The 69,833-nt window shown below is 40.3% G+C and overlaps 16 protein-coding genes across 16 annotated transcripts in view; 7 read left to right on the top strand and 9 right to left on the bottom strand.

Moving 5' to 3' along the window:
* Positions 1–3,140, bottom strand: part of MELLADRAFT_102996 (uncharacterized protein) — a gene marked incomplete at both ends in the record, with an annotated part of 5,296 nt that extends 2,156 nt beyond the window's left edge. The window contains 2 exons of the mRNA XM_007406234.1: positions 61–2,160; positions 2,209–3,140. Coding sequence (XP_007406296.1) covers positions 61–2,160; positions 2,209–3,140 — 3,032 coding nt within the window. The remainder of the gene's footprint in view (positions 1–60; positions 2,161–2,208) is intronic.
* A 2,362-nt stretch (positions 3,141–5,502) lies between these two features.
* On the bottom strand, positions 5,503–6,222 carry MELLADRAFT_93393 (uncharacterized protein; the record flags this gene model as incomplete). The annotated part of the gene is made up of 4 exons (XM_007406233.1): positions 5,503–5,655; positions 5,762–5,910; positions 6,018–6,085; positions 6,167–6,222. 4 exons carry the CDS (start codon positions 6,220–6,222, stop codon positions 5,503–5,505), a joined length of 426 nt encoding a protein of 141 aa, XP_007406295.1.
* A 348-nt stretch (positions 6,223–6,570) lies between these two features.
* On the bottom strand, positions 6,571–7,178 carry MELLADRAFT_102997 (uncharacterized protein; the record flags this gene model as incomplete). Its single annotated transcript, XM_007406232.1, has 3 exons — positions 6,571–6,703; positions 6,777–6,904; positions 6,975–7,178. The coding sequence occupies 3 exons, from the start codon at positions 7,176–7,178 to the stop codon at positions 6,571–6,573; spliced, it is 465 nt and encodes a 154-aa protein (XP_007406294.1).
* A 657-nt stretch (positions 7,179–7,835) lies between these two features.
* MELLADRAFT_102998 (uncharacterized protein) lies at positions 7,836–9,858 on the top strand (the record flags this gene model as incomplete). Its single annotated transcript, XM_007405839.1, has 7 exons — positions 7,836–8,055; positions 8,132–8,465; positions 8,560–9,008; positions 9,104–9,237; positions 9,342–9,351; positions 9,436–9,625; positions 9,729–9,858. 7 exons carry the CDS (start codon positions 7,836–7,838, stop codon positions 9,856–9,858), a joined length of 1,467 nt encoding a protein of 488 aa, XP_007405901.1.
* Positions 9,859–10,202: 344 nt separating this feature from the next.
* On the bottom strand, positions 10,203–11,171 carry MELLADRAFT_102999 (uncharacterized protein; the record flags this gene model as incomplete). Its single annotated transcript, XM_007406231.1, has 4 exons — positions 10,203–10,408; positions 10,502–10,702; positions 10,885–10,922; positions 11,011–11,171. The coding sequence occupies 4 exons, from the start codon at positions 11,169–11,171 to the stop codon at positions 10,203–10,205; spliced, it is 606 nt and encodes a 201-aa protein (XP_007406293.1).
* Positions 11,172–19,121: 7,950 nt separating this feature from the next.
* MELLADRAFT_115405 (uncharacterized protein) lies at positions 19,122–21,338 on the top strand (the record flags this gene model as incomplete). Its single annotated transcript, XM_007405840.1, has 5 exons — positions 19,122–20,004; positions 20,259–20,408; positions 20,443–20,493; positions 20,529–20,616; positions 20,690–21,338. 5 exons carry the CDS (start codon positions 19,248–19,250, stop codon positions 20,904–20,906), a joined length of 1,263 nt encoding a protein of 420 aa, XP_007405902.1.
* Positions 21,339–24,292: 2,954 nt separating this feature from the next.
* On the bottom strand, positions 24,293–26,094 carry MELLADRAFT_103001 (uncharacterized protein; the record flags this gene model as incomplete). The annotated part of the gene is made up of 6 exons (XM_007406230.1): positions 24,293–24,465; positions 24,925–25,247; positions 25,318–25,335; positions 25,431–25,487; positions 25,593–25,846; positions 26,020–26,094. 6 exons carry the CDS (start codon positions 26,092–26,094, stop codon positions 24,293–24,295), a joined length of 900 nt encoding a protein of 299 aa, XP_007406292.1.
* A 1,804-nt stretch (positions 26,095–27,898) lies between these two features.
* On the top strand, positions 27,899–31,807 carry MELLADRAFT_47014 (uncharacterized protein; the record flags this gene model as incomplete). Its single annotated transcript, XM_007405841.1, has 15 exons — positions 27,899–28,402; positions 28,502–28,541; positions 28,610–28,681; positions 28,751–28,842; positions 28,922–29,006; positions 29,075–29,104; positions 29,190–29,343; positions 29,424–29,488; positions 29,644–29,663; positions 29,738–30,042; positions 30,118–30,570; positions 30,646–30,724; positions 30,818–30,983; positions 31,059–31,446; positions 31,537–31,807. The coding sequence occupies 15 exons, from the start codon at positions 28,016–28,018 to the stop codon at positions 31,679–31,681; spliced, it is 2,481 nt and encodes an 826-aa protein (XP_007405903.1).
* A 626-nt stretch (positions 31,808–32,433) lies between these two features.
* Positions 32,434–34,235, top strand: MELLADRAFT_93398 (uncharacterized protein; the record flags this gene model as incomplete). Its single annotated transcript, XM_007405842.1, has 12 exons — positions 32,434–32,523; positions 32,597–32,638; positions 32,716–32,764; positions 32,848–32,966; positions 33,072–33,159; positions 33,259–33,379; positions 33,463–33,474; positions 33,548–33,579; positions 33,651–33,724; positions 33,825–34,014; positions 34,100–34,135; positions 34,195–34,235. 12 exons carry the CDS (start codon positions 32,434–32,436, stop codon positions 34,233–34,235), a joined length of 894 nt encoding a protein of 297 aa, XP_007405904.1.
* A 1,247-nt stretch (positions 34,236–35,482) lies between these two features.
* On the top strand, positions 35,483–38,649 carry MELLADRAFT_115407 (uncharacterized protein; the record flags this gene model as incomplete). Its single annotated transcript, XM_007405843.1, has 2 exons — positions 35,483–36,806; positions 36,883–38,649. The coding sequence occupies 2 exons, from the start codon at positions 35,483–35,485 to the stop codon at positions 38,259–38,261; spliced, it is 2,703 nt and encodes a 900-aa protein (XP_007405905.1).
* Positions 38,650–39,930: 1,281 nt separating this feature from the next.
* On the top strand, positions 39,931–40,487 carry MELLADRAFT_103005 (uncharacterized protein; the record flags this gene model as incomplete). The annotated part of the gene is made up of 3 exons (XM_007405844.1): positions 39,931–40,079; positions 40,182–40,211; positions 40,307–40,487. 3 exons carry the CDS (start codon positions 39,931–39,933, stop codon positions 40,485–40,487), a joined length of 360 nt encoding a protein of 119 aa, XP_007405906.1.
* A 580-nt stretch (positions 40,488–41,067) lies between these two features.
* MELLADRAFT_103006 (uncharacterized protein) lies at positions 41,068–41,587 on the bottom strand (the record flags this gene model as incomplete). Its single annotated transcript, XM_007406229.1, has 2 exons — positions 41,068–41,444; positions 41,530–41,587. The coding sequence occupies 2 exons, from the start codon at positions 41,585–41,587 to the stop codon at positions 41,068–41,070; spliced, it is 435 nt and encodes a 144-aa protein (XP_007406291.1).
* A 4,073-nt stretch (positions 41,588–45,660) lies between these two features.
* On the bottom strand, positions 45,661–46,221 carry MELLADRAFT_103007 (uncharacterized protein; the record flags this gene model as incomplete). Its single annotated transcript, XM_007406228.1, has 2 exons — positions 45,661–45,921; positions 46,165–46,221. The coding sequence occupies 2 exons, from the start codon at positions 46,219–46,221 to the stop codon at positions 45,661–45,663; spliced, it is 318 nt and encodes a 105-aa protein (XP_007406290.1).
* A 1,530-nt stretch (positions 46,222–47,751) lies between these two features.
* Positions 47,752–48,267, top strand: MELLADRAFT_60143 (uncharacterized protein; the record flags this gene model as incomplete). Its single annotated transcript, XM_007405845.1, has 3 exons — positions 47,752–47,912; positions 47,982–48,011; positions 48,087–48,267. The coding sequence occupies 3 exons, from the start codon at positions 47,752–47,754 to the stop codon at positions 48,265–48,267; spliced, it is 372 nt and encodes a 123-aa protein (XP_007405907.1).
* A 3,050-nt stretch (positions 48,268–51,317) lies between these two features.
* On the bottom strand, positions 51,318–53,026 carry MELLADRAFT_55030 (uncharacterized protein; the record flags this gene model as incomplete). The annotated part of the gene is made up of 7 exons (XM_007406227.1): positions 51,318–51,723; positions 51,801–51,922; positions 51,980–52,075; positions 52,130–52,213; positions 52,275–52,435; positions 52,517–52,633; positions 52,700–53,026. The coding sequence occupies 3 exons, from the start codon at positions 52,961–52,963 to the stop codon at positions 52,316–52,318; spliced, it is 501 nt and encodes a 166-aa protein (XP_007406289.1).
* A 4,486-nt stretch (positions 53,027–57,512) lies between these two features.
* On the bottom strand, positions 57,513–57,986 carry MELLADRAFT_93401 (uncharacterized protein; the record flags this gene model as incomplete). The annotated part of the gene is made up of 1 exon (XM_007406226.1): positions 57,513–57,986. The coding sequence occupies one exon, from the start codon at positions 57,984–57,986 to the stop codon at positions 57,513–57,515; it is 474 nt and encodes a 157-aa protein (XP_007406288.1).
* Positions 57,987–69,833: the final 11,847 nt, after the last annotated feature.

Genomic DNA, 69,833 nt, shown 5'->3' on the forward strand with positions numbered 1-69,833 from the left:
AAATGTGTTACTGATAGGAATAATTAATATTGGCAAAATTCAAAGAGAAAGAAATCTCACTCAAAAAGTTTTGACCAACTTGATGGTGTCTCACCAAGCAGAGCCTTGATCTCAAAATTGAAATTGTTTGGATACAACTTTTTGAAGTTTGCTAGATCATTATTCCAAGACTTGAAGAGGCGTGGTAAGCAATGAAGTGGCACAGGGTTTTTTGAAACAGCTTGAAATTGCCACAATACATTGAAGAGCTCATTAGGATCAGTGTAATCTAACTTAATCCTATGCTTATTCAAACTCTGCCTATTGAGGTTCTGAGGAAGATTTTTCTCAAATTGAAAGTCCTTCCATTGTGAAAATATCCCTTTTAAAAACTCCCATGCACTTTTGAGTACCAACCTGAGGGTAACTACTGGTAATTCATTCTGGTAGAGGACTCTAACAAGACCTATGAAGCCAACAGTTACTCTGTACTCAGCCATACTGATGACCTTGACAATTTTTCCAATATTTTCATCATTAGGCCTTCTATTAGATGAGGTTTCTTTTGCCCTTGATCCCTTGACAGCGGATGTTATATGATAATCATGTACTTCCTTGTAGGACTTAATTATATGGTCAAGTAATGAAACAAAGAAAGTGTGGACCTCTTGACACATATCAAATCCCACAGATGAGTGAAACTGTGCAGAATGGGATAGAAACTTGTAGATTGTGTACCAACTTCCTTCCTTCACTCCAGCTGGTGATTTTGCATAGTTTCCAGACAGCTTTACTCCCTTAAATGCAATGTTCCTGATCTCTCCTCTTCCATAAAACCCACCATGGGTATATCTCAAGTGTGAGTCATGGAAAGTTTTGATCTCTGCATGATACCATGACAAATGCTTTACATTGATTTTTGAGGTTGTTCTTTGATCATCCCATTTCTTGATAAGATGGTACATTGAATCAACTGCCAAGTCTGCAAGTCTTCCAAGGAGGCTTAGGTAATGAAACCATAAAACTGGGTCCTTCCAGTCATCTTTGTTGAAATCAGTTCTCTTTGCCTGGTTTTCATTCTTGTTGTTCACATTCAAGTTCCTCCATCCCTCAAAATGAAGCTTAATAAATTGCCAACCTTCTTTCAAAATGGTTTCCAAAGAGAATTGGTCACCTCCATTGTTTGCAAAGACTCCGATGAGACCCATAAAGCACATTGTAATTTTCAGGTGAGAGATCTTTATTGCTCGATCAATCTGCTCAACTGATGATTGTTTTGGATGATTTTTTTGGATCATCTCCTTGCGTAGGCTCTCAAACCAAACTGTTGTCTCATAACACAAACTTGGTGAATTATTCACCAGGAATGCACCAATCCGTTGGAGGGCTAAAATCAGCCGATTTGATGTGACTCTTGTTGAACAGCCTGGGGTCATTGATTTTTCTGCAAATTCAAAGCCAAGTACACTGACTGAATGTCTTGGTTTAAATTCTTCTTCTGTTCTCATTGTATCACTTTTTCCCATATTTGTAGAGCTGGTTGGAATTGATGTCATGTCTGGATGTATATTCATTTGTTCAACAAACTGTGCAGCTCCAAAGTCTTTTGCACTTGGAGAGGTATGTGCTTGAGGAATATGAAGATCAATCAAATGTAATGGTGAGTAATCCCCCTGTAACAGACTTGTGACATTCTCTTCCTCCTTGTGTTTTGGTGATCCATTGTGTGATAATCTTACATCCAGATCAGCTGGCTTACTGTATGGATTTCTGTGTAAATATTCCAAACCCATGTGGTAATTTTCCATCCAAAGTTGCACACTTGGGATATTGTTTACTGCATATGAAGGTTCTTGAATACAACCCGTAAGTGCACTTAATTCGCTTGATACTGCTTCTTGGAAGCAGTTCTGAGGAAGAAAAGATAAGTCAGGAGTGTTTTCATTCATTGGTCTGACAATTTCATCAATGGTAGTGCAAGCTGGTTCAAATTTCTGATGAGGCCAAAGGTCAAATTGGCTGTTATCCAAAGGGCCATAGAGGTTTATGTGTGAAGATGAAGATTCATACGGTCCGGCCTGGCTATCCTGGAAGAATTTGTTTTTGTCATCCAAATTTGACAGCTTTTTAATCAAATCATTCACAGTATCTGGTTGTTTTAGTACTGAGTCCAGAAGGTGGCTGTTGAGTTGAGGAGTGAAACTGTGAGTCATATCCAAGTCAACAAACCTCCCTTTACCAGGTAGAGAATGTTCATGTCTGTCAATGATAGAAGAGAATGTGCTTTCAACTCTTTTATGGGGATCAAAGTTTACTTGTGATGGATGCAAAAAGCTGGAGAGGTCTGTGTTTGAAAAATCAGGATGTTCCTGACTTTTCTGAAGAATTTTTTCCATTCCAATTCTCTCTGCAGGATCTTCAAGCAAGTAGCCTAATGTGCTTGGTTCTTGTGATATTGAAGCTTGAAGGTAGTGTGGAGATATATAAGGATCATATTGGGGAGTGTTAAGATACATACAGCTCTCTGCTATTGGCCCTTGATTTTTGCTATTCTCATGGATATCATGACCTGTGATCTTGGCCTTTTTGTGTGGATGAAAGGTTTCCTTGGCCGTGTCCACAAACCCGTAGTGGTCAATATCTGAAGTTGGAAATTCATAGATCATATCTTGGCTTTGCTGTTCATTTTTCTCTCCTTCCCACAGAGGTTTGGCTAGGACAGAATCTAGTTGAGCAGGCTGTGGAGACATTCCTAGTTGATCATGAGTATTCCAGTATGTATCAAGATCATTGTATAAACTTCCAACTTGAGATGATTCATATCCTTGATATCCTTCTTCAAAATCAGAAAAATGTTTGTTTTGATCATTAATTTGTGATATGCCATGACTTGAAGCATAACAAGTGATAGGTTTTTTGCATTCATTGTGGTTCAACTCATGGAATTGCAAGGGATCTTGACTTGGTGGTGTATGCAACTGAAACCAATCCACATCTGGAAGAACACTGCCCCCAAGCCCCATATCTCCTGCTTCATGCCATTGTTCAGTACTCAATGGGCTGATTTTGGATTGAAGTCCTGAGACTGAGCTGGATGTCATCAATAGAAATGTCTTCCAAAATATCTTCCACATCATATTTTTTGAAATCTTGTGAGACATTTGTGGCACTTATGATAGGAACTCTATTGATATTGATGAAGACTAAGTAAATGGTTAAAAGTGGTTTGAATATGTATCTAACTTGCACACTTTGTAAGTTGAAATAAGATGTGTAATACCAGAAAGATTTTATAAAAAATGGAAAGTGGACACAAAATAAAAATCAGAGCAATGGTCATGATTGCAGCAGTTGTTTCACCTGCTTGTGAAACTCCATGCTAAGCCCAGGTTGTGTCTGATAATGTCTGGCTTGTTGGAAATCATCTGACTTGTGTCAAAACTTATTGCATTATGTCATCCACTCTGATAGTACCTAAAATCTACTATGTACAATGTGTCAAGTTCAATTTAAATTTCTTGGCAAATATCTGTCTCATTTTGACTATTGAATTCAATGTTTTCCTTCACTCATTACAATAGTTACCATCCTATTTTGTCTGCTGTGAGTCTATATAGATTGTTCTACTGTGTTCCTTTGTTCTGTCCTGTTTGAGCTCCATAACCATCTAGCCCAATGTGTTGAATGAGCTCACAAATGCAACAGCTTATCAAACCTATGTCCAGAAGGATCCCTCACTATAAAGAGCTGTTGTTTGTGTGTTACTATTGTTTTTCTTCACTCAAACTGCTTCTCTCTTTACTTGTGCCACCTTACAACAGGTGTCTATCCTTCCATTGTCACTGAGCAGTGACCTCAGCCGCAGTGCTTTACTTCATCACTAATAGTAATATGTTATTCCTTACCAGGTTTGTATGGCCTTTATGTTTTAATTTATCACAGTTTGTGCTCATGGTAATGTTAAAATCAAACCCCCTTTCTCTGTACTTGCCCCACCTTACAACAGGTGTCTATCTCTCAATTCTCACTTATTAGTGACCTCGGCTGAAGTGCTTAATTACTTCATCACTGATACGTGATTCCTTACCAGTTTCCTGGCCTTTCCTATCTCATCATTGACTATCTGCAGTAAAATAAGGGGTTTGAAGTTGAATTTTTTTGATGCACTTTCCCCAAATTCAGACCAGTTGTCAACAAAAAATACTTGTAAAGCCAACATTTTATCAATTCTGGACGTAAAAAAAGCCAACTTGAAACCCTTTATATTTGTATTGGAAACTTGTCGTTCTGCTGCAATATGGGGGCTCAGGTCAAGACTTTTGTGGTGTTGTCCTAAAAAATTGGGCAAAGTTTCCTACAGTACCAGGCTGTAAATTTTTCCCCCCAATTTGTAAAAAAATTATGTTGCCAAGCAGCAAATTTGCCCAAATTTACGTAAATTTGCTGATCAAAAGAATTTGGGATGTCTTCAAACTTTTCCCAAGTTCATAATAAAATTTTGCATAAATTTTATGAATTTGGCAAAAGTTTTTTATGATCAAAGCAGTAGAATAACTTGACCTGAGCCCCCCTAATAACCCAGGATTCATCCTACCGCACCATCAGACTGTGACCCTTCCAATTAAAAATAAACAGGTCAGTGTTTTCTATCCTCCATGTCCATCTTTCTGATGCCAATTTTGTTTAAGACTATAAAGACACTTTGAAATGATTTATCCTGTCATCTATCTGATAAAACTTTTTAAGTACAGGTATGCACATAGATTTTCCTTGAATGTCTTCAAAACAAAGTGCAAATTGAGCAAAATGTGCAAACTACAACTTTCCTGACATCCAAATTCTGCTTGAAAAAAATGAATTTTGTTAGGTCCGTCAGAAATCCTAACCTGAGAATTACATTCCTAGCAAAAAAGGGAAAAAAACATTGAAGGGCTGGGACTCGGGGGTACATGTGAAGTTTCAAGCACTTTTTGATCAACCTTGAATCTCACTGTTTATGCACAAAAAAATCCAACCTGACTCCTGAACCCCTCCTGATAGAACAGACCTAATATTGATTGGACAGTGAGTGTCGTTTTGCTTGAGTTTATCTAAAGCTTTTTGGAGCAAAAAAAACAATTGAAAATCAAAGAACTTCAACAGATATTTACATCCTATTGTATGACACTCCATCACTCTCAACCCAAAAACTGAACTAAGCAAATCTTAGTAAAACCAAATCCTTACTAAATCATCTTCAGTAGACCCTACCAAGAAAAAGAAAAAGAAAGCCAAGAATGGAAGGGGTTTTTTGGCAAAATATTAATCAATTTGGAAAAAACTTGGATAAATGAATCGCTTCAGATTTCATTTCTTCTAAACTTCTTGGTTTTCTTTCTTCATTATCAACTTGACCTTTCAAAACATTAGGAGTAGCTTGGAATCGGTTTAAATGATCATAAATCTAAATAAACCGCCCAGAAAGAAAAACGGAATTCAGCCCCATTTTTTTAAAGAGGAATGGTAAACAGATCAAAAAGATGATTAGGTTGAGGGGTTTGGTTTGCTTACTTCATCGTTTTGTTTGAAATCGTTTGGTTGACGTGGGAGGATATGAACATGTAAATGTGGTACCTGTTTAATCTTGATTACTTTTTCTTCTTCGAAAACGTTTTCAAGAAATTCCATTGAAAGATACTCACTGATTGACCAGCATCAGGTCCATCCTACATACAAAAGAACACAACGCACGATTAGGTTTGATTGTTTGAGAGAAAACTAAAGTTGGAGAAAAACACTCAACTTGGATTGAAATCGTCAAACTGTTAGATTCATAAATGATTTCTAATTGTTTTGAAACGATTTGAACCGTTTTAAACAAATCGATCAATTCGATTTCATCTAATTGACTCAATTTTTGGATCGAATTTCGTTTGGGTATAATCAAAACATCTAAAGAAACGTTCCAAACCGAAAAAAGAAATGTGTAAAAATCAAAAAGTGAGTTTGGTTTTTTTGATTTTGGTTTGTTTGATTTTGAATAAAGGTTTTTGACTTACGACCATTGACGATGGGTTTCAAGTTTACGATTCCTAATGAATTTTCACTTTCATAAAAAACTTGATCACTATTACAATGTAAATTAAGAATCAAGAAAAATTCAATCAAGCATATATCAATCGATCTGTAAAGGAGTTCTCCAGTTTACCTCACATCGAAATTCGAGAATAGTTTCGGATTGGGTTTGGATTGAATTGAACTCATGAAGCTTTTGTGAGTTTGGATGTTGGATGAACGAATGAATGGTCGTTGATTGATTGGTTTGAAGAGTTTAAAGTAACTTGTCCTTAGTGACTTTGACATCTTTCATCGATTTTCTGTTTACCGTTTACTTCTGATCGGGTTCGAAGACCAATTTACATATTGAAACTTGACTGATTTCCTTAGTTTTCGTTACGCATGAATCGTGGGACTGGGTGATGGCTCTCAATGATATTTCATCAAAATACAAAACATACAATCTTCAAGAAAGTCAAAGATAAGATAAGAGTACATCAAATAATAAGACAAGCTTCCATAGAAAAAAAAAGAACGAATGCAAACTCATCAAATTCAAAGGGTTGAATTGGTAGAATTAAGAAAGGTTTGATCAGGAGATAAAGTTTGTTGAGGAGTACTAGATAATCCAGGTGTGGTAATCAAGCTCAATGAATGAGGTATTTCATTAACAAATTTCAAAAGTGACCTAATCCAAAACAAATCATCATTCTTATCAACATTCAAGAAACTTAAACCGATGCCAAATCAATCTTTCTTACATTTCTGTTTCGAGTCTTTTTTCTAATTGATCGATTAAATACTCTTGGTCTTCTATACTCAAATCACCAGCAATTAAACAATCGATTTGTTCAGTTGCTTGGGCCAATGAAGTTCTTAATCCATTTGCCTTTTAGAAAATCGAAACATTAAAATCAGTAACTTATCGATGAGTTTGATGGAGAAGAAATATTAAAAACCTGATTTGCTAAAGAAAGTTTAGATTCATTTGTATCAGATGATCCAACATTTTTAATCAAATCACCAAGTTGTGATAATAGATTAACGAATAAACTTGGATCTATTGGTTTATAATTTGGATTGGAACTTGAAAGATAATTGGTTTGGTTTAATTCTTCTGATTCTGATGTTTGACTTTGATTTTGATTTGATTCAATTGTCATCTTTGAAGTTGGCTTTGATTTTAATGGATTATAGTTTCTGGTGGTGTGCTGTCTCAGTCGAAACTTTACTCCCCAAACTCCAAACTCCTCGAATTCTTCTCCACCGGATCTCAACTTTCAGACACGGTCCGCGGGTAATTTGAGATCCGAATTTAACCTTTTCCAAAATCCACAACATTGGGTGGCCATTGGATGGAATCCTATCTATCTATCAAAATCATTAGGAGGTATCAAACATCTTACTTTATTTAGTTCCCCTTACATTTTTGTACATCGTTATACAAACAACCTGATTCATCTCTCAATCGGATTTCTTAACTTTTTCCAACACATGAAGGAATTGAAAAAAATGGGTCATCTACAAGTTTTTTTGGGGTCAAGAAATTAGCAAGACAACTTGTCAAACAACAGTCAGTTCCTTTTTGTTGTCTGAAGGAAATAGGAGTTCAATAAATGGTGGTGATAAGGTTTAAAGAACTTATAGGCAAACCGAACAAAAAATGTTTCCGATGAACTCATATAAAGCCTTCAAGAAGAAGTACGTGTTTAAATTTCTTCAGGCTCAACTTGACGAATCACTTCACTATTGAGTAATATAAATTCAACTTTTTGTCTTATTTTCTTAAAGATTTTGAAACTTTCACGTCTCTTACAATCATGTCTGCATTAATTTCTATGATGTATGAATCTAAGATTTGGAATTATACTGCTCTACCAGTTTTATTAATCCAAGCTTCAATGTTACATCCTCATTATGAATCTAATGAGATGTATAGAACTATTAGATTTATGTTAGCTCCGATCATTATTTATTTAACGATAAGTTCTCAACATGATAGAATGTTTAAACCATTAGAAGATTTTGTTCATATGAATTGTAAGTTATAATCACTTGAATTCATTTCTTCGTTTTTATATCAAAGTTGACACTAACTGAGACTTTTTGTTAACAGATGCATTAGTTGCTATACCTAGTTTTCATGTTATAGCTATTACCTTACAATACGCATATCAACGGGGTCCGGTTTTATTAAATGACTTGGGAAAAAAGAAAAGATCACAAGATTATAATCAGAGTGAAAATAGTTTGATTTCGGATGAATCTGAATCTGCAGATACTACTTGTTCAGAATCAACTGAAGTTATTAAGACTCCATTGAAATTAAATCATAATCAACTTCTTCAAAAATCAAAATACATAATTAAATCTAAAAGAAGATTATTGGTTGATTCACCTTCACCAAGTTGGGGAGAAATCGTCAAATTTTCTTCAAATTTGATTACAAGGTTAGATTTCTTAAACATCATTTTTTGGTTCATCTTTCAATTTATTTAACATTCAATATTGATTCCATTCATCTTTTGATTTTTTTGATATCAGTCCTCGAGGTCTTCAATACGTTTGGGCACCTCCATCTTACGTCTGTTCAAGAGCTCCCAAAAAATCCATAGCAAAGTTCGTTTGGGAGCAAACAAGTTGGTTAATCCTCAATCAAATCGGTCTGATAATCGAAGCAGCTTTCGCTGTACCTGCTACCCAACATCCAAGTGGTCCACATGGATATATGACTGAAGTCTTAGGAATCCCGGATTCAAGTTTACTTCAAATTTGTTCGGATTATATTGGTTTAGCATTTTATGGTTCTATTGGATATCATGCTCTAACGATTGCAGCAGCTTGTATAAATTTAATAGAACTGCTTTGGTATACATTAGCTTCTCGTTTACTTCCTGATGAGTTTGCTCCTGCTCCATTTGATACAACTCTTTATCCTCATCTCTTCAATTACCCGAATTTCAAAACGAGTATCACGGAGTTTTGGAGTAGAGGTAATTGATTTTTTTCACTTCTCAATCTTTTTAAAATTAAACATTGATAGTTTTCTGAGGTTTGTTTTCTTTCTGTGATCGTGGGTTTTTTGTAGGATGGCATTGTGTTTTTAGAACAAACTTTGTGTTTCTTGGTAGTGAACCATTTGGTAGGATTGCTAAACCGTTTGGCCCTAGGGCTGTTAGACTTGCAAGTATGATGGGTGCCATGCTCATCAGTGGACTCATGGTGAGTTTTTTGGTTTTCGATTTTTTCCTTATACAAGTTTGATCATTGTATTTGATTCATGACTGATAGTTTTCAAAATACATTTCTTGTTGTATACTCAATAGCACGAATGGGGTAAGTTTTATTTTCAAAAAATGCACTTCTCTATGACATCTCGGTCCACTAATTCAAAGAAATCTTGTTTAACAAAACTTATAGGTACTATCTTTGTTGCAAACAGAATCGATTGGAATTTTGAAGCTACTAGATTCTTCCTTATGATGGGAGTAGGAGTTGCAATTGAATCGATTCTTAAAACAACCTTGGGTTTCAAATTTTCAGGTGTATTAGGAAACATTTGGGTTTTTTCTTGGTTTGGATTTTGGGGTAATCCTTTCATGAAAGTTTGGTAAGTTTCTTTTTATAAATCTTTTTTAAAGGATGATTGTTTTTCTTTTCTTTGAGAACTTGATGTTGAAAGATTTTTTTTTTTGGTTTTGAAATAACAACAGGCTTGATCGTGGAGTCGGGTCATCTGGTATTACTTGTCCTTGTGAGATTACTGATTGGCCTTTAGCTAGATTTCTTGTACCACTTGGACCACTCTTACCAGATAGTGTATTTAAACATGTTACATTTTGAAAAATAAAACAAATTCAGCATGGAATCTTTCAGATTTGATTGAAACATATGACTTTTGTTTCTTTTTTATAACAATCAAGGTTTGAAGCTGGCAAAGAGTTTGCGCTCTACAAGGTCCTGCTTACGGGGTTACCTACCCTATCTGCCTGATCCGTGTCCATCGAGGCGAGCACAACAAACGTAGTAAGGCAGACGTACCACATATTTCCATGAAACAGCATGAAACAGCATCAAAATTGAAAAACTGGACTTGATTCGTCCTTGATTTCTGGAATTCAATCCCCTCGCGACGCAAGATTTCTCTCAAATTTCCTTGCACTGGGACCCCAATCACGAATGTTATCTCATAGATACAAAGCACCCGAGGCGAACATCCGACGGGTTGCGCAGAGACCAACAGTGCCTCGCGTGATCATTACCTCGGGTGACTCATACGCCTCGGAAGGCTTCATCCGACGTGCCCTCCGATCCCGAAGTCCACCTTGAGCGCGGTGCAACAATATAAACACCATGCTGTTTTCTGGAAGGATGCCGACCTTGAGTGCAAGGACTCGAAAGAGTGCATATCACGAAAGTTTCTGTCGGCTAGTTCTTCCATGGACTATCGTTGGCACAGTTGCAGGGCGTGAAGACTGGGTTGTACTGTCCTCGGCCGTCATATCAAGGACCTTCTCAGTCTTCTGCACATTGGAAATTTCAGCTTCTATTGATTGATCACATTCGCTTAAAAACTGGGCACCTGGAAGGTTATCCTCCCAATCCACCTCTTCAGTAGCATCCGCATTCATAATATCCGTTCGCCAACTTTCACAAAAGTACTTTTCGTGTGCAGAAGAAAACTTGCCTAAAAGCCTTTGCTTAGTTTACCCTCGAAATCATTCCATTTGAACTAATCTTACACTTCTAATCATGAAATCCCTCAACTTTCTCTTCTTCATTTTTCAATTCATTCGCTTGATATCGGGAGATACACCACAGTTTAGTCAATTGGAAATAAAAGACGCGAGGCTCGCAAATCCGACTCACTTCGCCGTGACCACTCTGGAGAGGCGTAAAAAATCGACCTCCGATACAAAACCAAAAACCAATTCAGAAAAGAAACCCAATCCCGCAGTTTGCCCCGTTGGGGTGGGACGACCAGTTAAAGCTGACCTGAACGATTGCACCAAGTTAGTCAAATACAATGTCTGAATGGTTTCGTAGAGTCTTCCTCTTGTACTGAAACAAATACTTCTCTGATAATCAAAATATAGGATTGCAACCCATCTGGCATCCCATCGCAAGCTAACATGTGGTGTATTCAAGACTTGCATTGTGAGAGGAAATCTGCGTTACTCGGGTATCTCATTTAAAACAGCCACCTTCTTACTCTGACATCTTGACCGATCTTCTGTCTCCAGATAATGACGAGGGCCGGGGTGAACGATCCACAGCCATTCAAATTGTATGTACTTACCTAAACACAATCAACCAAACGTGAATCAAATCACTCAAATAGTGACTCTTGCCTTCCTAGCTACACGAAAACTCAATTTAGATATTATGTGCAATTAATTTTCAAAGACGCGTGTAAGGTCGCTCGCCCTGTTGACTTTGTAAGTCACTCTTTTCCAATCATTTTACCCAAGACAGAGGACTGAGATGTTTGAGAAATTGGTCTGATAGCGCAAAGACGCTCCGAAACCCAGTCCAGACGATTTCATATGGATCACAGCAGGTTTTCCTGTTGAACCCTTGAAAGATGAGCAGGTTCAAACATGTGATCAGGAGCTCTTTAAGTTTATGGCAGCTCTTCCACTTCCTCAATAGACCTTTGACTAGTTCTGGACCATCATTGAGACCTTTGAATGAATTCGCTACGTTTTTTGCCCTTTTCAGTCTTTGTAACTCTCTTTCCAAAGGTTTGTTTGCTTTGTCAAGGCAAACTATACAGCTATTCAAGAAATTTGTGTATTGCTAAAAAAACTAGTTGTTTTTGTTGATGATTTCCTCCTTCAGCTGATACATGGCTGTATTAAATTTTGTTGATTTTGTCTTCTAGGCGGTGATGTGCTCCATTGCACAGGACCAGGCCTGGGTTTCTCACAGGACAATGGCCCCATTGTCTCTCTCTATTGTGCACTTCTGAATTTGATCAGACTTCATGATTTCATGGAAGCTCGATGTATTGTAGAAGAAGATCGTGCAGGACTATGATTGATAGCAGCTGATTCGGATTGATGCTTTCTGCCGATGCCTTGATGATGACTTTTTTTGAAGTCTTGTTGATGAATTTCTTCAAGTCGTTTCCCTGGTATGGTACGCTGTACAAATGAACTATGAAGTGCCACCTGCTGTGACCACACCGTATGACGGGTGTACAGAAAGCCACTGTTTTTTGTAAGTAGCTCAGAGGGAGTCTCAGAGGAGTCTCAGAGCGACAGAGTCTCAGAAAAAGACTGATACGAATACTTCGAATGTCACGCACCTCGGAGGGCTTCATCGGACGTTACGTTCCCTCGGATCCCGAAGTTTACATGGAGCGCGGTGTAACAATATAAACACCATCGCATCCAGTTTTCTGGAAGGACGCTGACCTTGAGTGCAAGAATGCATGTCGCAAAAGCTTCCGTTGATGAGTTCCGCGATGAAACATTGTTGGTATTGTTGGATGACCCGATGAATGGGTTGTATTCTCCTTGGCTGCCATCATTCTCAACATCCGAAGTTCTGGTCACCAGGGGGTGTAGTATGCTTGTCAAGGACCTTTTGCGTCTTCTACTTCTGGGAGACAGCTTTTGTCCACTGATCACATACGCTTAAATGCTGAGTCCCTTGCCGATAAGTTCATCCTCTGAATCCATATCTCCCCAGTAGCCTTGTTCAGTAGCCTTCACATTCACAATATATGTTTGCCAAGTGTTACAAATCTTTTCAGAAAGAGACCCTGCTTGAAACCCTTCGCTCAGCTTACCTTTGTGATCATTTAATTCAAATAAACTTGAAACTTTTCATTATGAAATCCTATAACTTTCTCTTCTTCATTTTTCAATTCATTTGTTTGATATCGGCAGATACACAAGAGTTTAGTCAACTAGAAGTACAAGACTCAAGGCTCGGAAATTCTACTCGCGCAAGCACTCTTGAGAGGCGTAAAACATCAAAACCTAATCCCGTGAAGTGTTTTTCTGGTCCTGAAAAAATCAAAGCCGATTTGAAGGATTGCACCAAGTTAGTTATAATGTGTCAAAATTTTCATCAAGTCTTCATGCTTTACTGAGAAATCCTTTTCTCATTATCAACATATAGGATTGCGACCCATCTGGCAACCGATCGTACGCAATCATGCGGCTTCTTCAAGACTTGCATTGTGAGATGAGAAGAAACATACTTATGAAAAATCATTCGGAGCTGCCAACTTCTGACCCTGACAGCATGAACGGTTTGATATCTGCAGTTAATGACGAGAGCCGGGGTCAAGACACCGCAGCCAGTGAGATAGTATGTATCTACGTGAACATAATTCACTTAACATGAATCCAATCACTCAAATAATAAATCTTGTTTTATTAGCTGGACAAAAACACAATATAGACATTACGTTCAATTGATGTTCGATTCCGAATGCAAAGTTGCTCACCCTGTTAACTTCGTAAGTGAATCTCTTTTGATCATTTGAGCAAAGAAAGATGACTGAAATGTTCAAGAAATTGGTCTGATAGCGCGAAAAAGCGTTTAAACAGAGTCCTGATGATCTCTTGTGGATCACATCAGCTTTTCTTGACCCCCCTCTCGAAGATGACCAGGTTCAAGTATGTGATAAGAAACTCATTGAGTTTATGGCTTCTATCCCACTTCCAAGAAGTTAGCCCCTAGGTATGGCTAGCAGCCAAACACAAAGCAAAGTAACAGTGGCAACACCACACAGGGATTAATATAGAATAATGGGAGAGCCCAGCAAAAACGATCTTGAAAAACCGCGACAACATATTATTGAAAACAATAGAGCCACATAAATGACAAAATAAATTGAACAAAATAATCTGGAAACCAAATGAACAAACACAAAAGAGTTCTCCAAAATGTATAACAGCAAGAGCCCCTCCAAATGATCATATGATATGATGATCAGAAAAAATCAAGCAATTGATCTAAGCGGAATGGAAAAAAAGTGGGGATGTGAGAGAAGTGAAGTGGTAGAGACAGGGACATCAACATTTCCACAAAGGTAAAGAAAGACCAAAGATCTCTGACCTGTCAGCAAGATATAATTCAAGTAAAGGATCCATCATTTCTACATTCCTGTGTGGATAACAAGTGGTCAACAATCATGAGACCATCTCTTTCTGGAGAGCATGTGTAACAAAATCTGAAGTAGCTAAAGTCAGAACCCTTTATGTCAATACCCTTTGGTGGCAAGCAATGTTGGGCCCATGTGATGTGATGTGCACAACAGTCAGCTTTTTGGGGGGTCTGAGAGGAGCATTGCATTGGCATCTCAAAATCCTGTTACAATGCTATGTGATACACATAACACATTGCAGGCTCAACTTGAGTACAATTCAAGGACAACCCTGCCTCAAATTCCGCATAAATCATCTGCTATACCTTGCATTGTGCGCAAAAGCATTTACCAACACATTCAGCTGGAATTGCAGTGTGTATCAGCCCAAGTGAATGTATTGGATTGCTTCGCCACACGCTGTGATGTGATGTGATGCCCACTTTTGGCAAAATTCAAGGGTGTCAAGTTTGGGTTTCTTACAGTTTTTACTGCACAAAAGCCTCCTACTGTAGCATAAGTTTATGTAATATTATAAAAACAGGAAAGCTTTGAGAACTTCAGCTGGTAAGTTATATTTAATATTATAAAAAAGGAAAGCTTTCAGACCTCCAGCTGGCACCTTAAGTGTACTCAAATTTATTTGTGCCTCATTACCTAGCCAAGCCAATTACAAATATTTGAAAAAGTCAAAATAAGCAATGAGAGGAATTGACTCAAGCTTGAACAAGCCTCATCAAATTCAAATAGTGTAATGGGTTTCTTAGCCAGCCAATTTGAAAATCAAGACCCAATTAAATAACAACCATTGGAACCTGACAATTTAATACCAGAGGCTGTTGAAAAAAGAAAAGTAAAGAAGGCCAAAACAGAAGAGCTTGAAATGCTGAAATTAGATTAAGAATTAGCTCAGGAGCATAGATTGTTGAGTGACAATACCAAGGGTTCAGGATTATCCAGACTGGAATTGGCTAGAGAAATGGCTGATATGATCACCAAGTTTTGCTCAGTTGGCCTTTCCCTTGAAGAGGCTTATGGCTCAGGAAATTATCAATGATATGAAATGATCTCAAATATTTTGCCATTTCAAACTGTTTTACAAAAAATTCAAACCTAAAAAACATTCTTGTTACAAAATTATCAAGCTGCTACAATGTGGTTATCAAAAGAAAAAAAATCAATCCAAAAAAATGTAATCCAAAGAGGTTTGTTATATTGTCTACAGGAACTTTCTACAGGAACTTGAACAGGAAGATTGACTATGATGGCAATCAATTGTAGGATTCTTTTCCTAAAAAGAAAATATTCAAAGACCTCCACAATCTCCTCCCCAAAATCCGCAATTTGATATAATGACTTTGCTTAACTTACGGATGTGGTGTCATATTACAACCAGTAAAATGATGAACTGATCCCAAAGATTTGAATATCTTCATAGCAATGTCCAATCAGTATAATTTTTGAAGGTTTTATAAGATTGATATAATAAGTTTTCTCCTTAACTTCTGCATCATCTACACCATCTAAAATATTGGTCTAATTGATTGACATATTCATCATTGAAGCATTGTTTTGATTTCCTTTGATTTTTATGAACAATAAGTTATAAGAGATGAATTTAACCTAATTTAAAACCGCTAATGTTTATGGCTGATTGAGATCTGAAGCTACATACTCATTATTGGCCTAGGAGATGGTGGAGCATTGATAGAGCTAGACTTATGACACAGTAAAAGGTATGAAGGTATTTTATAGTAAGTAAAGCCTCTGATGGTTGGTGGAGAGGTGTCTTGATGGATTGGTGGAGAGATGGATTAGGTGGCGTTGGATGTATAGAACCTTGATTAAAAAGGGGATTAAGTCGTGTAAAACTGTTACTTCCAAGGTAACTGATATGGGATTCAACCAGATCTTGAGCTTGCCTTCCTTCATACCTTGGAAATCAAAATGGTTGGTTGGTCGATGACTTCGTGGTGTTGGTCTGCATGAAGGGATTGAGTCAGTGATCAAGTTGGAGAATGGTCAGTTGGATTCAGTCGGATGAGACATTGGCTTGTGATAGGCTTGACTAATGATTGGATGGTTAACTTGCTCCGATCAACTTGGTCTCATCAAGTTGGTTTTATGTTGGTTGACATAACTTGGTTGAATTCTTGGACACAAAATCCAAGGACTCCCCGTATTTTTCTGTCCGAGCCAAATATGTTGGCAGTGTGGAGGTTTGTCAAGGTTGGTCTCTCACTTGGTATTGGTCCCAAATCTTCGTTTCACAGCTCATTTGGAGTATACAGCTCTAGACCGCCCCCTATGTGGGATAGGCAACATTTCAAATTGAAATACAGCAGAAAAAAGGGAGCAGTACAGCTAGGTCAAGCTTCACATGGGGGGGGTGGTTTTAGTAAAATCCCCCCAAAAACCATCAATTCAACACATCTTGTTGCGCGGCGCGTCAGGCCGCAACCCGGAAATTGACTTTTGGTGTGGTGTGGTCAGAAAAAATGCAACACAAGCACAGCGCAGCACGCAACACTCGCGTTGCTGGCTCAGGGTTGGCTGAATTCAGGATCCAACCAGTGGATGTAATTAAAGAAAGATTGTGTTGGACAGAAGTTTCTCACATCCAGCACTCAGACTCTCCTGACAATTGCGGCAAAAATGTGTTTAACTAAATCAGGGTGACAAGTCGTCGTGAGAAGCAGTAAAAGTATCTGAACAAAGTGGGATTCGAACCCACGCCCGAAGACCGCCGATCACGCTTCCAAGAGACCTGAAGACGGCGCCTTAGTCCACTCGGCCATTTGTCCACGCGCATTCCGCACGTCAGCCATTGTCGATCGGACAGCCAGCTCCCGCAGTCACTGCGCTATCTTGCGCAGTGACTGCGGATCAGCTGTGCAGCTCTGCTTTTCTACACCACGGAGTGGTCCGGCCCATCTGCAGACTGGGACAAAGGCCGTCTGCAGACGGGCCTTTTTTTATATAGTCACGGACCGTCTGCAGGTAGGCGCTGGTCCCACCGTATGCAGACGGCCTTTCGAATATTGCCTGTAGCCAGCCTGCAGGCCGACTGAAGACAGGATGTAGAGGGTTGACTGCCGGTCTGCACCGGTTTGGGACCTGCTCGAGACCACTCACAGATAGTGCAAAGGCTCAACAAGAAGCCAGTGAGATACTGCCAGCCTTGAAATGCGGCTAGCAGATGCTGTTTTAAATTAATCAAAATATAAATCTGTTATTGATAGCATGGTTTATTGGAACAGACATGTATAAGTATGATAAGATAAGTACATAATATGAAGATACAATTTGGGTTCCAATCAATCCCATTATCCAAACAAATTCATTTCTTCTATTGGCCAAGAATCAATTGATGAGTTTTCCAAAACATTTGAATTATCAATTTCAATTGATCTCCATGATGGGTTGGGGCAAGTGCAAATCAAGTCTTCTTATCTGGATTGGTCAATTTGATGATATGAATATCTTTCAAGACATCACCTGGAGAAGTCGATCGACTAAGTCATTTGATTTGTAAATATTCCTTCTGTAATTGGTGGACTGATATTATCAAGGATAAACTTCAGACATCATCACGGGTTGATTTTGATTCGAAGGTGAAGAAGATGAATGTACAGCCGGCAGTAGGGTGAAGAGAGAAGAATCCAACAAATTTGGTTGAGGCAAGTCGATATCGCTGAATGGAAGGTTGATGCAAATTCACAAGTTAACAAAGTTCTCCAAAAGTGAGTCAATCAAAGTGGACTTACATATGTAGTAGAACAAGACAAAAGGCGAATTCTAAACCAAAAAAGAAAACCAATCGTTTTCGACAGATAAAATCAGATCCAATTGAGGTACTAGATTTCCAAGATGAAGAGATATGTAACTCAAAGAACCAAGTTAAACTATGATTCAAACCTGATTCATTAATTTAGAAGAGTGAAGCATCAGGTGTTGGAGTAGAAGTGAGGACCTTTTAATTTTGGGATCATTGATCAAGTGATAAAGTTTAGAATTTGATTGAGATCGCGTCAGTTGAAGACCGATGATCATGAAGCGCACTTGAAGAGATTGATAGGTCGGGAAGCTTGATTGTTATCACTATCAGTGCTGACCACTCGACCCGGATTAGGTTAATTGAACGGTGTTGTCGATGAACGGAACAAAGTAAACAGGTTTGATGAGCTCAGGACCCGACCAATTGAAGTAATGTCATTTCTTAGAGAATTTGATGGAGAACATAGAATGTTGGATACCATCACCAGAGATTGGGTTCGGGTAAGAAGACTGATGGAGGCAAATAAGACTCATGAGTCTATACAAAAACAAGCGACTCTGAGTTCAAACCTGAGCCAGGATCATCACGAAAGACACCAATCATATCGTGATATTGGTTTCACGAGTGATTAGCGACTCTTGATGTCCTCCAGACTCAAACTTGACAATGATATCACGTAAAAACTACACTTGGCAACCTTCTTTCCAGGTCATTGATCGTTTTTTTTTGCAAAGGTTTGACAAAATTAGCAGGCAGACAGGCCGCCACCGCGTATTTGGTCTGACGATGGCCCAGAGGCCGACTACGGCCTCGATTTCTCTTGTCCATCTTCAGGCGGTCAGTGGGCCGCCGATCGATGGCCTGCCAGCCGGTCTACAGGTGGCCCTCAGGAATGACCATTCTCAGACTAAGAAAGGCCATTTCTAGACTCAAAGCCCCTCCGTGGTGTAGTTAGGTTAGGCTCTCACCGACCATTTTCAGGCCTCTTACAGGCCACTTGCAGGCCATTTCCCGGCCATTTCACGACCCCGACAACGCTCAGACCTCACCGACGCTTTTTCTGCTCAAGAACCACTCCGTGGTGTATTGTTTGTTTTCAATTGTTTTGGTTTCGGTGGTTGTCGAATGAGATCGCGAGTTCGGGTCAAGCCCCGTGATAAGTGATATGTTTGATTTTGATCGGAAGTTGCAGTCAATCTTCATTCTTCCATAACTTGGTACTCACTCATGAGTTTATCTTATCATTGGAATTGGTTTGAGGAAAGTCAAAACATTCCAAATCAACCATCTCAACTCAGCGCTCAATCAAAATCAAATTAATTCAAATTGTAATGGACTGATATTCATCCTATGGATATCAATCACATTCAACCATCTACTTCTGAGCCTTTCAATCGGGCTTCAACAACTTTTGCTATCGGCTTCAATAACCTCTCAGAAAAGGCGATCGGAAAGATGAAAGCTAATAATGATTCATCATTACCTGATACCCTCACCCAACAAACTGGCAGCGATCTTAAGACACTCGAGCAAACCGATTCAAATGATTTAACGTCTCTACCTTCAAACCACAAAAACCCAAGTCTATTCGAGGGTGCGGGCAAGTATCTATTATCAGGTGGAATCGCCGGAATGGTCTCACGGACTGCCACTGCTCCATTTGATCGGGTCAAGATTTATCTGATCACTTCCGAAAAACCACTTTCAATTCAACCTCACCCTTCACCTTCATTCGCCACACTTTCCGGTTCACGTACAACGGTTGTCTTACCTGCTCAACAACCTATCTATCGTCTCATCCCAAATTCATCAAACCTATTGATAGCCGTCAAATTAATTTATCAGGAACCTGCCGGAGCTCGTCCTGGACCGGGTGGTCTCCGAAACTTTTTCGTCGGTAATGGACTTAATGTCCTCAAAATCTTTCCCGAATCAGCTATCAAATTTTTAACATATGAATATATTAAGATGGCGTTAGGTCAAGGCTGTTTGGGTATGTCACCTGCTACTGACACTAATGGAAATCTGACCAACAGAGCAAGGTTCTTGGCTGGTGGATTAGGTGGGGTAGTGAGTCAGTTTGCAATCTATCCTATCGAAACTTTGAGTGAGTTCTCTTATCCTGTGAGCATCTTTCAAATCTTAATGCCTCCCTTGACATCCAATCAAAATTGAGAGACTTGAGACGATGTCAAATCGAATATTGAACTTACCATGTCGAATCAACCTGGCCCATAGGTCTCATTGTCTTCAATTGAGTGTTGCCGCATCTCACCTGCATCTGTAGAGATCGCGCCATCATATTGTGACTCTATGCAAGAAAATTGACTGATCATAATCTTGTTGGCTTTCGTTGTCCAGAAACACAGATCATGAGTAGTACCATCAATCACAACGTCAAGAGGTCAGCCTTACTGTTCCAAACCATTCGACGACTCAACGCAAGTGGCGGGATAAAGTCGTATTACAAAGGCGTAGCTGCAGCGACAGTAGGCGTGTTCCCATACTCTGGTATGCTCAACTTACTCATGAATGGTATAACTAGAATTGACAGCTGTGTTGACGATTGAGATCATTCTTGAGCAGCAATTGATATGTCAGTCTTTGAAGGCATGAAAAACTCTTATCTAGTCGCGATTGGAGAGCCACCCGGTGTGCTAGGTACATTAGCTTGTGGCGCGCTCAGTGGAGGGATTGGAGCTTCTAGTGTTTATCCAATGTGAGTCAAAGAATCAGACTTTGGTAGCAGCAAGAGATGCGAGAATCTGATGTTGTTTTGATGTACACCTTAGAAACCTTGTACGTACTCGACTACAAGCTCAAGGTACTTCAGCTCATCCGGCTACATATCGAGGGATAGGAGACTGCGTCGAGCGAACATGGAGGAAGGAAGGATTCCGAGGATTCTATAAAGGACTTGCACCTTCTCTCTTCAAAGTGATGCCCGCTGTTAGTATAAGTTGGTTGGTGTACGAAAGAACGATTCTCATGCTGGATGGACTCTCATAGAAATCTATATGAGAAAACCTTGACTTCTTATAAATCTATCTAATGATGAAGTGGATAATGAGGTTAATGAGTTGAGATTTTTTTATTTCACAAGACCGGGTGTTTTTTGTACATTGGGGGGCCAATATTGAAGTTACCATTGTGTTTATTTGTCAATGTGTTGGTAAGTTCAATCAGTAGATCTATCGACTTTCTTGACTGTTTTGTTATCTCTTCTTTACGTACCTACATATATACATCTATCTATATGCTATTGGGACTTCTTTTCTCTTCACGATGTTACTTATACAATCTATCTAGATTTCTTTGGCTGGTATGTTATCTTTTGGTTTAGAAATGGTGTTAATTATTTAATAGAATTCTAGAGTATGTAGTAATAGTGGTCAATACCTTTGGTTCTTCTTTTTGAACTTTGAAAACTTTGGATCATTCAAACTTGATGGTATGGTGCTCATTCTGGCTCTTGTGGTTAAAGATCACATCCAGCTAACAGCTGTTTTGGCTAGACACTTGTCCAAGGTGCTCATTGCTTATGTGGTAGCTCTTGTCTGTTCAAGGAATTCTAACACTGTGTAGATGTCGTATTTTTCCACTATGCAAAATAGTGGTGCTCAAAGTAGACCTGGTTTCAAGAGAACCCAGTTGACCCAGTTGCTTTTTGGCAATAAATTTCTGTATCAGGTTCACATTTGTTGACAGCTCACAGCCAAAAAGTCAACTGGGTTGACTGGCTCTACTTTGAGCACCACTAAGGATTTCAATCAATCTCAAAAATGATCAGGAATGCTCTGTTAATGTTGAATAATGCAGCTTCAATGCAGAAAAGTGCATTGTCAATGCACATGCAGAATAAATGCAAAATTACTGCATTTTCAATCATTTTTGTCATTCAAGTCAATCATTTTTCACTTGAGAAAAAAACTTCACCTGTGGGTGTAAAGCAAGCAATGAGCTCCTTGCAAAGGGAAATTCTGACCTTCAAAAGTGTTTTCTTGTTTATGGAAGTCTGAACAGATGGTGCACAACCCAAATAATCACAAATGGTGCATTAGAATGGTCAAAGTTTTGGCTGGAGTTTGATCTAGATTTATGTAAATAAAACTTCACCCATCCCCTCTTTGTCTCACCCAGGATTCAGGATGAGCCCCCACCCAAAAAATGTAGGTAGTGGCCTACCTATCCGCCAACCCGTCCCAAACCAATGTAAACCCGGCTTCCAGAAGCCCCCCCAAGCCCACACCCAATTGCCTTGAGCCCGCAGGATACGAGGGGGGCACAGGCAGGATCTGGTGTTATACGCATTTGCCCCCCTGCCCCCATACCTTTTGGGTCCCAAAAGACCTGACCAAACCCTCATCTCAAGGTTTTGGGGGCCAGGGACCCCTTGGGGTGTTGGCTTTGCAACTATGCAGGATAGCACAGGATGAGCGGATTTATCAAAGTGCTGTGAAAGTCTGGGTGGTGCAACACAGTGGAAGTTTGATACTCATGACATATTCAATTTGTCACTTCTCATGCTGCACATGCATATCAGAAAGCAATGTCTTCCTTCCTGGAATCCAACCATGTTATTGCAAAGGATAGTACTCATATGTTTAGCTTTAGGGTTGATTCCTCTCTTGGAAGTGCAGCTTAACAAGTGTACACCTTTATCTCCTTACATCTGCCATGATTGTGTCTTCACAGAATAATTTTAACAAATTTTGATATCCCCTTTTTGTAGTGGTCCCAAACACATATGGTGTTGGGGTTCAGCAACATTGAGTTCTGAAGCTAGGTAGAAGGAGATACAATTGCCTTGGTATCTGCAAGGTCTGCTGAATGGAGTCCTATGGAGTCCCAAAACACAATATTTGTGTGTCTCCCAATAGACCAATACCTTCTTCAAATCTGGGTGATGCACCTTTTGTCAGCATTGGCTATTTTCACCTTGTGTAGCACAGGAATTACTTGTGGCAGGCTCAAAAGACAAAATTCACTGAGATACAATGGCACATTGCCAAATCTCAGGAGTTCTATGTCCTGTCATCAATATTGGAGACTTGGATACTTGCTGTGAGCTTTAATGACAACTATTTTTGACTTTTCTCACCTATAAAAGGCAATGTGGCTGTGGTAGATAGCTCTAGCAATTCCAACATAGAATAAATTTTGATGCAAAAACATCATTTTGGCTCTCAGCAATCTTTTTTCTGGAGAAACACACCCAGCACACCAAGTGGCGCCTAGGTGTGAAAAAAGACAAAAAAACATGCCTTGTAGTGCCCCCAAAAATATCAGTGTGCCCACAACCTGACTCAGGCTACAAGCAACCTATTCCAAAAATACAAAAGCACATGTATATTCACAACACACAAAGAATAAAAGAGAAACAAAACAATGCAGGTCACAAGCAACCTATTCCCAAACATTCATAACACAGTGCTCATCATTAATAACCAAATTGCCTCTTTCTTCATTTGTACATTTTAGGGAATTCTTTTTCTATTCATCATCAAATTAATTCTAAATTTTTCATTCATTCAATTTCTCATAGTATTCTTCAGATATTGATACATAAACCATAGGGAAGAACACCATGTCTGTTTTGAGGTAGCATGTCGACATGCTCACACCAATTAATTTCCGTAGAGGGTGGATATAACCTACAAACAGGTCTGAGAGCTAAGCATACAATTGCCTTTGTCAAGAGGTTCAGACAGCAAGATTGTTAAATGGGCTCCTTTGTTCATAGTTCCATTGACAAACGGTACATTTTTTATTGTCTATTATTATTAACAAAGGATTTACATTTTCTAGAGACAAATTGAATAAAGATCTGTTCAAATTTATTACACAACTCTCCATGTGAGCACATCGACGTGCTCATGGGGGACGGACATGGTGGAAGGCCTTGACTGTTAAACATGAAGTATGATCACACCTTTTGCTTGTTCAGTCTAAGTCTATGAATAGGCAACTTTTCAAGCTTAGATTGAATGAAAAAACTTACGTTGCAGGACGTGGTGGCTTTGTTACAAGTCAAAAGATAGTTTGTTCTGACAATGAGATAAATTTGAGCCGTTGATTGATATCAATCCTTTTGAATCTTCTAGTTCGCTAGTGATTGCTGTTGATAGTACTCTCTGAATTAGTAAGATCACTATTCAGGGTCTTCTACAAACAGGTACAGTAGTGTGCCTTATCCCAGGGTAACCTAATTTCTAACGAGATCAAAATAAGAGTTTTACTTCTTTGTTTGAATAACGAATCTGGGAAATATATTGGGTTTTAGTCGTTGAGGTGATTTATGGATTTTAGTTTGATCTAAATCTTTGGAACAGTTTATATATCAATTTTTAGAGCAAGAAAGCAATGATGGTGTTTTTAGATGAAACAACTATAGGCTATAGAGAGAGATAGTATTGGTCTAGACAGATATTTTCTAATTCTAAAGTTATCGGCTGGTGATTCAGTTTAAAAAGGTCAAGTGCTTTTCTAATGATTCTAAAATTTGTGTTATAAAGTGTTGGTTTGTGATAAAATGATTCTTGCTCTTTCTCGGTAATCAGCTTGGTAACTATATAATAGTCAGAAAGCTAGAGAGTGATAGAGTGATAGAGTGAAATAGATAAAAAGAAAACTTACTTCCTCCTCGTCCTGAACTGAGCGTATCAAATTGCGCAACTCTTCATCCTCCTCTTCAGTCCCACTGTCCATCTTGCTCCAGCTTTCGGCAGCTGCAAGCCAAAGCTTGAGCTGAGTGTATCGGAATTGAAGCACTCGACTGTGGGGACTTTTGGAAAGCTCGGCAAACTCCTGATGGGTTTCTAGATCAGTCTTGAAAACAGTAAAAAGATCAATAAGGGTGTGAACTACACAGTAACGAGATTTTGACTTACTTTTAGCCAGATGGCGCATTCATGAAAAACTTTACCCTTCTGCCCATTCGACCCAAATGGGCTAAGAGCTTCCAAAGGACGCATGAAAAGCAAATCCAAACGGTCAGGTCGTGCTTTTAGGAACTTAAAAGCAGGACCAGATCCGCCTGGAGCCGGAGTCTCATCTTTCACCGAGCGTTTGCGACCAGATCGGGGAGCTGAGGGTCGTCCAGAAGGAGTTACAATGGATGTGTCAAGAACATCGGGCTCAGATGCCGCTCGGTCCAAATCCTTCTCCGCCTCATCCAAAGCTTGCTCGTAATACCCCAGAATGGTGCGATCAAGGATGTTGACATGCCTTCGCCACTCGTACAGCGCGTGCACCGGCATCGCCCAGAAGTTGGGACACTGAGCCACTTCAGATATGTTGGTCATCTTGGTTACCGCACCATTGCTAGTAGAAGCCAAAGAGGTGGAAAACCTAGATATTGGATTGTCCAAACAAACATCAGTACACAGTGATAAGAGAAAAAACAACATAGATTACTAACCCAATACTCGGATTAAGACTATTCAAGCCGGAGGGCCATCATTTGAAAGAAATTGATCACAGAAGATAGTCAGAAAGTTTACTCGTTTAAAGGAAATAGATTGAAGAATGTACGGGGAATAGACTTGATTGGGCCCATCAAGTGGTACTGTTCCGGTACTTGTTTGAGACCTAGACAAACATGATGCACAACATTTAAAAGGAATGGTATGATAGTCAGAGAGAATCAACATCGAAGGAAAAGCCATAGAGAATGGAATGGAAGGCAGTGCTTACGTTGCAACTCGCTTGTTAACATGTTGTACTGGACTGCTGGGTGCCGGTCTTTTCAAACTAGATCTCACCGACTTGAGTGATGAAACTGGGCCCGTTTGGGTACCAGGGCTTGCTGGATGATCAGGAACGGCGGGGATCTTGGCTGGTACTCGAGCTGGCAGACACCATCCGTTTTCCTCGACCTCACGCACCGTATAGAACTCGCCTGGAGCTACTTGAACCACTGGCCAGGGAAAAGGTAACACATCGGTCAGCTGGGAAGCCCGTAAGACAGTATAGGACGGAAACATGAAACTCACAATTGTCTGGGGGATGACGCGAACCCAAATGCATTGGTGAATTTGACACTGACCCCTGCCACGGCTATGGGAAAGTCAGCTGAATTATTGCAATGGTAAAACTGATCGAATTCCACAAATCAACTCACTCTACCATCAATTGCACTGAAACTCCCGCCCATTTCGCCGATATATCCATTGCATCTCGATTCTTGGTGATTCATTATGAAATATTGAAAGAAAAAGATACTTTGAGTGATCAAATAAGAAGTTAACTTGTATTAAATCAAAAATAAGATAAGGTATCCAATATAAAATTGAGTCAAGGCCTTATCTGAAAAAAAGGACGGTGGTTAACTTGGAAGACATCCATCCTCGGTCTCAAGCTGGCCTGTCTTATACCCGAAAAAACATTAGTTTGGCAGTCACAACCTAGAGAGACCAAACAGAAAGGCTCACCTAAGAGGATGCCCACACGCATGGGCCTGTGTGTGGCTGATGCAGAAGCCGAGCGGGATCGAGAGGAAGGAGACATCCATCGTAAACCAAACGAGTTGTGCCGGATGAGGACCAAGAGCCAAAGGAACACATCCTGATCCGGCTCCCCGGTGGGCACACCCACGGGATTCCCCGGTGCTACAGGTCAGTCTGTGAAAGGTATATAAGCCTATCTGGGAGGCTATCCCGAAGCGTTTGCCAGGGGCTTTTGGCTGGGCAGGGGAGGAAATTTTGAACAGAGAGCTCATCAGATGGTTGGATGCCACTGTGCGCCACCCTATTTTTTTTAGTGCCAAAAAGTTGACTAATAAAAATTGGGAAATTTGATATTGACTGAACAGCGGCTGAACTGCTGAGAAGAATATTTCAACTACCATTGAATTGCAACTTTGCAGAGCGTCGCCCAGTCCCTAATATTACTCGTTCCTTTTGTAGGCAGGGTTGGTAGTTATGCACTCTTGATACTTGAGTGTGAGTTGTAACATTCTTGAAACCTGTAGGACTGTGTTTCAAGAATCGAATTTTTTGTATTTTGAATTTATATTTTGCTTTGTCTGTCTAAGGAGTAAGTTGGTTTATTCTCTAGGCTGACACTTTTGCTCTATGTATCTTTGCTCCTGCAAAATTCTTGGAGAAATCAAATCCTTGGAAAGATTCTCTCCCAAGGATTTGAGTCCAATGACACAAAAACCTGAGAGGAATCTGTTGGCTGTGCTGTATCTAAGGCCCTAACTACCAGCTGCCTTCAGAGAAATTCTCACAAGTCATCAACCGTCCAATCTTGGCTTTGATTCCACAGGTTTAGTATAATTTTTCAAAAGGTGCACCCCCCTGTTTTTGTGTTGGGCAAGGCAAAATTGGCCTTCCCCCCGGCCTTTTGGGGTTGGTGTGCCCCTGTTAGGTTTAGGTCTATTCCACCCAGTGACTGTGTGATTATGGGTGTGTTTTTTTGTTTAGCATCTAAATTTCCCAAATGCATTTCAAACTCCTGAAAAAGATGAAGGGAACAGGAAGAAGGACAAGATGATGATACTTCAATATTTGAGTTGAAGCAGAACAACCCAATACTATTGTTTTGGATGAGGGGTCTGAGAACAAGGATTGGGGGAAGGATGGCCTTTTCAATGATTTTTATTCATGAATGTTGAAGAAATGCCCCTTTGATTTATAAAACATGCTATTTTTGATGTTGTTGACAGTTTTTTACTCCTTTTTGCTTTTGGGGGGAGTTTGACGCTGACGCTCCAGAGGCACACCTCAGTGCCCCCACTATAGGCGTGCCTTTGAAAATCTCAAAACCTGCGCCCGGGCCTTCCCAATTTTAAAACCCGCGCCCACCACGCAAACCTTGAGCCTCGACCCTGCGCGGCGCGCTCGAGGCGCATTTTTTTCGTGCGGCCTGCAAACCAGGTGCCAATGCTTCAAAGGTCAAGTCGACGTCGCTGGGCCGTTCTGGAAAGTGCTAGACGCTGCTCGATTCCATTTTGAAATGAACGATCACAACAAGAGATGACCAGTCGTCTTCGTTGAATATGAAGTCTGCGAAAAGCTAGTAGAAGGCTCTTCTCCCGAGGTACTTTCCACGATAATACCTACAGAAACATTTCGATTTGACTCACAATACGCCAAAACCGAAAAGTGAAAAATATGTTACGACCTTCGCCTGCAACAATTCGTCATCACTCACGGTGCTTGACCACTTATACCGGTGGCCATCGTGCCCTCACTCGCAACCCTACCACGACTGCCAGGCTTAGTGGGCCAATCGCCTCTACCAGGTGGCAGCTCAATGGCTGTCGCATGTTCACACAATCTCATTCGGTAGCCAATATGCCGCCACCTGGTGGTAGGGGGCCGTCGGGTGGATCCCCGCTTGGTAATATATTTGGTCAACAGGACCGTAAGGCAGGAGACGCATTGAAAGAATTTGGAATCGACTTGACTCAAAAAGCTCGTGATGGAAAACTTGATCCATGTATCGGCCGTACTGAGGAGATTCGTCGAACGATCCAAATTTTATCACGTCGAACCAAGGTAAGCCCAGAACACCATTCATCATTTTTGCTTCCATAAGAACGAGGGGAGAAGTGGCGGTTGATCCTTTTATGATTCGTGCCACACTTGTGAATTCAGTCAAATCCAATCCTGATAGGCCCAGCTGGTGTTGGGAAAAGTGGGTTTATTTTCCTTGTATGCGTGACGCTATGTCTATTGACCTGTGTGTTCATGTCATTTTTTTAGCTGCGATAATGGAAGGTCTTGCTCAAAGGATACTCAACAAAGAAGTGCCCGAAAGTATACAGGATAAGCGAGGTACGTCCTGCCTTTTTTCCATCTCCAATTGACTGAAAAACTGACTAAGATATGTTCAACGATCATAAGTCATCTCGATCGATCTTGCAACTCTTGTGTCTGGGACTGCCTTGAGAGGCTCATTTGAGGAAAAATTCAAGGCATTACTCTCCGATATTGAGGTGAGAAACTATAGACAGTGCTATACTTCAGATCCTAAGGAAGAGACGGTAACTTATCTGACCAAACTATTCATTGTAGGCGGAAGAAGGCAAGGTTATAGTGTTCATCGATGAGATTCATACTTTACTCAACTTGGGAAAAGCTGAAGGATCTATCGATGCTGGTGAGTTGTAAAATAACTCGGCTTTTCCCGCAGAAGTATGCTCATCTGTCCTGATTACCACTTAACAGGCAACATGATCAAGCCAGCTTTAGCGAGAGGTATGCATATTTTGTCTCGGCCATAGGCTTACTGTATTTTCTCAAGGCAATATCTTGATGTTGTTTTTTTGCACGTGGCGAACAGGTCTTCAACTTGCGGGTAGTACAACTCTTGATGAGTATCGTAGTATTGAAAAAGATCCAGCCTTAGCTCGACGATTTCAATCGGTCTTAGTCAACGAACCAAGTGTGACTGAGACTGTGAGTATTTTAAGAGGATTGAAACCAAGATATGAAGTGTAAGTGTTTATTTCGAAGACAAAAAAAGCTATTTTTGAAGTTGTTATTGATACATTGCCGTGTTCTGCGTCCGTCACAGTCATCATGGTGTCAGTATATCGGATGGTGCTTTGGTCACCGCCGCGGCTTATTCCAACAGAGTCAGTTAATACTTCTACTTCTGGATCTTATAGGCTATCACTGATACCAACTTAATTTGATTGTATTAGTATCTATCAGGTAAGCATTTCGCCTAATTTCTAAGGTCATCATCGAATCCGAAAATCTTATTTTCTGCTCATTAAATCATGGGGCAACAGAACGGTTTCTTCCCGATAAGGTAAGCACATTAGCTTTAGTCTCTGGCAAAGACGTCCAGGTACATTTTACTAACCGTTCTTTTTCTGGACCCAGGCGATAGATTTAGTAGACGAGGCAGCCTCATCACTTAGACTCCTACAAGAGAGTAAACCCGATCAGTTGGAAAATTTAGAAAGGCAAATCATTACATTACAAATCGAACTTGAATCTTTAAAAAATGATAAAGATGAATTTTCTCTCTCTCGTGTGGCTAAAATCAAAAAAGAGATAGATGAATTGAAATCTGAAGCCAGCAAACTAACTGAAAAATGGAATGAAGAAAAGGGTAAATTGGATGAAGTCAAGAATATGAAGATTAGACTTCAATCCGCAACAATGGAATTAGTAGAAGCTCAAAGGTAAGTTTTTTCTAACCCCTAGATCACACAGCTTTATGATGAGGCTAAAATGCTCTTCAAATACGTTTTCCGCAGATCTCAGAACTACCAACGTGCCTCTGAGTTATCATTTGGTGTGATACCTGAACTAGAACGTAAAATTAAAGAATTCGAGACTTTAGAAGACGAAGACGATCATCTTTCAGAATCCGGGGACCCATCTCTCCTTGTATCAAACCGAGTAACTTCTAACGATATAGCAAGAGTAGTAGCAAAGATGACAGGAATACCAGTTCGAAATCTGATCAAAGGAGAACGTGAAAGGTTGTTGACCATGGAAACTGAACTTCGCCAACGTGTTGTTGGGCAAGATGAAGCATTACAAGTTATATCTGATTCAGTTCGACTTAGTAGAGCTGGACTTAATCCTACTACTCGCCCCATTGCTAGCTTTTTGTTTTTGGGACCCACCGGGGTTGGCAAGACCGAATTATGCAAGGCGCTTGCTACATTCTTGTTCGATACACAGAGATCATTGATTCAGATCAAGTAAGTAGATTTACAGTATTTCCTGGTGATGATGGAATCTTGCGACTCATCTCGCGCGTCTATTTATCTATGTAGTATGTCCGAGTACAGCGAGAAGCACACTGTATCTCGCTTGATTGGAGCCGCCCCAGGGTACGTTGGATACGAGGATGCAGTAAGTCCAATTTAAGTTTCCATGATGAATGTTATTAACAGCCTTTAGGTAAATGACTGAAACTGAATGTGATAATGTTGTGAACTTCGATAGGGACAACTTACTGAGCAAGTGAGAAGGAAGCCATTCAGTTTGATCTTGTTGGATGAATTTGAGAAAGCAAACAAAGAAGTAGCCAACATCTTACTTCAAATACTCGACGAAGGAACCTTGACTGATTCGCAAGGAAGAAAAGTGGATTTCCGTAACACTATCATTGGTATGTATTTTTCCCTCTCATACTTTGAGATCTGCGGTCATAACTGGGAAGCTGATTTTTTGCTCTGCTGTTCAGTTCTCACTTCCAATCTTGGTGCAGAGATTTTGAAACAACCAAAAGCTATTGATCCCAAGACTGGCGAAGTAACAGAAGGAGCCAAAGAAGCCGTAAAGCGTGTAGTGGAAATGAATTATCCACCCGAGTTGATTAATCGATTAGATGAACTTGTGGTTTTTAACTCTCTATCAAAGGAATCTATACGACAAATCGTTGAAATCCGATTGAACGAATTACAAGATGTGTTGATTGAACGTAGGATCATTCTAGAAATTGATCAAATGGCTAAGGAGTGGTTAGCAGATAAAGGATATGATGCGATTTATGGAGCACGTGCACTTAATCGAACTATTGCTAAAGAATTAAGGAAACCTCTGGCGACTGCTTTACTCAATGGTACTGTTCGGTAAGATCTCTTTCTAATTTCATCGAACTGTTTTTTTCTTTGAATGAACTTTGAAAGCTAACCCCAATTTATAAAACGATCAAATTATAGGGATATGGATCATGTCCGGATTACATTGAAAGATACCAAAGATCAATTAGAAATTGAACAAAAACATTCACCTTATACCACAAGTGATTCACAAGAAAAGGTGAAAGGATTAAAAGAATTGAAAATTGTTGATCCGGAAGATTGAGATGACTTTCAAGAGTTTTTTTCCAAGTGCTCGCATTTAACAGCAGTAGACATTGTCGTTTTGTAAAGTAGATGTAGATGTGTAAAAAATTAAAGAGCACTGTAAATGCAATGGAATGGCTCGTATCACCACTCAATGATGCTGAAGGTGTTTTGTGCCAAGCACATACCAAATTGTCCAATGTACAATGAGTCACAGGGAATCTGAGTAATGCTGGGCTCATTATAAGCAAAAAAGTTCAAGTTTTTGCAATACCATAAGTGACAGAAACAATAGAAGAGATATGTCAATGATCTCCAAACAGGTCCGGATTAGGTGCCATGTGATCACATGATAAGAACATCCACTATTGAAAAGAATGTAACTGATCAATGGCCAAGCCTTGAAATTGGGCAAACAAGTTGCTCTGTATCTGTTGATCAGGTGTTTATGAGTTCTGAATATGAAGTATGCAGAAGGTGTTTGACCTTGAAAGATGTTTGTATCTAGTAAGACCTCCCCCTAGTGGCCCTACCTCGCCTTACGGACCGGCTATGAACAACAAGCCGATCTCCAAATTTGCAACTTTTGCGCGTGTGTCCCTTAAGAGAGACTCTCATTCGTATTCTTTACTGGGTAACAAAAACCATTTTCATATCTCATAAGATGATGCGAGCTATTGAAGTGAAAGGTAAGTTGTTAAACTTCTTTCTCCATACAACTTGACCTAAACAGATTTCATATGAAGAAAAGTAAGAAAATTGACTTGATAAATGTCTATTACTGGGACTCGTTTGACGGTTTTCTGGGTGGACGAAATCAAAAAAGGTGGTGTATCTCAACATGCCGATGATTTAGTGATGGTCAGTAATCTTGTACCAAAATATAAGAAGACTTGTATCGACGTTTTAATTCGGTTTTGAACTTTAGAGTGAGATCGAACGACCTGAAACTAAAGAAGGGGAGGTCCAAGTCAAGGTCAGCTTCGAGATCACCCTTCTCGGATTTCGTTGAGTATCGGTGATAACCAAAATTACAAAAACGCATGCAAATAGGTGTTAGCATTTGGATTAAACAGAATGGATATCCTTCAACGTCAAGGATGTAAGTCAACCATATTTCAGACCAATACCTTTTTTTCTTTAATCCAATAATTTGAAAATGCTTCTTTTACAAACCATAATTAGTATATCCACTTCCACCCGAATATCCAAAAAGTTTGGGTGTAGAGTTCTCAGGAATTATAGAAAAGAGTAATAGTCAAGATTGGAAACATGGAGAACATGTCTTTGGATTAGCATATGGGGTCAGTTTCTTTTTATTCTTTTTGATTTGGTAGTGGGCTTGGCTTTTTTTTCGTGAAATCTTTTATGGATGGCTGATCCCAATTGAATGATTTGAAATCTTGAAGGGTGCTTACGCTGAGTATATTTCAGTTGATGCTCGAATGATTGTCAAAAAACCTGAATCTTTGTCTTGGGAAGAAGCAGCTTCAATTCGTGAGCTAAAGAAATTCTATTTTAAAAGTATTTTGTTACTCTAAGATAAATGGATGGGTACCTAATAAATTGAAATGTGGTCCTTTGTTTTTCTTTTAGCTGAGAACTGGTTGACTTCTTATCAAGCTCTTATTTGGATTGGACAATTGAAAAAAGGATCAAAGGTTTTGATCCATGGAGGTGCGAGTGGAATTGGAATTGCTGCCATTCAACTGGCCAAGTGAGGTTATCCTTCAAAGCAAGGTTTTCTATCAATGACATCAGATTATTAAAATTGATGCTTGAATGAACTTTGAATATCAGGAGCATTGGCGTGTTAGTTGAGCTTTTTTCAAATATTTTACCACGAGCTAAAATAGCTGATGATTGTTTGAATACATTCATTCAGAGCCGAGATCTTTACTACAGCTGGAACTGAAGGTATCAAGATCTATTTTACTAGTACAAGTTCAAGTATTGATAAAGAGTTTGTTGAATGTTTTTTCGTGTAGAGAAAGTCAATTTTTTAATGTCACTGGGGGCAACTCAAGCCATGAATTATAAAGAAGTAGACTTTTCTCGTGAAGTAAGTAAAAGTGATCTTTGACTTATTATCTATATGATTTCTCAATTTCTCGTTCTAACACTAAGAGAGGTTTAATTCTGATTGATGTACAAATTTATAGATTGATTCAGTAACTAAAGGTTCAGGAGTCGATTTTATATTAGATTTAGTTGGTCAATCTTATTGGAATTCGAATATTAAATCATTATCCAAAGATGGAAAATTAGTTTTACTTGGACTTTTATCTGGTGGAAAAATTCAAACGCCTGTAGAACTTGGACCAATCCTTTTTAAACGTTTAAAAATTGAAGGTATGTGTTCAAATCGTATGTTTTTCTTACATATTTCATTTTGATCGAAGTCTGATGAAAAACTTGTATGTTTCTTTAATGATAGGTACCACTTTGAGATCGAGAAGTATTGATTACCAATGTAAGTTACTTAAAGAGTTCTCTGAAGTATATCTTTCTGCCTTGATTGGAACTTCAGAGGTCAAGAAGACCCTCAAAGTGGTTATCCACAAGGTATTTAGCTTTTGCATGATTTGTCACCACATAATTGAAAATCCATCTTGTATTGTATATTGACTGATCTTTTTTACATTATTCTCTTCGTATGTAATTCAGGTATATCCATGGGAAGAGATTGTAAAAGCAACAAAAGAAATGGAAGAATCTAAGAACATTGGAAAGATTGTTTGCAGGATTTGATGAATGAGGAAGATGAAGGGATATACATAGGTAAACTTTGACTTTGTATCTTACTCACAAATTACCGATTTTAATAGTTTTTGGAGCTTTGTTGTGCGCGAGAAGGGTATTTGGATTATTTGGTGTTTTGAATGTAAGCCAAAAGGTATACTCTGAATGCCTAAGTATACTTTTTTTTATCAATTGACAGTCTGTTTTTTAACAATTTCAGAATCTCGAACTCCATAAAGTGAGTTACGTCAAGAAACATACAAAACAATAATCACGTATCATGCCATCAAATCTCAGGTTTGATCTTACAACCATTCTTGTAAAGTTTGTCCACCCTGACAATTATAAATCCAAGAACTGAGGGGACAAAACCTGACAAAACCTAGTGAAAATTTACATTGGCCTATGACGGCGCGCAGAATATTCCCGCCACAAATCAGGTTATGGAAACCCGACTTTTTGCTAAGGGGCCAAACTTTGCAAGAACGGATTAGTCGTCCAACTTGAGACAAAATTATTCCTTTGAGCCTCATAGACAGCAAGCCAAAACTTTTGTTTAACTTTTCTTCACCAACAACATGTGTTACAAAAGAATTCTTGAGCGGGATTTTCAACGCAATCAAATTTTAACTTTCAAAAAATATTTCATTTGTTCAAACTTCAAAGAAGTTTGTCCTCATAAATCATTCACACCCGAATGTTGATGAAAAATCTACTATTATAATGAGTGTTTTTTTGGAAAGGGTGAATTGCAAAAATACATTTGAGGTTGTGATGAAATTTTTCTCGTTATTCGCTTTGATTGGTTTGTGAATTTCTATCTTTGGTGAAGCCAAATCCAATTGATGATGTGACTTTCTTGTTCATACTTGAAGGCCTTTTCTTCTTTCGTGATCACATGGCAAGGGAATCTTTGAAAATTTGAAATGAACGGGAAAGGTCCGTCACACATAATGCGGATTAGGACCGAGGTGTGTGATCACAATCGAGTATCAACTTGAGTGAATTTCGGAGAAATGATTTGGTCGATTTGCAAACTCTTCACAAAATACTTTGAACATTAATCATCTGCATCATCATGAAAAGTTTTCAAAAATTATTAAAAAATAATAAAATCAACAAAGGAAAACATAAAGCATCCTCATCTGATCAACAACAACAAGCTTCATTATCTGAACCTGATAGAACTCAGCATTCAGATCTCACCAACACCGACACCGATACCGACACCAATCAAGATATATCAGATGAACTCAATCCTTCATCTGAAGTACTTCAAGGTATCCCTGAAAACGGCCAATCTTTTCCACAAAGCTCTACACCTGGAAGGAATCGTCAAATTAGCGAAACTCTAAGCTCAATCACCAACGAAAGTCGACCTGCTTCAAGGGCCTCACGTCTTAGCCATGGTCGAGGTCCTATCATGCCTGATAGTGACGATGAAAGTCTAGATAATCATAATCAACAAGCTCATTCAGAAACCCGATTGTTCACGCCCTTTAGGACCAATTCTAATTCTCGATCTCGAATTTACTCTGCTATGAAATCACCAGATGCGGGTACTCAAAGGAGTATCATTTACCGATCTACGTCTACTCTTTTGACACATTGTAGCGATGACAGCTCAATAAGAAGACGAGCAGTCTCAAGTAGAACCAAACGATTCTGTGTAGCATTTTCTCTTTTCACTGTCGCGTTAGCCTTTTTACTCTTTGCAATCGTTCACATTTGGATTGGAAATCTAGTATCACAACAATTAAAATCGACCGACTCACCCTTGGATATGATCAAGCGTGGGATTGTGATCTCGAAGGAACCAGACCATGTTGCAATATCTGGGATAGAAGAAAATACTATTACACTATCACTAGCGTTTAGAATGGGTCTCGATGTACGACAAAGCTTGGGATGGGAACATAAAGATATGAGAGATGCGAATGTCTGGCAGAGGGTCGAAAGTCGCCTGGCCAAGTGGTTTGTGAATACATCGCAAAATGCTCGGGTCATCATCTCGAAACCTGTTCAAATCCGACCTCTGTATTACTCGATAGATCAAAACTTCACCAGCCAGCTTGATTTATCTGAAGACAAGATGATAGAGGTTGATCTACCGCCTTTCGATATGCCTATTGGTTATCCTGTGGAAAAGTCTACAGAAGTGTCTATAGATGAAATTGCAAAGCTGGTACGGTTCCAGTTACCTATCAAGATCACATCCTCCGAAACCCTCAAGAAGACCTTGATGTCAGCTTGGGAAGACCGTCGCGTGAATCTCGCTATCTCTGTCGCAGACGTTCATGTTCAAATAGAATATGATCGGTTTCCTTCGATGTTTCACTCGCTGCTACGAAAGCGTGCCAATCATGATATCAAAAGCATTTATAAGACAGTGACAGTCAACGGTAAGTCTCATCAAACCAATCCTTGCGTCATTCCATCCACTGAATATTGACACTTGTTGCTTGTCATTACATTCAGTTCCCGAGTTACCCCCAATTCTCGAAAACCCTACTCAGCTTGTTCACATAGACGGATACTCGTTCTTCCCTCTGGCCTCAACTGCTGACCCTGATGATCCAACTCGTCTAGGAATCCGCGCCACAGCTTCAATTCCTAACCCATTATCACAATCTAGATACTTGTCACATCTTGACTTGAATATGGATGTCCCATGGCAATTTCCACTTCAAGTGTTCCTCAAACTTCCCTCAGAATCGGAACCGGAATCAATTGCTCTCTCCAACTCTGACACGACGCTTAGCAAGACGAACGGTGTTCTTATGGCATCGGTGATGACTGTACCATTCCGAGTTAACCAAAGCGAAGAACGACTTTCATTGACCATCGAAGGCTCACTTGTCAAACAAATCGAAGATGGCAATGCCACCGTTCAGTCATTATCCGGCCCTTTGTCTGAGTTCTTAGACCGTTTCTTGAAAGGTCTTTCGACTAATGTCAGTATTAGATACGACAAAGGTCGCATTGAGCACGATAACACGGCGCATCTTTCCAATCAACCGGTCTCAATCCATGCCGCCTATCCACAAACACAACTCATACTTGGTGATAATGATGATGATAATAAGGATCCTCTACCTTCCAATTCACCACCACCTTTTTTGGAGTCCTTGTTGGCTCCTCTGGATGTCTTGCTTCCATTTCCTGGAACCACCGAAACACAAATCTTACAGAACATTACCATCAAAGATATGAGTTTCAGTTTATCTGGAACTACTATGATTTGTAGTGGACTCGTTCATGGTGTCTTAGCACTACCAGCCGAAATGAGTGGCTTATCGGATATGTTGAATATTACTGAAATCTTTCCAGAAGTGATAGTATTTGACGGAGATTTGCCATCTGATGAAGATCATCTGATCGAAGGAGGTCTTGAAGAGATCACAAGTCGACCAATACTTTTCTTTGATCAACAAATCAATCGATTGTTTTCTTCTAAGCGTTACTTGATCAAAAGAAATGAAGGAAAAGTCGTCAATCAAAAGGATGATAAAGGACCACCAACACCTGAACCGTATCCAACAAACGCATTTGCGAAACTTGTACCACCCAATTACATTCCATCTCAATTAATTCAAGAACCATCACCTGATAATCCAACGAAGAATTTAACGATCTTGATTGCAGAATTAAAAGATGTACCATTGACGATCTTACCCGGTCAAGGAGATGTGTTTAGAAGATATGCAGCTAAATGGTTGTTTAATAGAGGTCAAGAAGGTTTGAAAACTAGTGTACGTGGAGAAAGTGATGCTAGAGCGATTATTAATGGGTTTGGATCGATTAATTTGACTGGTTTACCGGTTCAAGGAACGTTTTTTGTTGGTGCTAAAACATAAAAAAGTCAATTATTTTTATAAGGTTTTTATACAAGCAATCTTTATCTTCCTCTTTTCTCTCTTGTTTTCTACTTTGTGTTAAATATATATATACATTTATTCAATTTGTGAAAGTCTCTTGTTTGAAATCGAAAAAAAACTTGTTGTACTCAATGATCATCATAATAAAACTATATACTTCAAATAATATTTGTAAATCTCCAAATTTGTACAAAGTTATGTGTATGTTTGTTGTTCTTTTTCATTTGTTTTTTTTTGTAATTGAATGTATCTCTCTACTCTTTTTTTTTCTTAGTTTCTCTTTTGATTAACTTTTTTTTGTAAATGATGATTTTTTTTGTTGACATTTTGTAGGTTTTGAATTTATATCTTTGATTTACATATCTTCAAGGAACTTTTTTGTTAAGAAGGTTATCAGAGGTCTGGTTGGTTGATACTCATATCAAAGAACTTATCGGTTGAAGAAAACTGTAATGGGTCATTTGAGGCCAAGGCCATTGATGAGATTGACGTCATGCCATTTTCTAACACAGATACATGCATTGAACCGCCCGGGACCGTGATGAGTGATTTTCTTTGCTATATGGCAGTCGCACTATTGATGCGTACATTTCGATACATGGTTGATTGCCCTTTCACGAGTTTCCATTGAGCTGTTGTTCAATCCACACATGACTGGTATGTATGTAGAATCTAGATACTATCAGATGTTGCTATGATTCTAACCACCCAGAGTCTCTCGAGTTGATTTCATTAATCCGATGGATCCAAAATGTACATATGGCCGCGCGAGGGGCTTAGGTTCAAAAGAACTTGGCGAAGTCGTCCCACAAAATAGAAGCAGATTGTCACACAAAGTTTTGGGGGCGTGGCGGGTTTGGGATTGAGTTGTGCAGTCTACGATAGCTCTTGAGACACACAAGCACCGTGGGCACACCTTGAGTACATCTCCTAACCCATGGGTTGTATAAGACTCGCGCTGGTTTGTTGAGACGAGGCGGCACGGCACTCTTGATGTGTGTACCATGTAGTTTTTTGCTTGTTGCAGGGCCTACAGCCATTCCGATATTGCTTGTCGCTCCGGTTTGAAAAAGAAAAAGTGAAACCTAAGTTTTTACCTGTTTTTACTCAATAAAACTTCAAACTTGGCTGTAATTCAAGGCAATACAGCCAAATTCCAGGTTTTAGCCGGTTAAAACTTAGGTTTCAAGCTCACAAACTTTTTCTTTTTCAAACAGGTGTTTTTTGCTTGTTGCAGGGCCTATCTTGATTCCGGAAATGTTTCCACTATCGATATGATGAACTCGAAAAAGATGACGGTTTGTTCCCAACACCATCATACCTTGGCATTATCAACTTCACTAAAGGGGTCTAATTCAATTTTTGTAGCGCATTACCAAACCACTTCGTATATAAAGCTTCAAAGTCTTGCTGATTTTACGGAGATTCATTCCTATCTGCCATTCAACCTTTTGACTTCACCTTTACCTCCTTACTTGAATATTACAATTTCGTTGTCACATAATTTGATAGTCCTTTTCCTTTTTCAGAAACCAATCACTTTAATTTCCGTTCCACACATAATAGATAGTCAAACCTAGTCAAACCTATCTTAATAATCTTTCTTAATATTTCCAACTTTCACTAACTCAAAAACAACTCAACAAACATGCGTTTCTCATTTGCATTATGTTCTCTTCTTGTTGGAATTATCTCAGCTACACCCATTCCACAAACTACTGTCCCGGCCCCTGCTGCTCAAGCTCTAGCTCAAGGAACTGAAGTGGTAGTTATTTCGACTGATGGCGATTCCAAGGGGTATGATTAATTTCGATTTGTCTGTTTTTCTTTTTGCACAAATCATGTTTTGCTAATCAAATTTGATTTTTCGATTTAAACTCATTTCTTTGATTTTTTTAGTGAAAAAGTGACAATAGAATTTAATGCTCAGTGAGTAAAGTTTTACATGATTCCATCCGAGGAGGTATCTAAACCTCAAAAAGAATCAGATTTCTAATCTTCAACTTTTTTTTCATTTTCTTCAGAGAAATAACTGCAGAGTTCCAACCTGCTGCAGAAACTGATCCTGATCCAGCTGCGCTCTTTGCACAATTATGGAAATTACGTAGACCAAATGATGATGAACATATGGATGATGCAAAATATGAAGCATATGAAAAGAAAACAGCTGAAGAACCTGATCAACTTGGTAATATTGATGTTTAAAAGGATATATTGAATTTGTTGTGCTATAGATTCTAATCAATTAATTTTAATTTTTTGTACTTTCTTTTTTTTTCAATTTACCTTTTATTTTTTTCAATAATCTTACATTGGAAAATGTATACCTTGGTGATCATACCTTTGTTTTGTTATTCTCGTCTTTTTCAAGAACATTTGCTGGTTTTGTAGCGTAGTATGTACAATGTCAATCTCATCACAATCATCTTAGCCCTTGAGACCAGTGGTTTTCTTGAGAAAATGAGTTCTTTCCATTATCCACCAAGCTGGCCTCATAATCTATGATAGAAAATCACTTTGAAGAAAATGTGTGAATTAAATGTATATCCAAAACATACAAGATACAGAGATTGGTCATTATCAATGGCTCATAATGAATTTGAAAAGTAGAACGAGATAAAGAAACACACATCCTGTGACAACAATAGCCAATGAATATATATAGATAACTTGTATAACGAAAAAAACAGAGAACACTTGAAAAAGATTGTCCGCATCGTAGCGTAAAAGAATTGGTGTTCTTGTACTTTATGAGCGACAAAAACTTTGCGAGTTGGCAAGCCAGTCAGATTAATTGATCCAAACCTAGGATGATAGATTTAGCAACATTATCATCCCAAACGCCGGTTTTTATTCCTTCTGTACCTCTATCGAAACCCCATCTAGGGGCATCTCTTCCAAATTGATCTGCTTGAAAAGGGTACGTCTTTTGATTCTGCAATAAGAATTTTTGAAGCCGTTTTGGAACATGTGATGATGGCCCTTCAGTTGATTGTGAAGGAATATAACTTCGTCGTACTAATTCAACAGATGCGTTGATTCGGTTTGGATTGATGAGTACACCGCCGGAGGGTCTGGCCAGGATGATATAGGGTGCTGAGCTCAGGTCGGCCGGAAGTCGGCACCAAGCTGGACTGTAAAACGGCCTGCAGACCGTCGAGCCTGGTCTCAAATCCGGCGCGTCGGGTTCTGATTCGGACTTCGTCTCTTAGGGCTTCCCGCCTCTTTTGCTGGCTATAAAACTCACATTCACAGGGGGGGCAATCATGGATGTGCTCAGAACGGGACCATGCGGTGATACTCATATTAAATTTATATGATTGCAGCATGGGGTGTCAACGTGAAGGGAAAAGGGATAACATGGCAAGAAGGCAGTTAACAATGACACTTGCAACTAGTGTTGCAACTTGATAATCTATTTGAACAGACTACAATACTATGACCCAGTTGAACTAGGGAATCATCCACTCATGTGAATTGTGGAATACACAGTATAATTCCTCTGATTTGGCTGCACAAAGATTGTGGGATATCACTGCCATCAATTTTCAATGTGGTGTAGGCCTGAACAGTTGGAAAAGTAACCAGTCTGGGTGCAAGGGGGATAACAAAGCTTTAGCAATTTGTAAGGAAGATGTCAAAATCACATGATGAATTGTCAAGATGGTCTGAGTGCATAAATAGTGCATTTGATGCCTTCCACTTGCTGACTTCATTGACTTCTGATCCATCTCCATAAGCATCAGACAGCATAAGTGATTTTCTGAACTACATTTTCCAGTTGTGCCACAGTTTCAGTAAGGCTATTGAATTTGTTTGTCAGCTTGACTAGCCAAACATCATTTGATCTTTACTGATTGATCCCACACAGAGTCAATGATTGTCTACCACAATATGCACTGCCAGCATAGATGCCTTGGGTTGAGAAATCCAAGGCATCATTGGAGGCAAATCCTTGGACAGACCTTGTCCGAGGTTTTCACCCGAGGTATTTTTTTGCCCTGAGAATTACCTCGGATCAAAACCTCAGGAAGCTTCTGTCCGAGGTTTTGCATCCGAGGATACCTCGGATTTTATAATCCAAGGTAAATATGTTGGTGGTGATGGTAGGGAGCTTCAAACCAATTGTGGTTAAATTGGGAACAACATCAGGTTAGAAAGTAAGCTCAGCTTGGCTTGATCAAGGACATATAGTTCATGCATCTCATCTGATCCAGCATCCTTCAAGAGAGCCAGAAAAAGATCTCATTCTCCCAACACAAGAGGTTCTAATATATATATTAAGGTCATCTGGGTGTCCTTGGAGGTACTCAATCAAGCAATTTCATCAGCTGCTGTGGCCAAATATGGTTGTACATTCAGAGCAAGTCCAGGTCCTGTGCTAGTCTCAGCACCCATGTGTGCTGCAAATGAATGACTTTGGTTGTTGCAAAGCCATTCACTAAAGCTAATTGGATGTTTGAGCTTGTAGAGCATTCCAGGGGGAATGTGAAAGTCTACAAAGGTTGCCAGGTGGTGCCTCCAATTGCAAACTTAAAAACAAAAAACACACTGGCAGTCAAAAAGCTGTGTATACTTCTGAATGTTGTGAATTAATTAAACTTATGTGAAAATTTCCGCAAGCAGCTGTGATTGTGTAAGGAACTCCCAAGCTCCGGAGTGCATAGTCCACTTGCAGTGACTTGCTCAAGGGGATCCAAGTGAAGGAGAACAGTGTGATGAAACCTGTGCAAGAATGGTGATATTTTGAATTATTCCGCAACCACATTCTGGCTGTGGAAAAAGACCAGACCACTGCAGTCAGCTCAACTAGCCAAATTTGCCCAATCCACCCTGCCTTCTGGTCTCAACTCAAACACTACAATGATCCCAATGAGCCATAACATATTCTCCCCAAACACCAACTCTTTCTCTGGGATTTTTTGATTGATGAATCATATGGCCCGTGAGTTCACATCCCAGTTTCAGTTGTTACATTATTAAAAATGATTTCACTTCAGGATGAGGTGACTGAGACAGACCATATTCAAAATCCTGAGGAAACAACCTGCAACTTTTAACTCCCCTGTTGGAGTCATTGGTTATAGAAGCAGCAGCAGCCCAACTTGTATAGCTAAATCCAATGCCCGTGATATTCATGCAAGAACACAGCCTGACTCTTTGGGTGAGTATATATGATACTCAAACTAGCTTGTGGCAAACCACATGGAGATTTTCACTGGTCCTTACAATTTATACGTTACATATTTGGTACCAACCAGATCAGTTTGGAAATGCTGCTTCCTATAATCAAGACACAAACTTTGTTGGACTATCTATGGTTTTGTGAATTATACCCCCATGATATCAGGCTGGTGCTGCCAATATTGATGGCTCATGAGATAGATAGCTCTCATTGTTTTTTTGGAACACATCAGTGCTGAAAAACCCAATGGGTGGGAGATCCTGATGGGTTTAGACAAGGCACAAGTTTGGACCTCTGTCTACAGGGTAGAGTGTGAGCAAGCATTAGTAGTGTAAGGTACATAAAAACTTAGATGTTATGTACCCAAGCTGTCTGAGTCTGAGATTTCCAATACATACAGGAAAATCTTCAGACTTCTCTCCTTTACAAGATCTCAAACTCAAAACTTTGATTATTAATCAAATTTCAACACCCACCCACCATCCTGGGGTCTGACAGCTTCCGTCCTCAGCATTGGTAAGAACCCCCCTCAGACCTCTCACTTTTTCTAGACAGCATAAGGGATACACTATCCCTGAGGGTCTAGTTGAAGCCCCACAAGAGGACCCAACACCCCCCCTTCCTAGACTACTCAAACAGCATAGAGAAGACAGAAAGTGGAGTGATTCATGTAGAGGTCTGACATGTTGTTGCTATTCAACCCACAGTGAGCTTGAGCTCCAAGACTGCTCACTCTCCCATAGAGGAGTAGACTTATGGTCATTGTATCATCCTCCTGATTCATGCAGAAGTGTTCTTCAAACAACTTTGTATGCTTCTGATTAACAATTCTTGAAGATGTTCCAACTGTAAAAGACTGTCAAAATCATTTATTTGGAAATAATCAATGCAGTGTTTTTGCATGTCTTGCTCATCAATGCTGCAGTGTTTATGTATTTCATTGGATAGGCTAATTAACATGATAGTCTCACATTTATCTTCATCATATGTTGTTCTAGAGAGAGTGAGAAGGAGAAAAAAGTCAGATGCTTTACAAGTTCAACTCTTTCATATATGAAAAATGCTTGCCACTAAAATTTTGCCGTAGTAATAGTGGGGTTTCACACACCCGTCTGCTTTTCCTTGCCTTTCTTTGCCAACCAAGCTGCCTCTGTAGCCCAGGCTGAAATTTTTCACCTATGCCATGCTTCCTGTTGGAGTATATTCATCTTTACATGCATAATACTAACAATATAAATACCATGTCTCTAATTTAATTGCCTAATTACTTATGTTGTGAATATATCTATTTTGTACTCACATGATTTAACCTAACCAAACATTGTATCAATGTTCTTATATACCTTGTTGTCTGATCCAAAAGCTTTCCTTATTCATTCAATCATTATTCTGTTACAAACTATCAACAAGACCTCATCCCTAACATCTTTCAGTGTTCCTTCAAGATATCATAGACTGAGTTATTTGTTTCTGTTTGTTTCTGATCAGGATTCTCCAAATCCTTTACTTTCAAGCTTCAGGAGTGACTTAATTCATTCCATTCACAGAAAGTATGTCTTGTGTTCAGATAATGAGTAGCCAAGTTTAAAACTAAAAAAATTGTTGGCAGATGTGTAATAGCAGAAAAAGGCAAGCACACTCCTTCTTTTTCAATCTTACAGCCTTGCAATGTTTTTATGGAACAACACATGCAGTTGCAGTTGTGCTGAATGTTAAGCAAACAATTCAGTGATAAATGTCACATTATCATTGACATGCGTGCTGATTTTCTGCAGCAGAGCAGTTCAGGTGACTTGGGTAGCTACATATTTACCATAGCTTCAAGGTTGATTCCAGTCAAATTCTAGTCATGCTACACCATTATGTGGACCATCTAAAAGCTCTACAGAGAGCTTTGACTTCAAAAAATTATTCTCAAAAATCAAATCTGAGGGAGTTCTTCAAAACAACACAAGTGCCTCAGGTTGCTTGGACAAATTTCAAAAGTGCTCTGAGTATCATTCAGCATGGCCTTTTGAATATAATATATGTTCAAGTCTGCAATCAATCTCATTTTTTAACTGAGCCTTCAGTCTCATGAAAAAAGTTGATCACACGGTACATTTCAAACTAATTACTCCACAATCTACAACCACCAGACTTGATTTCATCACAAAAACCAGTTTGATCTACCAATATCATCTCCAGCTTACCTCAATTGTGAAGCCCTTCATTTTCACCATCCTCTTCACCATCCTCTTCATCCTCTTCAACAACTCTTTCATCATCATCCAACTTGTCTTCATTATTGATAACCTCCAGCTCCATCAAACGTTTCTCAGCCTTGTTATCTTTTTCCAGAGGAGCTGCATCAAAGATCTCAGTTTGTGAGTTTGAATTACAGGCAGTTTTACTTTGTGCCACTGATGCTTCCCATTGTGTCAATACTGCACTGGTGCAACACTGACCTCTTCTCTATCTCATCCAACCTACATACTATAGTTTTATTTGACTTATGAGTGCATTCATCCTTCCACTCCAAAAAATCTAAAGGCAAGCATAATTTCTACTATTTGCTCTCAACCAATTTCTCTTTTGCTGTTGGTTTTGTGGATTTGATGACTCAAACCATCCACTGGTTTGTCTGAAGGTTGGCATTATCATCTGCCAACATTCACAACTAGGGTCAGTCTCCAGCTCAGTCATCATATCACATACTGTAAGCCCACCTTGTTGATTCAGTGCAGTTTCAAGAACTGGGAGTTTTTCCTCCATAATCACCCACCACTTCACCAATTGTCAACACTTGTATGCCAACCTTTGCAGCTCATCACTTGCATGACATTTATCTTGATGCACCTATGCCAGTTTGCGTTTTTGGATTAATGGCCCATGCTTTGCCTCGATGTGTCAATTATCCCATGTCCCAGAGGTATCCAAGATGTGCAGGTGTTGTACGTCGTCAAAAGAAGGGCAGGCAATTGAGGTTGGGATGAGATACTCTTCATTGATAAGCTCAGAATTATGTTTGAGGGTTCCGTACTTCTTTTTTAGAACCAATTGTTTCTCTCTCAAGGTTTTCTTCTTTTTTTGCTGTCTACGAGTTCTTTTCATAAGAGTAGAATGAGTCACTTGGGAATTAAAATCACTATGACGTCGAGCCCCACCAGGTGGTTTGTCACTTCTCTTCTGTGATTCAAATACATCCACCTTGGTGTATCTTGCTACATACTCTAGTGTGCATCTCGTGTGAAACAGACCGCTCGGCACAGCTTGAGAGCTGAGTAAAAAATGTACCTTACATCCTCTTGCAATGGCCTAAGGCAGCCTAAGTCTTCTGGATATGCCTCCAAATTTCATTGGAGGCTTATAAAATGACAATTTTGCATCACAAAACCCAAAAACTCCTTTCAACCTGAACCAGCCTGTGAGCTACCGAAATATGTAGAAAGATATCGAGACCAACATATCAAATTTTTGGAACTTTTTGTGGAGAGGGGAAGTGGAAATTTCGGAAAAAGTATATAAGAGGACTTGATCCTTGGAGCTCCTCCGCCAAAAAATCCGAGTCTGCCGTAAGCTCCTATTCGAGGGCGCGGCAAACGCGCGCATGAGGGGCTTAGTTATGTAAGCTTAACGGACTTATGAAACAAGACCATCACAAGTCGTTTTCATGACATTCAAGGCTTGAGTTGTGAAGTCTTCGATAAGCTGCGCGCTTGATCCAAATAAGCACCGTTGGTACACCTCTAGCTTATCATAAGCCCCATTGTCTGCAGAGACGTCCCCCGGAGCCTGCGGAGGCGCCGCGGTTCCAGGGGGCTGACTTTAAGTTAGGGCACACCTTGAGTAAATCTCCAAACCCATGGGTTGTATGCGACTCACATTGGTTTGTTGATCCGAGGCGGCACGGCACTGTTGGTGTACCATTGCTTGTGTCAGGGCCTACGTTGACTCTGAAAATCTTTCCACTATCGCTACGATTAACTCGAGAAAGGTTACGGTTTACACCAAACACCATTCTACCTTGGCATCATTCGCTAAGGGGTCCAATACAAATCTTGTAGCAATACCAAACCATTCCATATATAAAGCTTCAAAGCCTAACTGATATTCATTGAAATTCATTCCCGTCTACGATTCAACCTTTGGACTTTATCTTTACCATCTTACTTGAACATATTACATTTTCATCTGTTTCATAATTTGATCCAATTTTTTTCAACCAAAAAGATAAAACAATCTGTGATAATATTTCTCTTTACTATTTCGAACTTTCGATAACTCAAAAACAAATAAACAATTATGCGTTTCTCATTTGTATTATGTTCTATTCTTGTTGGAATTATCTCAACTACACCAATTCCACAGAATACTGTAGCGGATCCTGCTGTCCAAGATCAAGCTCAAGCTCAAGCTCAAGAAACTGACGTGGTAGTTATTACAACTGATAATGATTCCACGGGGTATGACTAAATTTGACTGGTTGTCTTTCTATTTCCTTTTGCTAATCAAATTGACGTTTGATTTTTTAGTGATGGTGTGACCATAGAATTTGATCCTCAGTGAGTAAAGTTTTACATGGACTAATTGAAGCAGAGATCGACTCTAATTGTTCACTTGCTTTTGATTTTTCTCAGAGAAATAACTGCAGAGGTTCAACCTGCTGCAGAAACTGATCCTGATCCATCTGCGGTCTTTTCAGAATTATGGAAGTTACGTAGACCAAATGATGATGAACATGTAGATGATGCAAAATATGAAGCATATGAAGAGAAAACAGCTCAAGAACCTGATCAACTTGGTCACTTTGACGAGTAAAAGATTTTCTATTTCGATGCCCTTATATCAAGGAAGTTTCCATCATTTTCTTTCAGTAGTTTGATTGTGTAAAAGAAATGTGTAAATGGTTATGCTTTGTCAATTTCGCTCGAGGTTTTGTACAAAATTAATCAATTGGTTTTAGTGTCGTGTTCATGATATGCACTGCTTCTGAAAGTGTCGTCGTACTTGTATGCATCTTTTTAGAATTTGCGAGGCAAACCCTGAGATGTCATTTGCCTGGGCGACTCCTGTTCTTTTGCTTCTAATATCAAAGCCCGGTTTCTTCCCATCTAGAACAAAGCTTGGCAAATCACAACAGCTTTAGTGAATGAACATTAAGATAATTTGATGTCAATATTGATCTTTCTCGGAAAGTTTTCGACCCTCCATTGCCCTCGGCTTTGAAAATCACAATGAAGGTTAGCCTCAAAACTTGAGGGTTGCAGTGCTCTGGATATCTTTCTACTTTATTTACCATGATATCTCTATAAAACACACCTTTTATCTCGCGGGACTCTTTTGCGAACCAAGGCTTCTACATATCGGGCTCAATTCAGAGCATTACCTAGAGATTTCATGCGGTCATGGACAAATAAGCAAGGAAGAGAGTGTGAATACGTATCTCCTAAAACTTTCAAAATTTCATAGATGGACTGTTAGAGTAACCCGGCAACACTCATGATTATATCTCGACTGTGCAAAGTGCTTCAGACGTCTCCAGGTTTTATAGCTGCGCGGAGGACTTGATGCAATTACGAGTTGTCAGCGTCAGTCCTACTTCTGGGAACCATTGCAAAACAACTCATGAAGATGCGCCTAATGAGTTTTCTACACTTTGGTGGAACCTTTGTACCATACTTTGTCCTCGGTTTGGCCAGTCCAGAAAGCTGCCTGAGAACCGATACTCAGAGTCATGAATTTTCTGAGCACGGACTTGTCAACCGGTCCAGTTTTGACTCGCATTATCATTCAGCCTTAATTTCTGATCCAACACCGTACGCAGTTTTCTTTGGTAGGATCAAAGGTGACAACTGCTGAAGCACGAATGGGAAGATCAAACATCTGGCTCGCAATTAAGTGGTAGAGCTGATAAGCACACTTTTTTATGCATTGCTTTACGTGTTTTTTGAGCCATTAGGCTATCAAACACTATATGTATGTTCCAGCACTGGTAAAACTATGGCTATATCAGGGGAAAGTTGGCTGTTAGCTATTTCATCTAAGTATACATATGTGGGAGGAAGAAACATGAAGTAGGGCAATGGATTGTGGGGAGGAATTAATCCAGGGTTTTGGTGAGGTTGATTGGACGGGGTTCATCTGTGATGTGTGCCCAAACCCATCTGTTGGAGAATCACCAAGTTTTGTTGCAATAAGTGACTGTTCTGCTTTGATAGCACTTGGTGTTGATAGAGAGTTTTCTATTCTGAATGTCTTTTGTTGAAGGAGGCCTTGCTGCTCAATGTTGTGTTAAGATTCCGCTCATACCTGTGCGTAGTCCTGGCATATAAATAAGAAGTGATCAACATTCTTGAGACCTTCCTGAAATCTGCAGGTGGTATTAGCAATTTGTGCAAAACAACAATGATAAGAGTTCAGAGGGATATGCGTGGAGCGTAGCTGTGTGAGTGTAGCTACTTTGTGTTTCTTGAGGTCACTTAGGCCGTCCAAGTGTTCTTGTCCTGTAGGCTTGTGGCCTAGGCGCTATGTTTCCTAATCTGTGAAGGTGTCCGTTGAGTCCTGGGCAAGGTGGCTCCAATGCAATGGAGATCTTGTGGCCCAATGTTTTTGGCTTACTGAGGATTATTTAGAACCATCAAATCAATGTAATCAAGTAGAGAGTCTCTGGGTGGTTGGAATTATAGAAGGATTTGTCAAGTATCTGGCACCAAATGCCAATGGAATAACTGCTCAACAGAAAACTTGGCTTTTTTTAATTGACTGCTCATGTGTTATATACAAGCAAATAAGGGTAAGTGAGCTGGAATCAACCTGGTGATGGTTTTAGTTATTATTGGCTGATCCTTTTGATTGGTCTGATGACACCATATTTGGAACCATTCATGACAAGAAACTTCAAGTCACTTTGGATACATGACAAATGGCTTCCAGTCTATCAAAAAGGCTGGAGATGACTTTGAGGCTTAAGAAGAGATGGGTCTGAATAATATCATGTTTTTATAGATGTGAAAGAGTGTCTGGAAATAGAAGAACACTTTAATACATGGGATTTTGGAAGATTTCATGGCATTCCAGCAAGAATAAGTAGGGTCCAGGGTCTTGTTTGAAGTCAATTGCTGCAAAGTCAACTACCTGAATAGCAATCTGAAATTCAGAGCATAATGGAGCATTTCCGACTTGAATTCCAAAAAGCCAATGTTCTAGTGGTGGGTGATGGACTTCTACATTTGTTTGCATATTCCCTTGCACATTCACCACAAATGCATGATTCAGTGTAAAATCATCTTGTAGATAATAACTTCTTCAGGGATATAATTAGACTCCCAGCACAATCCCATGTGATTTATCCGGTTCATGAGAATATCAAGGAAGAGGGGCTAGGGGCTGTGATGGAAACCAAATATTGGATTTGCTCAAAGGATCCCCCACAAATAATTCATTGCGCAATAGCATTGGCAGGCTTATGATGGCTGTTGAGAAAGGGATGTCCCAAAGGGGTGGAAAAACTGTGGCACACCTGGCATATGATCTCATGATATCCTTAGGTTTAATATCCTACTGGGGATCATACACCGCGGGGGCACCCTGACCGCCGCACGGTTGTCCCAGGCGGCGGCCCCCAGGCCGCCACTAGTTGCGGGAGACCGGATGGTCTTGGGATGGCCAGTTTGGCGACGACCGCGCTATCAACCTGAGGCGGCCAGGCCGGCCATCCCGCAGGCGCTCCGTAAACCCTATGCACGCTGGCCTTGAGCCAATTCGCGACGGTCTTTCAGACCATTATGGGCGCATTTTTCGGGGCCAAACCCAGTTGTGCTCAGCTCAGGTGGTCTGATTGGTTCACTACGTGCTGCTGTCACGAAGTGAAAATAGCGAGCGTAATGCAGCGAGAGTACATTACTGGGGGAATGTTCAATAGAGGACAACAGGATGTATTTAATGATAAACGAGCATACCATTGGACAAGGAAATAAAAGGAATGAAAACAACCTTGTATGATGGTGATAACAAACGGGTGAACAGGGAGATCGTTGAAGAACAACAAGGAATTAAAATGAATGAAAACACAAGGGAGCCAAGTTTCATAAGCCTCCGTTCATTGCCGCTTCGTTCATTCCGTCTGCTCCAATTCCCTCCACTTCCACAGCCGCTATCTCGGTTTGAATATCCTCTTCGGAGGGCAAGTCAAACATCACCAGTGGATCAATTTCGGTCACGTGGCCTTTGCCGTCAAAGGTGGCCAAATCCTGATTGTAAACAACTCTATAAAAACTGGCAGTCATAGGGGTCAGCTGAAGTGCGCAGGCAAGATAGCGAATAAGAAGAATCGCTGGGAAGTAAATGCTTACGCCGTTGTATACATAGGCCCCTCCACACGCAACTTGTGGAGGTGTTTGTCCACCCGGGCCCATATGTCAGGTCGGCCTTCGCCGCGCCGAACAGCCTGTACTATTCGGATTGCTTCACGACGCTGCCCAGATCATCACCGTTAGCATGGAACATCTGATGGTAAAGAAGTCAGACTAACCAAATAAGCAATCCGTACGCGATCCGGCCACACAGTTTGAAGCCATAAAGTAGCTTCATCGCGCGTATCTGGTTCGTCCCCACAATGGTTCGCGATCTATTAACCAAGGGTCAGCTCATGATGTGGCCGAGATCACAACTAAAGACCTACCCGAAATATCAGCTTCTTGATATTGGGGATGGTGCCCTCGGGCGGAATGTTAGGTTCTCGTGGGTTACGGATATTATGTAGCACCTGTGCAGAGAAATGGTTCAGATAAATGTGGAGACGGAGCAAACATAAAAGAAACACTCACGAGGTGGTGCATGCGTTTGCGAGCGTGTTTGCCCGCGTTTTTCAAGAGCTTGTGGTACAACCTCTGGGCCGCAACATTGGTAACACCATTGGTTTGAGGAGGGAGTTGCTGTTCGGGCCAAGGGGCCTCGATGTCGTTGATTTCGAGCTGGAGAGGGTAAACTAGAACGAACGGGCCCAAACAGACGAACAAAATGAGGAGGGGTTTAGAATTGAGTCCGAATCATAGCAATTGGGACTCACTCTAACAATGTTAAACAAAGAACCCCCTATCATGTCACCGTCAGGTGACTCACGTTTGGTGTAGGCTTTGACTTCGGAGGAGGAAACGTTCTTGTATGCAGCCGCATAAACACGAGCCTGGTTCACCGATATGAGATTGGGTCAGTACCATTTCAAAGATACATCACAAGAAACAGAACTGACTTTCAGCTCAGCCGAATAATTCCACGGGGCAGCTGGGGTCGCAGCAGCCACTGGTCCCGCGGCCGGGCGAGCTTGCTGGGGCAGATCGAGCAGGTGATCCTCAAAGATATCCATCTTCTCAGTCAGCCTGTCGAGCTTGTTCGATAATGTATTCAATTGATCAAGGCTTTGGTTGTGCAAAGCCGTGACGTCATCCAGCTTCTCAGAGAGGTTGGCGTCAAACATCTCGAGCTTTTGCGACAGACTCGCAATGGCCGCAAGCATTTTATCGGTTGAAACCGAAACAAGTTCACGAGTGCTCGCCTCTTCGTCCTGAGCCCCAGCGCGTAATGATTGGATAAATAGGGTGAAGACCAAGAAAAGCCAACGGAATGAATCCCAAAAAATCACGCTTACACTCAAAATACCGGAACCGCCGGTCGCACTTCTGTTGTTTGACCCGATAGGGCTACCTTCGTGGAGACCTGCGAGAAACATTTGAGTATACTCGTGTGCCCGAGCATTAGAGAAATAACTTGCCTGAAGAGTCGCCAGTGTTCTGGTTACTGGTGTTGCCACGGATCGATCGTGAAGTCAAAGCCAAAGCGCGGTTGGCCAAGAGCATAGACATAGTATCCATTCGATCTACAGGATTCGCAAAGAGGGTGGTTCGAGCAGACTTCGGATGGGATTTAAGAGAATTACAAGTAACATGTGGAACTAACTCATTGAGGGAGTCGAAAGGGAATAAGGCGCAGCGGCACGTTGTGGTTGAGAAGACATATTGTTGCTGAGGTGAAAGTACACGTGGAGGTGAGCCGGTTTTTAAAGATGGGTTTGCAAAGTTTTCTCAATTTTTGTTTGGAAGGGCGAGAAAACAAAGTTGGAGAGATTTGGTGAGGGGAGTTTTTATAAGCCCATCACCAGCTGAGGGAAAAGGTTGGTGGGTCCTCTTGTCGCATCAAGAAATCTTACGCAGGGGTGCAGACGGCCATGCAGCCGCTGATTCGTCGGTCGCAGCGTGCTTTTCCCCTGAACGCGAAAAGCCTGCTGACGAGCTCTCACGCTCCTGCTTACATTGTAAGGACGCGAACAACAATCTCGCGTCAGAAGTCAAAGGTGTGCAATTGCTGAATGATTTGCATTCATCGGGAACCGCCCCGGAACACCATTCTTGGTCAAAGGTGATATGTCAACCTTTGAACAAACAAAAAGGATGGAAAAGCAAAGAAACAATTGTTCACAGTGGTTGTTTTGACAGAAACAACAATTAATTCAAATATAATTTTCTAACAAACCGTCATCAACTTCCAAGTCGTCACCATCAAAATCTAAGTTTCCCTGCAATTCACCCAAATCCTCTTCCCCGGAAGAAGAGTCTTGGTCCTTGCTTTTTCCTTGGCCCTTCGCCATCCTTTTCTTGCGAGGTTTCACCGGGACGGACTGCCACGTGTGCAAACCCTGTTGCAAACATTCAAACCAATCGGCAGGCTGTAACTGGAGCGGCTGAATATTAGCCACCACTCGATGTGCCTCGGCCGAATAGTGGCTGGCGCTATTTAAGATAAAATGGTCATTGTTGATGTGCGCAACCGTGCTGATACGGCTTGAAGCATCCCTTCTTTCGACTCTTCTTTTTGCTCCGTCCGCCACGGGACAAACTTCTCGGTTGCAATTGTGTTGTACATTCATGAGGCAATGGATTTCCTACAGAGTACACCAGTTATTTACTCACTCGTGTGTTTGACAAATTTGACAGCTGAGGAACTTACGGTCACCTTCACCCATGCCTCGCGTTGAGTCCGGGTGACCTCGCGCATCCCGTAAAAAGGATCGATACCACCAAGTTGTGTCTCCCGAAGGAGTATTACACTTCTATTGGCGGAAACGCCATCGGGTTTCCAAATGGCCAGAACCTGCCCAATCACCGTGCTATTGTTCAGCTGTGAAAGATTTGGATTTGTTTATGGTAAGCGTGCGGGTGAGCTTCAAATACTAGCTAGTTCCAAATCTCACTTACTTTGACAAAGTCATCTTTGGTCACAGTTTGTTTGTTGGCCAGAGTGACTGAAACAAACTCCAGCCAGTTCGCATTACCAGATTTGGCGGTCAGAAAATCAGGGATCGGCAGAGGTTCTTTGACGCGAGCTGTAATCAAAACCCAGTGAGTTTGATTTCGGCGAGTTTTGGCACCGGCGAAATCATCACCAAATCAAGTGGGGCAAACTCACGGCCAGCGGTGATCCCAGGGTTTTGATCGAGCTTTGGGTCGAGGCCCATAGCCTTTGAGAGTTCAGGAACAGTGTTAAGTAGTTTTTGAACACGAGGGCCAGCTGAACATCGTATACCCAGGTCCTTATCAAAGAATGTGTTGCCGGAGAGGATCGCCCGCATGCATTGATAATTGTTGAATGTATTGGCAATATCACGACCGGGGCTCATCCGGTTCGAATGCACTGACGCCGCGCGCAAGACTCCATTATAACACTCAAACTTTTCGGTCATGAATAAGGTTGCCGGACCAAAGCGTGTGATCGAGTCTTTGAGGTGGCGCAGCATATGGAATTTGGGCTTGTTGACCCACTGAGCGGTGTTCTGGATCAACTGATTGTAAAAAATAAGTATATAAGCCTCCATTCGGGCCAGATACTCTATGGGGTGTGAAATTTCGTGTTGAAAGATGAACGAAGAAAGTAAGCATAAGGATGTCCACAAGTGCCGCTTGTTTGTCGGTATGTATTCGAAGAACACGAAGGGCACAGTCTGAAGAATTGTCCGGAAGTCCTTGCCCACGAGGCTGTTATAAAATTGAATCAGCGTGTTTGGCTGGATGGGTGCGATGTGAAGGCCTCTCGTATTGCACGCATGCCAACGGCCGGCCAAATCACAATAACGTTTGGACCCCGGCTTGATGATTCCGAAAGATTTCATCATGTCTCTGAAAAGGTACTTGGTGATCCCCAGTAGTACTACGTGGAGCGTCTCTACGGGGGTGTCGCGGTGGCCGTCAAAGCCTAACCGAACCATCGCGTTCAACCGAAGGGTGAGTGTACGACTCATGTGTGGAGTGGTTCATGTGAATGTTTGAAAGCTCACCTTCCAGTCGCAGCATCGGATTAAACATATGCCCTGCGAGCTGGCGGGTGAGACCATGACATATTTGTTGGACACGGTCAGCCTCTTGAGTTTTGTACGCGTGCTGAACTTTCTTAATGAAAAAGTCTAGCATGGGATCCCGGAGGCCGAATCGGCGCGCTTCGGTGTCCACTGCCGACTTGGTGCGTGGCATCTGGGCAAGATTCCATAAATCAAATGTCCTTGCGCGAGTAAGATCCCAGTCTTGTTTGGGTGATATCACCTATTGTAGTTGGGACCCATCTCAATCGATTAGGAGGGACAGCAGCAGGGTCATGAGATAGGGACACTTGAAACACTTACATCTTCACCCGCGCTATCGATTCCAATGAAAGCAGAGACATAGGCTGCACTTTTTTTCTCAATCAGGCGTGTGACATGGAGGTCGCAAATGCGACAAGGTGTGAGTGTATTGGCGGGGTTGGTGGTATTACTGATCTCGGCGTGCATAGGACCATCGCCAAGGTGACATAATACCACCACCATCACCAGAACCTCAGTGCCAGAGCTGTGGTCGTAAGCAATGAAGCCGTGAGAACTGTGTGAACTGAACGAACTCGTCAGTGCCTCGGTTTGTTTTGGGAATGTGTGACAAGTCGGACAGATTTGCTAACTTCAAGTCATCAACAACCTCGTCAAGCAACTCCAGAGCAGACGCGCAGTTCGAGGTGGCCAAGAAGTGGATGTGATATTCGAGATTGGTCAACTTCGGTGGTAGGCCTGCGAGTGTGAAAAAAACACTCATGTGTTTATTCCACTTCTTGGAAACATTCCCCGAGGTATCATCGGAGTACAAAACGATAGGCACATGTTTGATTACAAGTCCTTTGGCTTGTGTTCGCCACGGATTGACAATCGGAAACCTATGGAAGCCATCGGGCGCTTCCTCTGAGGGCCATTATATATGTCAGTGGGTCAGTTGCTTTGCCGCATTATCTTGTACTGACGATATATATATATGTCATCATGACTGGCAAGGCTCTGCCCGTTGGGTAGGAAGATTTCGGGCGCGGCTTTCCAGAAATCCTTGACTTCCACCGTTTTGAACACATTAGAGTCGAAACGGGGTTCCGCAGCAATGAGAATACGAGGCACTGAAGGTTCATCGTGGTGGAGTTCGGCCGGGAGGCATTGGGCCATGGTGGTTCCCGATTGCTGGAAGAAAAACACGGGGACCACGAGTCCCTGTGTGATTGTTCGGACTGGCTCGTAAATGTACCAGTGTCTCCCACGGTGTACAACCATTTGGACGCGGAGGTTCTTAGAGTACTCTTCACGCCATTTGCGCGACTGGCTAAAACGGTTGATTGGCTCATTGAGGGGCAGCTCTGGTACACACACCAGATGCGGGCTGACCAGAGGGTTCGCGAATTCCTAAACAAGGACCATTCAGAAAAACACTCGAGATATCCAGGCAGTAAGTAAGTAAGTAAAGAAAACACACGTTACTGATGATAGTCTGCACTTTAAGACCAAAGAGTGGGTGGCCGTGGGGACTTGTGCGTTCCGATATTTCAAGGCCAAAGTTTTTCTTCATTTGCTTACTTAACGCCCTCAGTGCTCCCCATTCGGGAAGATCAATATGACATATTCGCAGAATGGATTGGATCCGGTGGTATTGAGATCGAGACAATATACTTCGAGTTGAACCGATGATCAACAAAGCAACAGCGTGCTGGGAAGCATGGAATGGGTGAGCTCATACCCCACCTGAACTCGCCAAACCAATGGTGGGACTCACTTCTTTTCTTTTAAAAGGATACCATTCAGAGGACTCGGGTACGGCACGGGCATGAGTTTCCAGGGCCGTGTCATCGAGCAGCTCATCATCTCTGGCTCCGTCTTCTGCCTCCATTGCCCAGAACGCCTCTGCTATCTTGTGGACGTCCGCTTCTAGGTCAGAGTCTTCATCACTCGAGGCGTAAGTGATTTCTGCCATTTCCAGGGCGCGGAGGTATGATATTGGGGTCGGTGGCCGTTCTGGAGGGTCAGAGTCGTGGTTGGAGGTTTCGTCATCCAGGAGTTCCAACTGATGATTGGTTGCAGCTGGTGAAGGTGGGTTTCCGGCATTTATCCCGGGCAGAATGGCATGTTGTGCCGCGACATGGGCTTCGAACCTAGCGACAGCCTCCAGGTGTTTGGGGGTTTGGGAGTGCCGAAAATGGTTTTTCATGGTCCGGTCACAAACCAAACATTTCCAACTGGGGTTGGAGGGATCAGCGGAGAGGGATTCAAAGTCTACGTCGATGGCATTGTCAGTCGCTAAGCGCGATATGGTGAATTAAAATGCCACGAACAAGTATTAGAAGACGTCATTTTGTAATTGCCAGATGGGCCCTTGATCACTCGATGATTGAAAAACGAGCAGAAGTGCAAACGAGCAGAAGTGGTTTTCAATATTCTCTTGGGGAATGTTTTTGTACGAAGAGAGCAATGACTCAAATTGATAAGCAGGATGGGGTGGTACTCTGGCTTGGATTGCAAACGTAGTATTTATAGACATAAATGAGCATCGAGGAAAAGATCGTGAAGAAAGAAATCTGTCACCACGTGAACCCCAATGAAAGTATAACATGTTTGGGACTCGCGTCGCGGCAACAAACACCAACCAAAGATCTGTCACACGGGCCGAGGGTTGGGTTGAGACAAATAAACCAAAAATCAAATGAGATGGTTTCGGGAGTGAGGTTAACAATGGAGGTCCATTAGATCTGAAACACGGGGGGGTTAGATGGAACTCAAGGCGACACAAGATACACAAAGATGATGTGAGGGGTTCAAGTTTGGCCCACTGATTATCGAGGATGGTTTGGCTCAGCAGGCTCTGGCTGAGGCAAGTCCAGAGTGGGTAAAAGGACAGATAGGCCGCCTATGGGCGGGCGCGGTGCGTCTTCAACTCGTGCTGCAGACTGTCCTGGGACTACGCAGGCGCGGCCAACGAAGGCCAGCGCAAGCTGCCCTTCGGGTCACCCAGGGGCGAGCGCCCGGTCGGATTGAGACTCGACGTGTTGAAGACCGGTCAGGACCAACTTCTGACCCAGGATCCCCCCGTGGTGTACAAGTTAAAGGCAAACCGTGTTTGCCGGCAAAACCTGATTAAACTCCCAATCCCTACTACCAATTTCCAGGTTTACACGCTCACCACATTTAATCTGATTACCACGCGCTTCACCCCAAATTGGCTCCTCATTCCTCTCATCTAATTATTTCACTACCACCTACCAGTCTTCACACTATCCTCCCGCTTGCTGTGTACACCCGTCGTATCCACCATCAACTCACCTCTTCATTGTCCAGAGTTAGTGGTTGTGTTCATCAATATGAGCAAAACGGTAAATGCAAGCTGTTTCAAGCTTACACGATGTTGCTGTTTTTTTGGTCCACTTCAACTCAATCGTGGTGAGCGGAATTCCACCCTTCTCTAGAATTTCATGGAATGATGTGAGAACTGACTTCCACTCATGAGTATGCGTAGATAACTTTGTATCAATCAACACGCATACCACTCTTTATCTCCTTCATTCGGACCCTACCCAAGAACCTATTCATCAAATCCTAATGCTCAATTCCTTCTGTCTCACTTCTGCTGCATACAATCACTACCAAGATTATACTCTCAATAGTGATGACTCGGATGAAGATCTCTACAGTCTTCCATCAGTTAGTGGACTAAAGAAAACAATGTCAAATGGCCCATGCTATTATTCAACTGAATATGATCCCTCATCTTGGCTTCAAGCAAGACTTTCAAATCCGACACAAGCTTATGGTCCATGTTTCCTATGGAACTCATTCATTATGGCCGGACCAAGTGGATTCAAGGATGGTCTATCAAATGAATTCAATCAGTTTACAAATCATCATGTTCAATCAGTTTAAGAATTAAAGGCAAAAGGAAATTTTCAATCAGACATACCAATCAACTTTTTCTTTGACTTATTTCATTCTTTGATGTTTGAGTTGTCTATTAGATTTATACGTAACAGTAGAAGTTTGGGCAAATAATCGATCAATAACAATACCATTTTACACTCCTCAGAAGTCATTCACAAGTTCTTCCACATCAGTTTAATCATTCAATCAATACCAGTTGAGATTAAATCACTTAATCCAATCCAATGGCTTGTGCGTGTTGAAGCCTTAATAAATCAAATTTCTTCTTAGGTCGTCTTCTCCAATCACATTACCAATTAAATATCAAGATTTATCACATTCAGCCCAATTAACTTTTGAAGTATTCGATGTAGTCATACGGAATCAGATTCAAATTCTTGGACTGATTCATTCTTATTCAGGAATTCATAAATCATGGCCGGCAGTACTAGCCTTAGCCTTTTTGGAAAAGACAAAACTTCGAGAAAAGGAAAACAGAGGTGCGTTGTTCATGTTGGTACCATCATAACTGATTGTATTTGAAGTTATCCGCTCTTGACGTTAATTCAACTTCTTGGATTGGTTGGCCATCAAGAGCTTCACCATGTAATCGTGTTGCATTCAATCGGATTGGATGAATTCAAAACGAATCACACCAAATCGAATTGAATCGGATTGAAACAAATCAAAACAGATCAAACCAGATTGAAACCGATCGATCTAATCGACATCAAATCAGTGAGCTCATTTACATACACTTTTCAATTCAACAACTAAATTAACAATCTCGCTCATTCAGATTGTAGTCCCTTTCAAACTAATCAAGAAAGACAACAAAGCAATCATCGACTATGAGATCCAATTACCAACTCGATCAATCCTTCAATGCACTTCAACTGCGACTTCAATCATTGACTATGATCTGGAACTCACTTGAAATACAATCACAGACAAGTCAATTAACCATTTGAATCAGATCAGTCATTGATCATTCAAGAACGGTCAAAGTGATTCAATATCACCTTTCTTTTGAACATTATCAAAGCATTGCTCTTGATTTCCGAAAATCATCATCAAAATTGGAACAAGGGATGCAATTCATGGGAAGAATTACAAAACCATCACTTTTATCAAATTACTCAAATGGTTAACAATTCATTGGACAAGGATGCATCAAAATCATAATTAGATGAGGTAGAGTTGATAGAGGATTTAATTATTTACGTATCTTTGTGTTTGACTCAATGAATCATAAGGCTTTTGAACTACTAAATCATTTGAATTCTAATCAATTTCCAAGTTTTTCCAGATCTGATCTACCTATGAATTCAATTGAACCAAATAAGGCCTTCCGACTGAAATTATCCTCAATTTATTTAACTGTGAACCAATTCCAACTGATCTGAAAAATTGGACAAGACTTTGAATCCAAAGGACAATTTAGTCAGATGGATCTTGGAATTAATTCTTACTCGCTGAAAGCATTGAAGGTGTCCAATAAGATCAGTTAGATTCAAATCAGCATATCAAAAATTAGATGAGATTCCTGAATTTGAAGATAGAAATTTGTGTCTTGGAATTCCTAAAGCGCTATCAATCTCAGGTATAAATAAACTTCCAAAATTAACAAGATTTTGAAAAACTGATCAAAGTTGTATTACAATAAAAAGTATTCTTAGTGTTGGTTAAATGCACTCATCAGACCTAATCATGAAGATAATTTGACCAATAGGATTTGAGTTAGGAATGTGTCAATTACTTTAAACCATTTACATCAATCTAATCAAGATAGGAAGTGTATTGACAGATTGGCACATGAAATGAGTTTAAGGAGTAGTCATTTGATTGGTTCAACTTGGGCAAAGTTAATAAGAGTCAATTGGATCTGATTATCAAAATTATGAGAACATGTAATCAAATTTGGGTATTGATCAGTCTTGACAGGCTCATCAATTGGTTCAGTCCAGGAAATTTTAGGTGCTATGACAGTATTTAAGTCGATTTTACTTTCCTCTTCTCTATGACTTGAAGCAATGGATTGTATATGTTTAAGGATTGAGGGTCAAGAAGATGACCATGCACCTACACCTTCTTTGAAAGCAGTAAGAGCAGCAGTATTCATTGGTAATTTCTTCTGAGTTAAAGAATTACATTCAGTTTCACTGAATTAATTTGGAGATAATGTTTATTGGAATAAATCATGTGGTATTGATTATTCAAATATGATTGGTGAATTTTTGATGAATGAACTAATTGAAGCACAAGAAGATGTGTTAAAATTCTTTGAAAAAACTTCATGACTTGAAAGTTGGATGAATGATGGAGACTCATTCAACCCCAACCCAAAGAAGAAAATATCTAATGAATGTGAATCACAACTCATATTTTGTTGATGCAAAAATTCAAAAATATTGTGATGGAAAAGATGACATGTCAAAATTGATAAGAGGAATTTTTCATCATCTCAATAATATAATTTTGAGAAAAAGAGTCTTCATTGGAGTTTTGGATCCAAAAGAAATGAGAAGACAAGGTTAGTATAGTGTCAAGTTCAATCCAAGATCATTCATGAAATTCAAATTTTATGAAAGAAAAACAAGTAGCAAGTGATCATCACATGAAGCTTTCATATGATTTCAATTTTGAGTAAGGAATAGTTGTGATTGAAGGAGCTTAAAAGAAGATGGAGTTGCAGCAATCTTGAAGTCAATATTGACTGAGGATGTGAGTAAGAAGTTACTTGGAAAAGAGTAGAAACTTTGGTATAGAAGTGGAGTAGACAATATTGCTGTCACATAAAATTTGGTTCTGTGTTGAATGATCTCATAGGTTTTTGATATCTTTAAGTTTAGGTCTGGAAATCATATTCATCTTTGAGCCATTCTTCTGGAACCTCATTCATTATTTTGAGATCTCACCTGGTGATCAAAGTCTTCACCAGATGGGAAGAGGACAACACAGAGAGAGAACAATATATAATTAGGGTACTCAAAGTAAGTATGCACACGTACATACTTTTGTGTGCATACTTTTTTTTGGCGGGGAATAAGAACAAAATATACTTTTGGCCTCGGTCTCCCCGCCAAAAAAAGTATGCAGCGAAAAGTATGTACGTGTGCATACTTACTTTGAGTACCCTAAATGATTTGCTTTGTCTGATTAGTACATACTACTGATAGTGATACTATGTATCTCCTGACTATGTACAACCCCACACTGTTGGAGGGCACTTTTGACCTTGTAATTTTGGCTCTTCAAGTACAAGGAGCAAGTTCATGACTGTTGACCTAGGGTTGAATATGTCTACATTGAAAGAGAAATTTTTGTTAGACTCATAAACACAAGGCTCAATTGTAGATATGCTATGTATCACAGCTGTTGGGAAACTGAGATCCATGTGAAAGTCTAAGAAATCTCTTGGGAAAGAGCTGTGCGGCGCCCGCCGCTGATCTGGCTAGTAAATATCTTATAGAGAACTACATTGAAAAGAGAATGTGCCCATCTTTGTCCTAGAGTTGTGGCATTGTTGGGGTGAATCAAGGACTATTTCAGGAGATGATGACCACAGCCTCAGGGGATTTGAAGTATTACTACTCAAACAAAGTGTGTTAATTTGATTGTCTTGTACTGGAGCTAACATGATCACCAAAACTAATTGGCTGATGCTAAAAATGATGATGGTAGATCCAAGCTATCTACAAGATGCAAGAAGACAACCTTCAGAAATCAATATGAAAAATTCAAAATCACAAGACATGAAACATATGGGATTCTTCCTGTGACATTTAATACAAATCAGTGGTCAAAATTAAGCTTTAGATAAAGCTGTAGACCACGACATATTGAATATATACAAAACAGTGGCTCATACCCTAAAATTCACAGCCAACACACCTTCAGATACCAGTTCCTGAAATGAATTTGGAATTCATTTTTCACTTGAGATACTTCAAGAAAAAGTGGGGATTGTTGCTCCTAGAAAACATGAGACAATCTGGAACTCTCAGAGCTGCAAGAATTGGTTGAAGTGATATTGATAAGGGCTTCAATGGTATCAGAGATCAGCAATACTTGATCTGATATAGTAACTAAGATTGAAGTGTGAGTGTACAACATACTGGAGCACAGTGATTTACGTTGATGGCCTTTTACTTGGTATAAGCGCAACCCTTTATAGGGGTCACGCCACTACTCCCCCTTTACAACAAGGTCTCCCCCCATGTCTGTATCCCTGTAGAACATCAACGTGCACAGACGGTGTGGTGATAAATTTATGAGATCAATCAAAAAAATTAGTTATAGCAGTTCACCAGAATTATTAAAAAGGTTTTAGTGCAAAGGAAACCTCAAGTAAGTGGAATTTGATCATTAGAAGCTCTTTAAGGCTTATGTAGTACATGATATAATGATTAGGTTGTCTTATTTTGAACAGCTTATTGAGAAATTATTACAAAAAAAATAAAGGAAAGAAAGAAAAACATAAGAAAAGTTTGAAGATATAGGTATACAGGCTGAGAAATAGTTTTTAGGATATTGATATTAGGTTTATGGGTATTGTGAGGTTAGAATATGCCAGAACAGCATTACATTATGCAGCAAGAAGTTTAATCTTGATGGTTGATCAGGAGGAATAGAAGTTATTAAGGAAACAGTACTTTTTCAAAGTTGGTAAAGGAGGGTTTACAGGTAGTTTACATTTGTAATGGTGGTATTAGTGATACTTAAGGTTTCCAAGAGGATTTTCAGACATTTTTAAGGCTATATATGATGATGTAACATTACAGGGACCAGAGATTATTAGTAACAGCAGTGGAAATAAGGGAAAAGGTGTGAACTTCGTCAATAATGGAGGTTTTCAGTGTATTACATACAACACCAGAACCGCTCCGATACGCTATGGATTTCAACCCATTTTGGTATCGGAGCGGAGTAACCGCTATGAGATCACCAATACTTGACCGATATTTTTTTTTAAAAAAATATCACAAGGTATCGGAGCGGAAGGTATTTTACCGCTCCGATACCGCTATATATCGCTGCTATAAGGGCTAAAAGGCATATTGAAGTGCCCTCAGACCCTTCCCATATCGGAGCGGTCAGACCGCTAATGGTTTTCTCGCCTTGGGATGGCGGAGCGGAGCCACCGCTATGTATAGTGGTCAATATAGCGGTGTAGTGAAAATAAGGGAAAAGGTGTGAACTTTGTCAATAATGGAGGTTTTCAGTGTATTACATATGTTGGATGACTTCAGAATTGGATGGTAGATGGCACATTCAACGCGGAGGTATTGATTACATAATGTACAAACTTTAAATCATGAGTAACGGAGGTTTTGAAGAACAGTATAAGAGAAATAAGAAATTGGTATGAACTTCAAATTTTACACTTAAAGTTACATGCATACATGTGACAACATTTACATACAAAGACCTGAACTTCACAACTCAATAACTCATCCTATACTCATCATAAGTACATTAATCAGCATCACGAGCTCTATAAGATGCACTTTAGTAATCAAAAGTTGGACATCATCTGAAAAAACCCATAACTTCGAAGATAGGTTTTCAGCCAGATTACAAGGAGAAAAACACCTGTAGTCATCATAAGCAGTGATGTGTCACAACTAATTACATCATTGGTCACTTTGGCTGTGTAAATTACATCATCTATTAGTAACAAAGTCATTACATTGTGTCATTACATGGTTTTTAGAGTTTTTGGTCAAAATTGGTTGGCTTTTGAGGCTGTTGACCATTGTAAGAGCTGTAACACATCAATATACATACTCATGGATGATTTTGGGAGTTCCCCCCCTGTTTTCGTTATCATCTACACACTTATCATTTTGTTTATCATTATAAGCTTATTTCAGCAGTACCTGGTCACTTGAATACACCCTTTATTACAGCTATAAAGAGAAATTTACTTTAGTGTTATAGTCAAAGAAGACTTATTAGGAATAATATCAAAAATATATTGATTTTTTTTCTTAGTTATCATATTTGAATAACACTATAGCAGTGTTGAGAGACATTAAATTGTACTTTTTGAGTCAAAATTTGTGTGCTTTTGGACCTTTGAGGATATGTTTCTCTGGTGCCTTATCAGTACTCAATTCAACAGATTTCCCCTTTCTGATTGTCTTGTTTTAGGAGGGCAGTCCATAGACTTCTTCTACTAGTATTTTATTGGTAGATTATCCCCTTCATGCTCTGTATAACCCTTGTTGGGTTATAAGTTCTGCAAACAACAGTTCCCAAGAAATCTGGAAGACCTTTTCTCAAGTTCAGACTTGTGGATCATCATTATGCACAAAACCTTTTTTGGAACTCAATTGCCCAAGTTTCAACAACCCACTTGATACAGTCAAAACTCTTCTAAAGTCTTACCTGTGTAAAGCTATAACCTGCCTGTAGCGATGGTTTTTGGCTTCTCCCAAGTTGGGCGGGGCCAAAAATTGTGGAAATCCCATAGTTCTGCCTAACACAGTAACCTATACCCAAATTTCAAAAAAAAACATCTTTTCAGCATAAAACCATAGAAAAAAGGGTCAGTGCGGAGGCAGGAAGGCTGACAATCTTTGCCTATCTTCACACATCTTTGCTCCTAGGTGATACAATTCAATACCTACAATGGCGGGTTGAGATGGCTCACCACCACCAGAGCACTGGCATAGAGCCCATAGTGTTCAATCCAGCTAAAAACTTTTGTTATGTACTTAGAGCATCCACAGTGATGGGCTCCAAATTGAGTGACTTCAAATTTGGTGGGGCCCCAAATCAATCCGGATGCAGTCGTTTGTGCTTCAAAAGTGTACATTCTATGTGTTTACACTCATTTTGAGATTGGTGCACGTGGGCTTACATGTGTGAGGTATGGAATTGAGCAAGTGCAGGAATTTGGAGCCCAGCTTTTTGTTGCCAAATTTGTAGCCCAAAGCTCAAAATTTGAAGCCGGCTACAAAACAATTTGGCAATGGGGACCGCCATTGCACCAAAAAATCGGGGCTCAGTCACCAAATTTGGCAATAGCCCCAAGTTGAAGCCCACCACTGTGGATTCTCTTACATATTCAAATTCACTTATTTTATTCTAAAATACTCAACACATTGGATACTGAAAACTTTGATAGAAAATTTATTTTTATTCAGCCAGATCAGGTGAGAGCCCAAGCCATATACATAAAGACATAGGTCCCATGTATATACATATAAGACCCTCTACAGCCATGGTTTCTATGTCTTTAGAGGGTTTTGAATGTATGGCTACATTTCAATATCCTCTACAGCCATGTTTTCTATGTCTTTAGAGGGTATTACATGTATAGCCATGAATGTACGGCTACAGAGGGGTTCCCCAACAAAGACATAACCCCTCCAAAGCCATACATTTCCCTTTCCACCAAGGGGTATGAATTTAGAGGGGTTTGACTGTAAACGCAAAGCCTGAAGACCTCCTTTGGGGCTCTTGCGAGTTTCTATCAAAAGTCTTTTGTGTGTGCTCATTGATATGTCACATGAATACAGACATGGTGTTCATTGATGAGCTGGTGTCTTCCCCCAGGCTAGCTTCAAAAAACCACAGTTGGGGAAAAGCATTGCCCTCATCTTACTCTCCATGTCATCTTGTATCTCATCTCCACCTCTGGATATCTACTATTGAGCTTATCTACTAAATCTTATACCTTTCTTAAACTACTGTCTGGCTCCCACAACTGACCAGGTATCCAATTCCAGGTCCTTTATCCCTCTTCTTGAATATATATCACCGACTTCAAATTTTCCTTCCTCATCCACAATGATTGGTGGTGGTGGTGGTGATTGATGTGGTCCTGAAATCATGCTTTCTTCATATGGCTGTAGTAGTCTTACTGAGAAGGCTGGATGCACATGACTCATAGATGCAGGAAGGTCCAGTTTATACACATTTGTTGGCAGTGTACCCTTTTTGGAATAGGAAAGGCACCTATCCAGTTATGTGCAAATTTTGCACTTGACCTCGTTGTCAATATCTTCCTTGTGTCAAGCCATACTTTTGACCCTTTTGCCAATCTGGTGATTCAGGTTTGTGTTTGTTGTAATTATGAGCTTTTGTTGATTCTTGTGCTAGTCCAAGTGATTCTCTCAAATTTTCTTTGAATTCTTTCAGTTGTGCTAACATTCACTTGACTTCAGGTATGCATTGTTCACTATGTATTGATAGTATGATTAATATCAAGTTTTTAAGTCCTGTATATGGCACATTCCTTCAAAAACCTCTTCAAACGTCAAAGTTAAGGTCATATGCACAGGGGCCAAAATTGATGCTAACATAGAGGTAAGAATAATAAACTCTCATGAATTCTCCAAAAAATATTTACACTACACAAAGTTGTTCTTGAACTTTTCCACAAAGTTTCTAGAACAATTCTCCAGGAAGCCAGACAGCCATAATATGTTCTGCCTTTCTGGACTTTTATCAAATTCTCACATACCCAATCCAACTCCAACATCCACCATCACAACATGCCTGACAAGATTCCCCCTCTCAACACCCCTTGTTTCTCAAGCATTGATCTTGTTTAATATCAAGGTTATTCTTTTTGGACCTTTTTCTATCACTCTTTTTTGAATCATGTTTTTGCTTTTGTTATACAAGTAAAAACATTTATCTCCCCTTTTGAGATTCCATGTGTTAAAAAGTGATACACTTATAACACAATGCAAGGAATTTCAGTTATCCTGATCAAACAATCCAGATTGCGACTGACCATTCCTAATAAGTGTATTTAAAATATGATACACTTATTGGGATTGATTTACTCAATTGCATTCTAATCAAATCTCCCAATTGATGCAGACACCAATAGGATACAATGATAAGATACTCACAATGATAGATTGGATATCCTCAGATATCTTATTAGTGAGACTGATGAGAAGTCAGACCAATGAGGGAATCAACACCGCCAACATATTTACCTCGGATTACAAAATCCGAGGTATCCTCGGATGCAAAACCTCGGACAGAAGCTTCCCGAGGTTTTGATCTGAGGTGCCCTCAGGGCAAAAAAATACCTCGGGCGAAAACCTCGGACAAGGTCTGTCCAAGGATTTGCCTCCGATGATGCCTTGGATTTCTCAACCCAAGGCATCTATGCTGGCAGTGCAAAGTCCCCTGAGAATATTGTTACACTCACAAATTGAACATATCAAGGTTGGATCAAATTTGTTGATTGATTCACTTTGTGTAAGGCAAGGACATGAGGTGAAGAAATTGAGAGGTGGTTGAGGAGGGAAGACAAAGAGGCCTTGATCAGCAACTGAAGGGTTGGACCACACAGTTTCTTGGACCCCAAGGGCAAAACACATTCAGATACGTGATTTTTTCCAGAATTCCAGGAAGCCAGTACACATCCAAAATGTTCTATCTGGAAAAGTTGTATGTAGAAACTTTGTGGTAAAGGTCCAGAACAATTTTGGGTAGGACAATTGTTTCAATTGACAATTTTGGTGATTTTCAGGCAATCAGTCTGTTTTACTCATATGTTGCTTGACATTGCTGGAGTATGCTCATTTCCACCTTGGATGAGCATTCTTTGAGCTCAGATGAGTACTCAAGGTCAGTCTGTGAGACACTGCGTACTTGGAAACTTGTCCAAAATGCAAATGAAATCAGGGTGATATTAAGACACACCAATTGCAGGCACCTAGGGATTGACGATTAGCCAAGGGGCTGAGATGAACTGAGCAGATGGGCCAGCCTTCACTCAGGCTTTTTTATTAAGGAATGAAGCCTGAGGAAGGCCTAGTCAATCTGCTCAGTTCCTTTTGATCATGGACACAGTTGGCAATCAGGGAGAAAAAAGGAGAGAAGATGGAAGCAAATTGGAAGAAACATTGGAAAAACACCCAAGCTTCCTATATTTAGGGTATACAAAGTTTGTTCTGGAAATTTCCAGACATCTTTTTCCAGAACACCAGAAGCCTCCTGCTCTTCTGGAAAACATGCAGTGTTGGTTATTCTAAGCTTCAGAATACCATAAGTTCAGAAAACACCCAAAAAAACTTCTGGTGTTCTGGGGAAACACTTCTGGAAATTTCCAGAACCATATTTGTATACCCTAATTGCTCACCCCTATGCGAGCATCTATTTTTACCACTGT

The sequence above is a fragment of the Melampsora larici-populina genome, assembly GCF_000204055.1.
Source record: "Melampsora larici-populina 98AG31 unplaced genomic scaffold MELLAscaffold_5, whole genome shotgun sequence".
Lineage (NCBI taxonomy): Eukaryota > Fungi > Basidiomycota > Pucciniomycetes > Pucciniales > Melampsoraceae > Melampsora > Melampsora laricis-populina.